Source organism: Ictalurus furcatus, chromosome 6 (genome assembly GCF_023375685.1).
Source record: "Ictalurus furcatus strain D&B chromosome 6, Billie_1.0, whole genome shotgun sequence".
NCBI lineage: Eukaryota > Metazoa > Chordata > Actinopteri > Siluriformes > Ictaluridae > Ictalurus > Ictalurus furcatus.
The window spans coordinates 3,564,971-3,626,092 of NC_071260.1; the positions used below are offsets into that span (position 1 = coordinate 3,564,971).

The following is a 61,122-nucleotide window of genomic DNA, read 5'->3' on the forward strand; positions in this document are numbered from 1 at the left end:
CTGTAGACAGGTAGCGGAGGGTGTAAACCCACTCTCAGTGCATGCTTGAGTTTGGAGCGTTTCGTTTCCTGAAGTTTTATGGGTTCTTCTTTCTAAAGTAATACATTATTTTGTTAAAAATGAATCATGAATAGACAGTGTTACTATACTGCTTCACTATTACATGATGCGATAGATCACGTTAAATGAATACTTTCAAATTAAAGAGTCTAATCTAGCACGGTAGTGTAGGAAATCTGGTTAGTCACGGTATGTAGCATCGCACCGCTGTGTCTGCCTGTATCACTATACGCTGTTCTGCTTAATATATACAAATACACTGATAACAACAGGGTCACATTACATATTTATTTGAACATAAGTAAGTAAAAGGTATTATACTGTATATACACAGAAACATTAGAAGGGGAATAAAGCAGCCTTGTGGACATTTTTATGTTCTCATGCGCTCCCTACTCAGGATACTGAACTACTGGATTCATTCACATCACGGAGATCCATTTAGATACATTTCAGATACATTTCATAGCCATGACTGTATATATGAGTGGATAAAGTGGTGCCATCGACTCCCATAGTATAGTCGTGAAGCCTAAATTTGGCTGAAAGTTTCCATAATGAAGTGAATTGAGTTTGTTCAAGTCAAAACTGCAGCTAGATTTTTTAGAGCTCGGTCATGATCGACAGAGCGAGCATTCGCTAGCTAGCAGATGTTAGCTAATCCCGTCGCGTTAATCACAGTAACGTAACTAGAAGTATATAAATGAAATGAAAATACACTAGTAAACAGCAGTCAAGATTTACACTCAAAACAACACATCTCGGCATATTCGCTCTGAGACCTGCGGGAAGTTACCCGTTTAAATGGAAAGGTGCACTTTTTTTTTTTTATGCACCGCTCATTCTGTCGCTGGAGTTTGTTTAAAAAAAAAATAAAAATAAAAAATAAAAATAAAAAACGAGTGACTGGCTAACCTTACCTGGCTACTTTAAGAGTCAATAATAAATTGTTATGAAATGTAGATAGAGTTAGCTGTCCTGGTTTATGCCATCACTACGTTCATGTCATCACTACGTTCATGTCAGAGACTTTATGGGCTTCGGGTACGTGTTAGAAAATGGGCGCATGTTCATGAGGCTAGATTGTGTTTCTAGCGGTTCAGCAGCCCACTCCAAAACTGTGGATCAGGTTATCAACCACGGCATGTTAATTATCATCAAATCACCTGATAAAAATGCATTTATTCTTAGGAAACATAGTGGGGTAGATATCGCATTCATCTACGTGTATAAGAACGACAGGACACTATTCTCAAAAATAATTTGCGAAGACTTTAAAAAAAAAACAAAAAAAAAAACACGGGAATGGGCGGGGCTAAAAACTGTACTGCAGCCAGCCACTAGAGGGCCTCAGAGACATTTCCACTTGACTCTTAAACCCCTGTTACGATGTTCGCCCATATATTTTTATATATATATATATATATATATATATATATATATATATATATATATATATATATATATATACACAGTCATTGTTCAGAGATGCTTTAATCCAAAGCAACACTTTGGAAAGGCCAACCAAGCACACAGCTTGGGTTAAAAGTCTCACTCAGGGGATCAGTGTCGGCTCTCTGGCAGTCCTGGGATTTGAACTCACAACCTTCTGAACAACAGAACACTCAAATATGTGCAAAAATAAAAATTGGTTTATAAAACAGGCACTTAAGGTTACATTTTAAACGGTTATTAAGTAACATTAGAAATATAGACATACAGAGAATAGTATAACAAAGTGTATAATTGTTATGGATCTACTGTATAAAATACCAATATTACACATTAAAAAGGAAACAGGAGCGATTCAGGGGACTCAGACGGACCGGAGTAAGATGTTGGCATTCTTGGTCTTTATTCGTATTCGGCTGTTCCTCCTGATATCTGTAGCACAAAATACAGATCTTTACTGATTAAGTAAATAAATAGACTTACACTTAAAGCAATGCCATGAAGTACATTATATCTGTGTAATGCTGTTACGAAGTGGTCAGAGTTCAGTGAATGAAGAAACATACCTTTCAGGCAGGTTTTCATGCACAGCCTCTTGAAGGCAAAGTTGTTCTTGTTTCCCCCGCAGCCGCTGTACTTGAAGGCATGACAGCGCTTAGTTATGGAGTTGTAGAAAAATCTCCTCTCCGTGCCGTCACATCCGCCCTGTTCGACAGGACTCAGGCAGTAATCGGGAACGTCCAGCTCTAAAAACAAAGAGAGAGAGAGAGAGAGAGAGAGAGAGAGATGGCAATAATGTCATTTAGGTTTGTTAGGCAGGTTTAAATGGAACTAGGTTTAGGGTCAGTTTAGAGTTCATGGAAAGTTTAGACCTGACAGACAGACAGACAGACAGACAGACAGAGAGAGAGGCAGACAGACAAAGTGATAAACACAGGCAGAGACAGATTAAACAGATAGATAACAGACAGAGGGACAATCAGAGCGAGCAACAGACAGACAGAGTCAAAGAGAGACAGACAAACAGACTCGGGACAGACAGACATAAAGACAGAGCGACATGCACATAGAGTGACAGCCAGACAGAGTCAAAGAGAGACAGGCAGACACAGTGACAGACAGACAGATCTATAAAGACAGAGTGATAGGCACACAGGAAGAGTGACAGACAGATAGAGTGACAGCCGGTCTTTGATAGACAAAGACAGACAGATCAGCAAACACAAACAGACAGTGACAAACACAGACAGAGAATCAAAATGACAACACGGACAGAAGTAGTGACAGAGTGATCGACAGAGTGGTAAATAGACAGAACAACAGGCAGACAGAGAGACAGAGCAACAAACTCAGACACAAGAAACATAAACGTGAGTGACGGATGCAGACAGACAGACAGAATGACATACAGGCAAAGAGGCAGAGTGTGTGACAAACACAGAGAGTGATAGACCGCGTGACAAACACGGGCGGAGAGACAGACAGAGCGACAGACCGCGTGACAAACACGGGCGGAGAGACAGACAGAGCGACAGACCGCGTGACAAACACGGGCGGAGAGACAGACAGAGCGACAGACCGCGTGACAAACACGGGCGGAGGGACAGACAGAGCGACAGACCGCGTGACAAACACGGGCGGAGAGACAGACAGAGCGTGTGACAAACACAGACAGAGCGACAGACCGCTTGACAAACACGGGCGGAGAGACAGGAGAAGAAAACTGTCTGTTTACCCGTGTTGGTGTTGAACTCCGGCCTCTGCATCCTCTGAGGCTGTGTGTGAGACGCGGACCCCGAGTGAACGTCTAAAAGCAACACACGCTTTCATTACAACATCGACGTGCAGTCATGTCAGCCATTTTGAAGCTGTCATAATGCACTGAAAAGTGTGATCCTGATGGGTCCTACTATTACACCAGGAACTTTTGATACCACAAACATTATAAAGATGGTATGATAATGCACAGGAGTCATGTACCAGGTATAATGACCGCCGGCACATTAGATTCTGCCTTCTCTTCAGCCTTCAGACCGTCTCGTGGGTCCTCGGTGTCATTACCTGCTGATAGGAAACAAAAATCGGTCATTCTCATTGTCTAAATCTTTCCTCCTATGAACGGACGTTTCGGTCGGCGATTTATACAATGACCGCCAAAAAGACAATTCGTTTCTCATTCGTTGCTGGGTTTTAATAACCGATGGAATAAAACAACTCTTGCTGTTGAACTTTACTTAATCTACACTTAAGTTTGTGAGACATCATTGTGTTCTTGGCAAAAGCTGCACGTGGATGATGCCTGTGTCCTGTTCTTTGACGGCGACGCCAATCAGTAACGTGGCTGATTAAAGGGTTGTAAAAGTACGATCGTGTCTCGAGGTTAATAGAACTATAGAGATGCCACACAACACTTAAATGAATTATGTTCAGGGTAGGAGAGAAGAGCGACTCGAGGGTTAATCAAGATAATAAGACTGAACCGCAGCCAAGACCGTTAATAATCACAGTTCTGTCTTTAGATTAGACTGAACAAAAAGTCTCTGCTACAAGTCAACACGATCTTATATTTAGTTCAAGGCTGTTGGTTTTTTTTCTTTTTGGAAACTGAATGCAATTTTGTTTCCAATAATAATTTCAGAAACATGTCTTAATTTCTCTCAATCGCGTTGAAATGTATTAAAAATGAGCGAAAAAAGTGTCGAAATAACGACTGGTGTTTGAAAATCTGACACCAAAAAGTACATTTAGTTGCTGTCGCCTTTCCTCCATCTCATATTTACCCCTGATCCCCAATCACACACCGTCTAAGACTTTATGGGCTTCGGGTACGTGTTAGAAAATGGGCGCATGTTCATGAGGCTAGATTGTGTTTCTAGCGGTTCAGCAGCCCCCTCCAAAACTGTGGATCAGGTTATCAACCACGGCATGTTAATTATCATCAAATCACCTGATAAAAATGCATTTATTCTTAGGAAACATATTGGGGTAGATATCGCATTCATCTACGTGTATAAGAACGACAGGACACTATTCTCAAAAATAATTTGCGAAGACTTTTAAAAAAAACAAAAAAAAAGTTTGGCTTGTTTTCCATTCACTTACACGGGAATGGACGGAGCTAAAAACTGTACTGCAGCCAGCCACTAGAGGGCCTCACAGACATTTTCACTCTACTCTTAAACCCCTGATACGATGTTCGCCCATATATATATATATATATATATATATACATGTGTGTGTATTATATATATATATATATATTATATATTAGAGCCATTGTTCAGAGATGCTTTAATCCACTGTCTAGTTCTAAAAATATCGTTCTTGCGGTTTATTATGGGATTTAAGAGAACCGTAGTGTGCGTTTTGAGTAAGGGGTAAAACAGTAGGGCTTATGCTTTTATCGGGAAATAATCGCCGACGAGGTGGAGTGATGTGGGACTGAGCAGACGCTAAGAAGAAGCGGATTAATTCCCAATAAACGCACGATCAAAATGCCCTCCTATACCGCAGCAATTTGCCAACGACATTAATGAAGAATACGATGTCTTTAATAACCATTTATAATTACATTTAATGACGTGGAACATTCATAAGACAAGTTAGTTCCTCTCGTGTTACTGAGAAACCGCAATGTCCACCGTCCTGAAGACTTTCCAGTGTTACAAAACGCAGACAATGGAGACTCCTTCCATAAACGTTAAATAAACGTCTACTTACAGAAGGATTCACCATATCAAGAATAAAGCATTTTTCTTTGTTAAATAACAACATTTAAAAAAAAAAGAAAGAAAGAAAAAAAAGAAATCTATTTATTATTAGCCTTAGTTTATATGGAGCCTTAGTGTGTATGAGCGGTTACTATAGAAACTATACCATAATAGGAGCAGAGCATTAATATAAACCTGTAATTTTTCTAACCCAACTGGAACTACTGTCAGAGCTGCTCTCACAGAAAATCTATCAATACCGTCTGCCCAATCAGATTCAAGAATTCAGGAGTGTTGTTGTGTAAAAGAAACGCAACCGTTCCATTACACTGCTGGGAATTAAAAAAAAAAAAAAAAAAAAGAAGGTACAACCCGAGTATAAATAAGACAGGAGAATTAATAAATACGTACGCGGGCATCGGTCCTGACATTCTTTAAGCGTCCTGAAGTTGTTTGCGTTTCCGAAGCAGCCACCGTAGAAGAAGCGTCTGCACTCGTTCACCTTGCTGTCGAAGAAGTAGCGCGGTACGAGGCCTCGGCAAGGACCCGGCTCATCCTCCAGGTGGCATGGACTCTTTTTGGCTACGGGAAACAAACAAATCACTTTAAAAAAAAAGGATGCGAGGCGGTGATTTGATCGCTATTTGTCCTGCCTTAAGAAATGGTTTGGCTAAAACTGACAGTGCCTTGCATAAGTTTTCACCCCCGTGACCTTGTTCATATTTCGCAATTTGCAACCTGGAATTGAAACAGACTTAACTGGGATTTTTATGGCATGGATCTACACAATATATTCCATAACATTAAAGTGTGTGTGTCGGGGGGGATCGAGGTAGTTTGCAAAAAAAAAAACAACTCAATAATAATAATAATAATAATAATAAATATCTGTGATTGACTAACCCTTGTTTTGCTGTTAAACCCCTAAATTAGTTGCAACCAGCTCACATCAGAAGTCCTAGAATTCTAGAATGAGTTGAATGGTGAGATCATGTGACGCTTATTACACACAGGCCGACTCCGTAAATACACCTGTTACTGTTCCCCTAAAAGTTTTTAAAAGTAATACCTAAACAAACAGCATCATGAAGACCAAGGAGATATCAAGACAATTCTAGGGAAAAATTATCACCATTAAATCCATTATTTGGGAAGAGAGAGAGAGAGAGAGAGAGAAGAATATGGCACAACAAATGACTCTGTCTAGAGGAGACCATCCCATAGGTAAGGAGCACTTTAATCAGACAAGTGATGAAGGGTAACTCTGATAAGGCTAACACAATACTACCATCACCATGCTTCACCGTGGTAATGGCGTTCTCAGCATGACTAGCAGAGTTTCTGCCAAACGTAGAAAAAAAAAAAAAAGGGTTTAAATTATGGTCCGATTACTCCAGAGAACCGTTTTCCACGTGTGCTGCATCTCCAATCTGCCTTTCAGACTGGATTTCAAATCGGATTTCGTTCGGCCCAGGTTTGTAAAGTGTACAGCGTGAACGTTTGCCGCAGAAACCTAGAAATCAGACAGATTCACATACGTTGAGTGAAAAACGAACCTGAAACAATATTCCCGATTCCCGGGTGTTCGTTTCCGAAGACACTCGGATGAGCGATCCTCGTGGCAGGCCGTCACTTTGACGTCGGGCCGACCGGTGCGGTTTACTTCCAGCTATAAGGACGCGGCCACTTCATAATATCCTGACAAGCCCTCCTTTTGTCATGCAAACTTCATTTATAGAAGCTGCTAATTAAGATATTTTGCTTGAGTGGATATCCATCAGGATGTCAGGCAGCCCCAACGTTCTCAGAGCCATACCATATTAAAGTGCCGTGTCCTTTCGCCTCCTTTTCTCTCAGCTACATCCTGTGCACTGAAACGCGACACAACCTGCCCTCGCCAAATCACCAATACCATTTGGATTTAAAGTGCGCAACCTGACATAGCGTGAGGCACAATTTACTCAACAGTAGTTTATTATTTACTGCAGGACCTACTCATACTAACCAGGACGAAACGAGACATATTCGTCAGACTTATTCGGCGCCTGCGTAACGATACACATTCAAAATAGATCACGTATAATGTCGCTTAGGCTTTACTTTGTCATCACTAAGCTGAAGCATATTTCCTTCGGTCCTTAAACGGGACGCAAAAACGAGATTTTCCTTACAGAATGTGCTACACTGCTATTTTATACACGCCCCACACCCGCTCTCCCTTGCCACATCCCCTTCTCTGAACCCTTTCCACAATACTAAATGCCACTCTGTCATTTTTATCCCAAGTAAAATTGGTTACATGACTACTTAGAATTCAGACAGCTGCAGACTCCAAGATAAAATGATGAACGAAGCTGTTTATAAAAGCAAAGCGTAGCGATACAATACTTAAACATAACGTGAGTGCTGCTATTTGTTCATCACATACTTCATTACTTTATTCTCCTAGCTAGCTAGATAGCAGTCGGCTAGTCAGCAAACTGGCTAATTAGCTAGTTGATTGATGATAACTCGTTGCTCAGGACAACTAGCATTTTCTCTGGTATCATTATTTGTCCTTAGAGGTTAGAATCTCTTCACAATCCCGATTCGATTTCGACTCAGAGTGCCACATGCTACTATAAAGGAAATAATTAGCATACCTTTTAGCTGGAAAACTGGACGCACCTCTGCGTATGGTTCAAAGAAAACCGCTAGTTAATACTCTTGCTATACAGCAGGCTAATACATGCCTCTGTCATCATTTTGAATATATATATATATATAGTTTTTTTGCACCAATACCAAGCAATTTGAAGACCACTGTCCCAAAATGTCTTCTTGTGTACATAAAAAAGGATTTTTATGAGAGCAGCTTTGACAAATTTGCTGTTTATAAGTTTATATAATAATATGTGTAGGATCTCAGGGCGAACCAGGCAGCAACGATGTAACAGGAAGAAATAAAACAATGAGCCACATTCCATTTAGGGGGCCCAAACCTACACCCTCGGACCATTCAAACCAGAAGTCAGAGACTCTGTCAGGATTGGTACCAGCTAGTCTGGGTTCAATTCAATTCAATTTGATCTGTATGGTGCTTTTAACAACGGACATTGTCTGAAAGCAGCTTTACAGAAACATATAAACACAGGATAGAGATTTTAAGTGTGTGAATTTATCCATATTGAGCGAGCCGGTGGTGACGGTGGTGAGGAAAAACTCCCTGAGATGATATGAGGAAGAAACCTTGAGAGGAACCAGACTCAGAAGGCAACCCGTCCTCATCTGGGTAACGACGGATAGTGTGAACGTAAAGGAAAGTTCATTATGGTTTTAAAATGAAGTCTAAAAATTAAAAAGTATAGTCGCAAACGTAGTCCCAGCCACCACAGAGAGAATGTCCACGTGGAATTGAGGTCCAAAACCATGTCCATGGTACTTCAAGCGGTACCGTCCTACGCACTCTCCAGGCTGCACTGGGTTGTGGATGAACAAATGACACGAGCGGATCAGATGATTTAATTCCGTCAGTATTTGTTCTGCTTAAACTCACAGGTCAGATTTAGTGAAGGGATTCCTAACCAGACTCTCACATCCATGAATAATGCACAGAGCATCATGGCGTCATGGGAAATGTGCAGGGAAACGAGGTTGTTTCCGCATCATCCCTGTTGGTGGAGCTTTTATTCCCGTGGCGTGTTTCTAACCATGTCGCTTTTACACTCACCCAAACACATTCAATATTGCATTGCAAGAAAATGGCCCCTAAGAGCAAAGCTGATGAAGCATGTAACTCCCTGTGGATCCACCTCACACTCGAGTTATTTAAGTTGCGCTGCCCACTTCGGCCACTAGATGGAGACATTTGTCCTCCAAACACACGTTCCTCATTAGATAAGTGTTGACTTGGGCATTAAAGGCTCCTAAGATTTGAATGAATCTCTCCCAGTGCACAGGGGAAATGATCATTCTAAATCACTGCTCTCTGAAGGAGGAAGAAGGATCTGGAAACGGGTCACTCATCAGGGTGAACATCTTCTCATACACACATCTTCTCATACACACACACACACACACACACACACACACACAGACTACACACACTGCATATTCTCATACACACACAGAAACTACACACACTGTATCTTCTCCTACACACACACACACACTGCATCTTCTCATATACACACACAGAAACTACACACACTGTATCTTCTCCTACACACACACACACACACACACACACTGCATCTTCTCATACACATACACACAAACACTGCATCTTCTCCTACACACACACACACACACACACACTGCATCTTCTCATACACATACACACACAGACTACACACACTGCATCTTCTCACACACACAGACACAGACTACACACACTGCATCTTCTCATACACACATACACATGCACACACACACACAGACTACACACACTGCATCTTCTCATATACACACACACACAGACTACACACACTGCATCTTCTCATACACACATACACATGCACACACACACACACAGACTACACACACTGCATCTTCTCATATACACACACAGAAACTACACACACTGCATCTTCTCCTACACACACACACACACACACTGCATCTTCTCATACACATACACACACAGACTACACACACTGCATCTTCTCACACACACAGACACAGACTACACACACTGCATCTTCTCATATACACACACACACAGACTACACACACTGCATCTTCTCACACACACAGACACAGACTACACACACTGCATCTTCTCATACACACATACACATGCACACACACACACAGACTACACACACTGCATCTTCTCATATACACACACAGAAACTACACACACTGTATCTTCTCCTACACACACACAAACACTGCATCTTCTCCCACACACACACACACACACACACACACACACACTGCATCTTCTCATACACACACACACACACACACACACACACACACACTGCATCTTCTCATACACACAGACACACAGACACACACACTGCATCTTCTCATACACACAGACACACACAGACACACACTGCATCTTCTCATACACACAGACACACACACACACACACACACACACACTGCATCTTCTCATACACATTGACACACACAGACACACACACACACACACACACAGAGTTGAGAGTCAGTACTTCAAAATTTCCAAATGTATCTGTTTTTCCTACAGCTAACACACGTTTCTGGTCAATCCTTTGAAGACTAGCGTAAACTCCAGAATTATTGGCACCCTCGGTAAAAATGTTTTTTTTTAAATGCTAAAAAATGTATCTGTGGTTAATTAGTTCAGATCACACTGAAAATAAAGAGAGAAACTGAACCTGTAATTGCTCTAAACACATGTTCAGTTTGTCCATATAAGCATTAAAAGGTTCCTCCTTATTGTGAGATTATTCATTCATCTTCAGTATTCGCTTTATCCTAGATTCTGGATCCGCGCCCTGTTCGGGACGCTGGTCCCGCAGGGCACCAAATGGGCTTCCACACACATTCACACACACTGCCACACCTATGGGCATTTTAGCGTAGCCAATCCAGCAATGTTTTTGGAGGTCTGAAGAAAACCGGATAACCAGGAAAACACCCACTGGGACATGGGGAAACACATGGAATTCCACACAGACATTAACTCGAGCTCAGGATTGAACCTGGGAACCTGCTCTACAGAAAATGGCACCAAAGTGTCTACACTTTATCCTCGTCAAGAAACCCAGATTTTAAAGCTTCCGTGTGGAATCCCATTCGAGTTTTAGACCAATTAAACTTGAAAAGAATGCTTGAGAAACTTTATTTCTAAAATTTCCATGTTGGATTCTGCTTCACTTCACGTCACACCGGATAAAAGCATCCACCAGATGAGTAAAAAAAAAAAAAAAAAAAAAAAAATGCAAACGTAGCGTCCATACCGAAGCTCCAACTCTTAGCAAACGATCCCGAAAAGAAATGAATCCGCTTAGGCGGGCTTGTTCTTTTCTGAGCCACGTTTTCAATTTAGGAAGTGATGCACTGCAAGCCACAAATCCGCTCCGTGTGTAACTTTCCATTTCTCTCAATGAACTGGCTGAAGTTTTAATCTGAGACGGGACTATGAGAGACTATGAGAGATTACTCGACACTCTCTGTGCGCAGTGACGTCTCAGGGTTTCCAGAGGCGGTGGAAGGAGATGCAACATGATTCATTAAACCACAGAGCTGGAACCAAGCTGATGTGGCACTTTTTCCTTCTTTTCTAGAACCACGGAAGAAATTAGAATATTTTTGAAGCAGGATTCCTTACTTTTAAATAGGCGACAATAAGAGTGAATTGTATTTCTTATCTGTTTGGAAAAAATACTGAAGGTACTGAACGAGTGATCGACTTAACAAGCACATTTTAATAAATATTCTAGCAAGTCCTTGCACTTTTTTTTTTCCTTGCAGTAACATACAGCCATAATGTTAAAACCATCTGCCTAATATTCGTGCCACCAAAACAGCTCTAACCCGTCGAGGCATGGACTCCACAAGACCTCTGAAGGTGTGCCGTGGTATCTGGCACCAAGACGTTAGCAGCAGATCCTTTACTTCCTCTAAGTTGCGAGGTGCGGCCTCCATGGATCGGACTTGTTTGTCTAGAAGATTCCACAGACGCTCGATCGGATTGATATCTGGGGAATTTGGAGGCCGGGTCAACACCTTGAACTCCTTGTTATGTTCCTCAAACTGCTCCTGAACAATTTCTGCAGTGTTCCAGGACGCATTATCCTGCTGAAAGACGCCACTGTCATTAGGGAATACCGTTGCCATGAAGGGGTGTACTCGGTCTGAAACAATGTATAGGAAGGAGGTACGTGTCAAAGTAACATCCAGATGAATGCCAGGACCCAAGATTTCCCAGCAGAACACTGCCCAGAGCATCACACTGCCTCCGCCGGCTCGCCTTCTTCCCATCGTGCATCCTGTCGCCGTCTCTTTCCCAGGTAAGCGACGCACACGCACCCGGCTGTCCACATGATGTAAAAGAAAACGTGATTCGTCAGACCAGGCCGCCTTCTTCCAGTGCTCCGTGGTCCAGTTCTGAAACCGGATTCTGTGCCTCTCCACTCTTCCTCCAGCCTCTGGGACCTTGATTTCCAAATGAAATGCAAACTTTACTTACATCTGAAAAGAGGACTTTGGATCATCGAGCAACGGCCCGGTTCTTTTTCTCCTTAGCTCAGGTAAGACGCTTCTGGCCTCGTCTCTGGTTCAGGAGTGGCTTGACACTAGGAATACGACACTGCGACATTTCTGTATTATAAATTCTTTATTCTAATATCTTGAGATTTGATTTCCATGAGCTGTAAGCCGTAATCATCACGACTAAAACAAAAATAAGGCTTGAAGTATTTCACTTTATATGTAATGAATCTAGAATATATGAAAGTTCCACCTTTTGCATTAAATTACGGAAAAAAAATGAACTTTTCCACGATATTGACATTTTTTGAGATGCACCTGTATAGCTAGTGCATTGAGCTAGCTCCTCAGACGGAGGATGTTGTCTACAGCAGTGTCTAGGAGATATTTCCATACTAACAGTGACCTAAGAGTTGAACTGCATATGATCTGACTCTAAACTAGCTGAGTGGGATTTGATCGTGATGTGCGACTCGCGGCTCTGAGCGCGTTCTTTCACGCGGCGCCGATCACAACGAACGCAGAGGGAATTCCCTTAGGAGTGGATGGTAATGGAATTTCTTTAACGTCTGAATAGTCGACATCCCGACAGTGGCGATTACGTGAATGTATTAGTTGAGACATTTTATAACCGATGCCACCCTGAGGAACTACCAGAGTGAATATGTAGAAGCTGATATTTCTAGAATGCGTTTTCCTTCATTTGTAAGATATGTAAGATTTTAACCTTGCATACGTGACCATTTTAAAAAAAGCATTGAGGTCAAATCAGGGCATGTCAGAAAGTGGTGTAGGACACGCCCCTCTGTGTACAAAAACATGAAAGTCACGACAGTCTGAAAGTACCAACTTTTAGCATGAAGAATATCCATCAAGCCGTGATTCAGCATCGGAATGATTTACAGCGCTGAATAAATGGGATGTGCTGAAGTAGTTTATGCCATTAGAGACAAATGCTCTGCCAAGAAGAACAGAAAAGCATGTTATTTAGTCTGTCTTTTTTATCTGAATGCCAAGTGAAATCATAAATCTTGCTTCAACTCATCATCTGGACTCAAACTGCACGGTTTCCACTCAAATGTTTCGGCCATTTTCTAAAAAGCAGACACATTTTAAAACAGAAGTGACAACTGGTGAGAAATTTTAAAAGCTTATATGCTATTTGAAAGTTTACACGCAAACGAAGTCACAAATCTCAGACAATGAAGTTGTTCTCATTACATGAGTTAGTACATGTACATGAGAGCAGCTCTGAGTGGGCGTGTCTTGGATTCAATTTCAGTACGTGTTTGAGTCCATATATGGAAGTCTTCAAACAGGAAGAAGGAGGTCATTGGCAATTTGAGAAAGTATGTACTTAGTTCTCTAATTCCAAGCCAATTTCACAAATGTTCATAATATTCTCTACTCATTCACTAGCTAGCTGGCTAAAATAAGCTAATCGAGTGTGATCGTATAACCGCTTCTGAAAGCTGGACACCTAGTCCGAAATATTTAAAAACAAGTTTACAGTATGTATTGCTTCAAAGCCACACCCACCTGCCCCACTCAAAGACACACCCATCCTTCTGTCTGAAAAAAAAACGCCCTCCTTGTTCGACAAAATGCTGAGAAAGTTGTACTTTTACATGAATGTAACCCGAAGAGCAGCTAGCTAAAAGCCTGCTAGATAAGAGGCTAAGTAACAGTTAGCTAGATGACAAAAATATATTCGAGATACGGGGTAGAGAACTTCGATAGCTTGACATTTTAGTACATTTTTGGTCTCATGAGAAAGTTCCTGCTTCATCTACTAATGTCCTAGTAATAATCTTAGTCTTCTTCATTCATCGCTGTATAGATATTTCGGTAAAAGATTTAAGATGTTTATTAAAATGACCTTTAGTAACACTAACTAGGGATCGTATTCAGTGTTGAGGCACTCGTTTACAATATTTACACAGGGGAAACTTACTGTACTCATACTCAGAGTTGGGTTAAGTCAATTCCCTGGGCTGTACATTCATTTGTATTGATTCAGTGATTATTTTGATTCATTTGTATTGATTCAGTGATTATTTTGATTCATTTGTATTGATTCAGTGATTATTTTGATTCATTTGTATTGATTCATTCATTCATTATATTCATTTATATTGATTCATTCATCTTCACTACGTGCTTTATCCTGGTCAGGGTAACGTTGGATCCAGAGCCTATCCCGGGAACACTGGGCGTACGGCAGGAATACACTCTGGATGGTTCCATCATAGGGCACATTTATCTAAAGATTGATCCAGATGCGTTTCTATCCGCTATAGTATGAATTCTGGATATCTTAAGAACTCGTGAGGTGAAAAACTCAGCCCTTATCGATATCAATTAGAGTATCATTATCCTCTACTGACTGATAGCTTAGAATATAATGAGCTCTCGGGTTGTGCAATCATACTGTTAATCTTTATGATCTGATTACGTGGAAATGGGAGCGCCCTGCTGTTGAACTCATAAACTCATAAACGCGGTGACACTGTTTACACGGTGACTCCTAGGATGGCGTGTTATTTTATTGAGCTTGAGATAATGTTATCTCAGTCAGCATTTCAGGGATGGGTGACAATCCGCTGAATCAGACTGGAAGGTCAAACCACTCAGCACAACTGACAAAGTGGATTACGTAAACCAGTCATTTCATCTGGAAGTGTATGACTCGGAGCTTGGACTGTAGGGAGTGCTTTTTTTTTTTTTTAATTCAAATAAATGAAGTGAATATTAAAATGACTGACTTAATTTTGATTAAGTTTGATTCCTACAGACCTCGCGTTCAACATGGCTAGTCACGAATTACGGGGGGAAAAAACGTTATTTACGTTATTTTGTTTGAGCAGTGTTTATCAACAAATGGCTTAAATAACGCTGTAGCTAAATAAAACTTTAGCTAGAAAATACACCTTATATTTATTGGGGAATTTTCCTTTTGAGCATATTGCTGGCTAGCTAATATCGGTGCTAACTAACTAACTAAGCATGGTGCTATACAAAAAGAGTTTCTAGCTTGTTCAGTCTGCATGGAAAACTCATAAATGATCTTTTTTTTTTTAATTAAATGAAAATGAAAGTGTTGTTGATCTAAATGCTTATGGATATTATCCATCAAAGTTAGCGCAGCCTGTCAGCCTATGTCTGTCCTTGATTTATATAGCACTGTAGTCTATCCATGACTTTGTAGTCTGTATGCATTTCCGATATATATAAATATATCTACAAAATATATGTTTGTTTCCATGGATGGATCTCTAAACTGAACCCAATAATATAAAACTGTCCTGATATTTTATTAACGATTACAAAGTAATATAATACGGCATATTCTTTTATATTTTGACATTTTCTTCGTCATCAAACAGATGCAAAAATAACAAACACCGTTAAAATTACGCACTGATCATTCGCGCGCTAAAACAGTGAAACTATTGTAGCATTTTCATTCAATCGTTTCAGTCGCCATAACAAAATTACAAGCATTACAATATTGAATATTTTCCGAAATTAAAGTCATTTTATCACGTATCGTTTTCATGGCTAAAAACAACATTATCAAGTAATATTATGATAGGCAAACGTCGCACTTTCTGCGCCCCCCCCGGTAAATTCAGCATCTGGCTCATATTTGGGACTCGGATCATTCGATACGTTACTCTCGATAGGCTACTATCGTGTTCATGATTGTGAAAATCAGTATTTTGTTAGCTGACAGCTTCACCATCAGATCCACCGTCAAACGACGCTAATATTCGATTAGAAACAACTTCTGCAGTAAATCGCCGAGCCATGTTTTGCAAGGTTTCTTTGATGCATGAGGTAATTATGATCGACACATTACGTCATCGTTGTTTACTAAACATGGAAAAAGATCTGACGTGATTCAACTCGTTTTCGTTTTTCAACCTGCAATTTTAACAAGGGTGTGCGGATTTTTTTATATATATATCCATTGTACATGTACATACTGTATAACTCATTTAAAAGTCAAGTAGTTCTGCTTTGTTTCTTTTGTCTCTGAATGTTCTGAGAAGCCATGTTGTTTTGCTGAAATTGGAGTTGAGGAGACCATCCTCAGAATGTTCCCGAGTAGGAATTCCGAGATGTACGTAAGCCCTAAGAGGCCATACATTATTATTATTATTATTATTATTATTATTTCTTTCTTGTTTTGTCATCATCCCGACTTGATTTGGTCTGTGTACCCGACATAACAAATGTTAACATGTTGTTTTTATTGTTCTGGAGGAAGCAAAAGCTTTGTGCAATCCTGCAGCATCATGGATGAACAAATTGGATTTTACTTTGACTAGGGACTCACTCAAGCTGAAATACTTGAGTATATAGCTACTTGAGTAAATAGCTCCATGTCTGTCAGTGACTGACATCTACCACATAAGTGTCCGACACTTGAGAACTAGGCTGTCAGGGCTACAATTTTATCGTCGAAGACAGTATAGCGACCCTGAATATGTAGTAGTTTCACCGCCAGCCAACTTGAGGGACCGGGACGTCTACATGGTGACAGAATGACGTCTGAAAGATGCTATTTAACTGCTTTTCAGCTTTTTGTGATGTCAAGATCACGAGAAAACAAGAAAGGAAAAAATAATAATGCATGTCTTCTTAGGGCTTCCGCAGATTTAGAGAGTGTTTTCTTTGTTTCTTTTCTTAGTCGGAAATTACTTTACTCGAATGCAGCATTAGTCACGTAGGAGTCTTCTGGAGTTTAGGTCCTAGGAGTATAGACCTATGCCTTTCCTCCATCACCCAGTCGTGACAATTCAGATACATTTCCAATCCCGTTTCCTGTCAACCTCTGCATTTCCCTGAACAAGTGCAGAACTCTCTTCACCCTTGCTGAGCACCGTCAATTTCATCTTAAGTGGAATAAAAAAAATAAATAAAAAAAAGCAGTAAAACCCACTTACTTACCTTTCACCAGACACATTTTTTCGCATTCCTCTGCCGTCTCGAAATTATTTTCGTTGCCTTGACAGCCGCCGTACTCGAACGGCTCACAGCGGAACGTCTCGACGTTGAAGTAGAATCTGTCCTTTAACGCCTTGCAGGGCCCTTCGTCCTTCTTTAAGGCACACCAGTGATGGAAAATCTTGAGAGGAGGTTGCTCTCCATCTGCAGAGATGAACAAGAGGGCCATGGTTACAACTGGGCCGTGAAAGGATTCAGAAAAAAATTCATTACCGTGGATCTGTGTTCACCTCTGAACGTGTGACTTTTCATAAAAGTAGTGAAAGCAGGATGTCGGAATGTCAAAGTAACTTCACCTTTAGAAGAATAAAGACTCCTAAAACTGTGATATTCTTTCATCTGCCTGTGCTGCCTGGTGCCCCTTTGCTTTTCACACTTCATGGGGTGACAGAAACAAAGAAGCCTGACTAATTCACTGACTTTAAAGTGCACCACGCGCTGCCACTATAAATGCGTTTAAGTGCTAAGTGCAAACTTAGACCGACCCAGACCGTCTCTTCTGACACGACAGTGTTAAAATGGTATTTCTCCTTCTGTTATTTTGATTATGATCAATATAAACAATATTTATAGAAATGGGACCCTGTACATTATAAACCTATATATCTTAAGATGGATCAATCTTTAAATCTAAATAAGACAGCTTCATCATTATCATTATCAAGTGTCATGTTATTTTGAAGAAATAAATAAATAAATAAATAAATAAATAAATAGCAAGTTCGCCCTGTTGAGCGAGCAATTCGGGGCGGTTTTTTTTTTACCACGAAGTGCAAAACGAAGGATGGAAACAATACAAAACGGTGAATTTTACACCGACAGCGTAATTTACTGCCGCCTTCAAGTCTGAACTGAAATGATGCTTAAGTAAAATCATCAGAAAGTTCCTTGAATTTTTACACATGGTTTCGTATTGCATATTCACCCACACGGTTACACCTCTGATGATGACAGCAATTAAACAGCATCATTATTTTATGCTTATACAGGTGCATCTCAAAAAATTTGAATAGCATGGAAAAGTTCTTTTCTTTCCCCCCCGTAATTTAATTCAAAAAGTGGAACTTTCATATATTTTAGATTCATTACACATGAAGTGAAATATTTCGAGCCTTTTTTTTTTTTTGTCTTAATCTCGATGATTACGGCTTACAGCTCATGGAAATTAAAAATCCGGCATCTCAAAATATTCGAATAAAGAATTTATAATACAGAAATGTCGACTTTCTGAAAAGTGTGTTAATTTATGTGCTGATACTCGGTCAGGGTTTTAATCCTTTTGCAGGAATTACTGCATCGACACGGCGTGGCATGGAGGCGATCAGCCTGTGGCACTGCTGAGGTGTTCTGGAAGCCCAGGTTGCTTTGATAGCGGCCTTCAGCTCGTCTGTATTGTCGGGTCTGGTGTCTCTCGTAGATTCTCTATGGGGTTCGGGTCAGACGAGTCGGCTGGACGATCAAGCACAGTAATACCATGGTCAGAAAACCAGTTACTAGAAGTTTTGGCACTGTGGGCAGGTGCAGAGTCCTGCTGGAAAAGGAAATCAGCATCTCCATAAAGCTCGTCAACAGATGGAAGCATGAAGTGCTCTAAAATCTCCTGGTAGACGCTGCATCGACTCTCCACTTGAGAAAACACACTGGACCAACACCAGCAGATGACGTGGCAACCCAAATCATCACTGACGGTGGAAACTTCACAGTTGGAAGCTACTTGGATTCTGTTCTTCTCCACTCTTCCTCCAGACTCTGGGACCTTGATTTCCAAATTTACTTTCGTCTGAAAAGGTGACGTTGGACCGTTCAGCAACGGTCGGGTTCTTTACTCCTTAGTCCAGGCAAGATGCTTCTGGCGTTGTCTCTGGTTCAGGAGTGGCTTGACACTAGGAATGCAACACTGCGACATTTCTATATTATAAATTCTTTATTCTAATATTTAGAATTTTTGATTTCCGTGAGCTGTAAGCCGTAATCATCGAGATTAAAACAAAAAAAGGCTTGAAATATTTCACTTTATGTGTAAGGAATCTATAATGTATGAAAGTTCCACTTTTTGAATTGAAAAAATGTGACTTTTTCACAATATTCTAAATTTTTTAGATGCACCTGTATTGTATTTATTTATTTTTTTTAATGTTATTTATAAATTAAAATTAAAAGGTTGTAAGATTAAGAGGTTGATCGGTAGTGAGTTTTAACTGATTCTTTTAAATGGAATTTCAGTTTCTTCCAGAAGTCTCTTTAGGTTCTCAAAAACATAAATCTAATTTACATATTGTTAGCACATTTGCCTCAGACCTCCAGGGTTGAGGGTTCGACTCCTGCCGCCGCACTGTATGCGCGAAGTCCGCATGTCGTCCCCCTGCTTCGGGGGTTTCCTCCCCCAGTCCAAAGATACGTATTGTAGGCTGACTGACATGTCCAAAAGTGTCCGTGGTGTATGAATGTGAGTGTATGTGTGATTGTGCCCTGAAATGAATTGGCAACCTGTCCAAGGTGTACCCCACCTTGTGCCTCATGCACCCTGGGATAGGCTCCAGGTTCCCCATGACCCAGTAAGGATAAGCGGTACAGAAAATGGATGGATGGATGGACATGGGTGATCTTGTGATTTAACATAATACAGCCGGTAATAATGTTCAACATTGACCAATGTTAAGCTAACATTAGCTAAGATTAAGAAGATGCCCAAAGTGTTAGGGTTAATTGTGAGCTGTGATAATAACACTGCATGTTCGTTTTCAAGTATTAAAGATGATCAGACAAAAGTGTAGATGTTGAATGAAAGGTAAAGATGGGAACGTATAGGGCGTTAGCCAGTTTCGTGCAGGTCTTTCTGACAGAATTGAACATTTACAGCATTTGGCAGACACCCTTATCCAGAGTGACTTACGTTTATCTTAATTTATACAACTGAGCAGTTCAGGGCCTTGCTCAAGGGCCCGGCAGTGACGGGATTTTAACTAACAACCTTATGATCAGTAGGCCAACGTCTTAAACACTTAACCTCTTCAATTATTTGATAACTTCCATAGTCTTGCCCTTGAAGACAAAATAAATGTTAATCTAGAACGTCCGCTAGACTGACTAAACCTATCCAGACCTTCTATGTTCATATTTTCTTTTCTAATTTCTGGAGGGTGCGGTGGGAGTCGGGGGTGAGGTGTTTTGGTTGCATAGGTGGGAGTACGAATAACAGATGGAGACAGAAATGTTTTTACATTCTTTTTCATATTCATTAGATTCACACACACAGTGCTTCAAGTTAGCAAGCATGTCACTCTTTCAGTTAAAAAAAAAACAAAACAAAACAAAACAAAAAAAAACCTAAACAGGTTATTGAATAAAATGCTTTAAAATGAGAAACAGAATAAGTGGAGTGGAATGGGTTAAGTCTGACAGCTGGTTGAAGAATGACTGGGATAAAAGAGCATGTGGAGAAAATGAAATCCACAGTTATGGCTTTTGCAATATGGTACCTGCTGTTCACACCATCTACAGAGAGAGAGAGAGAGAGAGAGAGAGCGCAGATGGTCTGGTGTTTAACTGACAGCTCCCAACTGGCAGGTCATCCACTTGACCTTCAGTACCCTGAACTCCGAATCACAAAATGGATTTCCCAGCTGAACTAAAAACAAAGCTGGCTTGTGACTTGGCCGCTAAGCATCTTCCAAATGCGCAAAATAACACACCTGTTTTGTGCCTTAATGAATATGTTCTATTTCTACATAAAGCTGCAAAAATAAGACATAGCAGAGGTGCAAATAGCGGCAGCGGTGTGATGTACTGCAGCTTGGAAGACAATTTGGGGATGGTGATTGCTTGGCAAATTAATACGACTAAAGGGCGGGTATTAAATTTGTGTAAACCCGCTTTCACCTCTAGAAGACAAAATAAAATGTATCTCAAAATGATGGCTCAGTAAATTCATAGTCATAGTAAAATTTTCAGATTAGATATTCACTGCACCTGCAAAGAGCCTGTGGGGAAAAAAAAATCCCAATCATTTATTTAGTGCTCATACTGTATTTTAACAGTTTTCCAATGCACCTCACCACCGTTATATTTAATGCACTTAATGCGTATGTCTATTCATTCCTGTGTTTCCTGTTCAGCTGGGAAATCCATTCCCATTCTGGGAATCCATCGGGGTTATGTGTTTAGGTACAGCTTTCAGTGTACTGAAGGTCAAGTGGATGACCTGCCAGTAGGAAGCTGTCAATTAAGCTCCGGACCATCTGCTCGCACTCTCTCTCTCTCTCTCTCTCTCTCTCTCGTATAATTTTAGTTATCTGGAAGTCTGTTTTGGATCACAAACATTTAGAATGTATGTTGTGTATGTAAATGTTCTTTGTGAGTATTCACCTACATCACACCCACTCACCCACTGCACACGCAATTTCTCCGTTTATACACGCCTCTTTTACGTGGCGTCTGAGTAAACTAGTGCCAGGTTATTCGTTTCGTTCATCTCACATTTATACTATTTTGGTTATTTTATTAGGCGATTTGTCATCCCCCTCCCCTCCATCCATAAACAGACACACCACAGGACTAGTAAACTGTGCAACACTACAGTCAGTAATTACACCCTACAAAGGAGGATACGAGCATAATAAACCAAAAAAAGTCAATAGCATTTATAAAGGCTGCTTACATGAAGAAGGCCTCAGATGTGCTGCCTGTTATAGCATTGCTTTTTTTTAAAGCTCGCTAGAAACTGGTCCAAATCGCCCACAATCCCACACAGCGATGACTAATTCACTCTGACCTTCACATGCACAATCAGATGTGCCGAGGCTAGCAAAACCCTCGTGTACCGTTCTCTACTTAGCCACGAGACACTTTTGAACGTCATGAGGTAATATTTTGTTAAACGCTAGAATTTTGAAGATGTAGGTGATAACTGGAAATGATTTAGATATTTGATGGAACAAGTGTTTACTTTTTTTCCTGACAGTATTTAATTGCTGACACTGGGTAAAATGTAATAAATTGTTTTTAAAAAATCTACACGTTCAAGAACTTTCGACTTGCAGTGTCTATACAGTATTGTTTTGGGCAGATACATAAGAAGAGCGTTTTCAAAATGAGCTGTGTTAGCATGGCCTCTTAGCGTATACAGTCCCCTCCAAAAGTATTGGAACAGCAAGGCCAATTCTATTGTTTTCGCTATACACGTTGAAGACATCTGGGTTTGAGATCAAAAGATGAATATGAGACGACAGATCAGAATATCAGCTTCCATTTCCTCATATTTACATCTAGATGTGTTAAACAACTTAGAACAGGGCACCTTTTAATTTGAATAATACTGCTTATTGTAGATGTGTCCTGTTAAATTGATTGTTTAAAGAATTTATAGCTCTGAATGTCTACTCTTGGTTGGAGCCTTAGGGTTCGCCGTTGAAGACTAGATTTGTTAAAAAGGATAAACCAAAATGAAGACCAGAGAGCTGTCTATGGGAGAAAAGCATGCCATTGCAAAAGCATTGGGCATAGCCGATACAACGATTTGGAATGTCCTGAAAAACAAAAGAAACCACTGTTGTGGTTAGAAATTCTGATCTATCATCTTAAATTCATCTTTTGATCTCAAACCCAAATATTTTCAGTGTACAGTGAAAACAATAGAATTGGCCTTGCTGTTCCAATACTTTTAAAGGGATCTGTAATAAATCTTATATGAATGATAGTTATGGAAACAGACACACATACTACTTTCCATGCTTCAGAATCCTCCCAAGTTTGTGTTCCAGCTGTTATCGAGATCTCTATAGCAATCTTTTTTATACAATTTATCCCATTCAGAATCCTCTCTATCCCCATACTCGCTCAAGTGAACCTGCCCTGGAATGCTAAAGATCCTCATGCATGCCACTTTCCTGCTTTTCTTTCCTGTAATGAGTGCCGTTATGTTCCACCAGGTTCTCCCAGGATACCGTAACCGATAGCACCGACACGGAGCTGCCAAAAAATTCAACACCAAGTTTGCTTTGTGCAGAATGAATGTTTCATTGTTTCATGTTTCAAATGCCTACCGATAGCTTTATTTACATTCCTCTACGCTAGCAGAGAGGGGTCAGTCGGCGTGAAGCCTTAACTCTTATTGTTCTGAGTCAACATGGCTGCTTTTGCACTTTTATTAAAAGTTGAACCATAGGGAGCATTTTATTTTTTCAGTGTGAAAGCTCTGGTTCTCAAGTTCTCTAAGGCATAGATAGGCATTTGATTATATAAAAATGTACGAATGCAAGATAGAAATGCAATTAGAATGGGAGAAAAGATCCCATGCAGGATTATACATGGACAAACAAGGAAACGTCCATCACAGCATGAAGCAGTGCAGTATTCCTGAGCTTTCTGCACAAATTGCTATTATTTATTTCTGCACAAGCCAAAATATGAGCAATGAATGCAGAAGATTTTTTTTTTTTTTTTTTTAAATAGAAGGGATAATGGATTCTGGCTTATTAAATTTACACTGCCAATGTTTTTTGGCCAAACTCAGCCATCTCACACACACACACACACACACACACACACACACACTCAGAGCTTGCACCTTAATTTAGATAATGGTGTAAAATAGACAAGCATGGACTCAGACCAGGCTGATTGTGACCTGAAGCACAGTGACACATTTTGATCTCCCTCGGGAATAGCAGACACTGATTTTATCGTGAAATGGAATTTAGCAGCTCAGTGACAGATGATATTACTACATACCGGGGTGAGGACGCCAATCAAACACACTTTGAAGTACATGCATCAAAATATAAATAAAAATAGAGCTGCAAGCAGCAATACCAGGCTCAAGCCAGTTATCAGCACCATGAGCAGCAAAAGAAGCTTTGTGACGTTTTTCGTCAGAGTCCGATGAATAGTGTATGAGGAGTTAGAAAAAGTAAACTTTTAATCATATAAAAACATGTATTTTAAAAATAACTAAAAATAGCTACTTAGCTACTTACTTACAAAATAGAAGTTTTGTCCAGTATGTGGTGCTGTTCTGAATCTGCTCAGGATGAATCTGGGCATGATGATTATCATGCAGGAAAGCATTCAAGGGTTATAAGCCGTAAAAATAAAGTTTTTGCAATCTACTGACCTGTAGGGGGCAGTGTGGCAAAACTCTGCCGAAACCCTCAGGGCTTAATGGTGATGACACGTACCAAGTTTCATCACAATCGTCACAAAAAGCGTTGCAGAGATACAGCCTCAAGTTCAATTTTGCGCATTCTTCAGAGTCCCTTCAGAGCATGGTGCCAAAGACACATACCGAGTTTCGTAACGACACGCCAAGTCGTTCGTAAAATACAGCATTTAATGTCTAAATTCAAAATGGCTGACATCCAAAATGGCCGACATAGTAATTTTTCATATCGTTGGACTTGGTATGCCCCATTGAATCTAGTGAGACCCACTTGATGATTTTATGACAAACTGTTCAGAAGTTATAAGCAAAAATGGGCTTTTTTTCATGTCTCATGATCACTAGGGGGCACTGTTCCAAAACTGAGCAGGCACTCAAGTCATGATGGCTATGACGAACAATAAGTCTGGTATGCATACATTTAAGCATTACGGAGATATACCCTCACGTCAATTTTGCTATGCTTGCCATCGAATTTGTTGAAGCGTTATTTGAAAATCGGTATGGATTATACTTTTGTCGTAAGTGGCTCTAAATGATGCCAACTTTCGTGCAAATCGGACAAACGGCCTAGGACAAGTTCGAAAAAGTAGGTTATCTTGTTTATTTATTTATTAAATATTTTGTTTCTAGGATGCACGGTTCAAAAGTTATTAACATAAACGTGAGTGCAAATTTGGACAGTTGGTGGCGCTAGAGGGATTGAGTTAGAGACTCCAAATTGGCTGTATTAACAGATCAGACTGTCCTCTATCTGTGTGCCAAATTTCATAACTTCCCCACAAGTGGTTCTATGGGCTGCCACAGACTCAAAGTGGAAGAAGAAGACGAAGAAGAAGAAGAAGAAGAAGAAAACTAACGGAAACAACAGGGGTCTTTGCCCCTTCAGGGCTTGACCCCTAATAAAAATATTAAATATATACATAAATAGAAATAAATTATAGAGATAAATATGCCTCTCTTTTTAAATTAAAGGAAAAACCAACACTGTGTGGCTGCCACAAACCACCAGAACAGCTTCAACGCACCTTGACACAGAATGGTACTCTATTGCGATTAACACCATTTTCCCAAAATATATTACCTATGCTGCGGTTTTGATGATGATTGTGATGGTGGAGCGTGCTGTCTAACACGTCGCTTCATTATCTAAGTGTTTAATTGGATGGAGATGTGGTGAGTGTGAAGGTCATAACATATGATTTACATCATTTTCGTCCTCTGTCCAGTGAGCCCTCATGCCCTGTAGATGGAGGCGGAGTCATTCTGGTAGAGCCCACGCCCATCAAGAGAGAAATGTTTCTGAACTTTGTATTGATTTGCACTGAGGCTTCACTCTGAGAGGACAAGTAGAGCCAAACCATGCCAGCAAAATAAATAAATACCCCCAAAGCATAACCGCCATATTTTTTTTCCTTCACTTTGTCTTTCGTGTGTATTTGTTGGTTAAATACGGCAGTGTTAGTCGTTATGATTCTGTGCTTGTGAATAGTCTGGGACAGATTACCAGAGAGACCCTTAAGCAAAACCTTTAATCCTCAGACGCTCAGCTCCGTGCTTGGATTGGATTCTGACTCGTAAGTCACTTCAGATAAAGCGTCCGCCAAATGGATACCTGATACTATGGATTTCTCATTTTCTGAAGATGTGCTTCATCCTATAAGAGGTTTTGCCTGAAATGCAATACTGCACTTTGGATTTAGAGCGTCACTGCCTCCCAGATGTTTGACAAAGAGATTCAGTTTCCTCTTGTTAAGCAAGATAATACTGGGCTAATCGGGTTGACTAGCAAATATTTTTCAACATTGTTCAACATTTCCGTTGAAACATATTTGTATATTTAAAACATTTTTGTCATTTTATATATATATATATATATATATATATATATATATATATATATATATATATATATATATAGGCTCCTACAGGATTTAGTTCATGCTTCATTTATTTACTAGTTTCGTTTACATGGTCTGGTTTAGTTAACATAGACTACGTTTACATGGACAGCAGTAATCTAATTATTGACCTTACTCTGAGTAAGATAATAATGTGATTAAGGTGTTTACATGAGTCGCTTTTAGAATACTCCTTTCGTGTACCCACTTTACATGTTATAGAACATAATTAGATTAACAGCCCGCTTCATTACGTCACCACACCACGCCGTCTGACGTTCCCTCCAGAATTTCACGAATCAACATACAGTTCGTCTTCATTATGGTACCGTATACATAGTTTGGGGTGTCCAGTGCGGTTAATTATTTGTCATGCTATACGTGCTAATAGACGACTGCTTGAAGCCATGGGCTGCGTCCCAAACCGCGTACTTACCTACTGTATAGTAGCCGAGATACATGCATTTCGCCTGCTATAGGACTATAGTAGGCAAGTACGCGGTTTGGGACGCAGCCGTGTTCTCTTGTTTGCCGTAAAACGGTTGAGCGCTGCCGTGTGTGTACGTGTCCTGTCGCAAAATGCGGTGAAAACTCCAATACGACGTTAATAATGTGATTAAGGTGTGTACATGTCTGTAATACCTCGATAATGCGACTAAAACAGGAATACTCCACATGTCTTAATTCCATTTGTGTTTACTTCGAGTATGACCTTAATCGGATTAAGGTAATTAAAAATTGCTGTTTACATGGTAGTTTCTTAATCAGAGTATCGTCTTATTCGGGTTAATAGTGGATTATTGTTGTCCGTGTAAACGCACTGACTGTCTTACATTTAAATGTATATTTGTAATAATGCACAATTTAATCGTAATAAATCCACTCGATTAGTATATAACGTTACAAAAGCTTAAGGTTATTATAAGAGTTACTGTAAATGTATTTTCATACGACTCTAGTGGTAAGAAATTAAACCAAATTGAACTGCATTCTTGTAAATTTCGCATGAGATCAGTCGTAAGAAGGAATTTTTTTTTTTTTTAAATAACTGATTACAATTATTAGTCACTTTTTCGTAATATAACTGTTAAACATTAATGTTTCACTGTTTAAACTCAATCTAAGAAGAAAGAAAAGTGATTTTGTTAAACATAACATTGTAAGGAAAAAAAGCCTCAACAACTAACTTCACCTTTTTAATGTTTTTAAAAAAAACATTAAAACCTTTTAATGTTTTTTTTTTTTTTATGACATTATGATCATGAGGCTATGTTGGTGGTGTATTTGTGATGCTTTATTTTATCTGTTTTTTTTTTTTTCCATCACGCTATATTTTTGGGGTCATAAACTGCGTGTCGTAAAATGAAGTGGACTCCAAACAGGAACAATAGTAGCTGCTGATGAGGATCCTAACAAATCAATAAAACAATAAAAACATCATTACTAATGAGTTAACATTTGGTGTGCGTGTAATGTTTGCTTAAGGCCTTGTTCTTAGTCATCAAAACAGAGCACCATTGATTCATAAAGCAAACACTTTCTGCTGTGGTGACTTAATGACATACGGCTCAGAATTTATAAATCTGTAATTAGGAAATCATTTTACACTCGCACACATGCGTATCATCACCGTTTGCTTTATACCCATAAGCACTGAGAGCTGTTCTTATGTTGCCAGATAAGAAAACACTGGTCATTTTTATATAGAAATTATATCTCAGAATCAAGATTCCATCATTACTCACTAATATAAGTTAAAAAAAAAAAAAAAACGTTTTTTTCCTCACTGAAAGCATTAGATATAATGCTTTTTTAGAATAAGATATAATGTATAGAGGACTCTACGAATGCCAGAGTTTATAGATAATTAAGACAAAAATTTGGCGTCGTGTAGTGTAACACTGGAAGAAAAAAAAAAATAATAATAATAAAGCTTCCAGTGTACATTCAGATAGTTTTCAGTTTCATATAAGATTAAACTAATGTATTCTTGCATGATGAGTTTCATGTTTCGTGTAGCATGTTCATACAGGATCAAATAAAGACCGTTCTTAGTAGTTCTTTCGACTTTTGGACTCTACAGGTATTACTATTACTGTGAGTCAATCAGTGAGGAGAGTTGGTCCAAAGTACACTACAGCTGCGTTTTTATCATGTTTTGTGCTTTGCAGCTGAATGTAGGCTAAGAAAAAAAAAAAAAAAGTCAACGTGAAGCTTTAAACCCCTTATCAGCAGTCACTTGTAAGCCACTTAACAGTGTGATTACAAAGGCTGTTGAAGAGCAACATTAACATTCAGTAATTTGGCCGACTTTTATCCAAAGAGACTTATAAGCCAGGGCAGACTTTAATTTGCACGTCGGCATTAAAGGTCCTGATCAAGGGCTCCACAGTGGCTCTCTGGCAGTCGCAGGATTTCGGTTTTATATGTATAGCACATTGAACAATAGGCAATGACACGAAGCAGATTCATAGAAATCCGGATATAGATTTAGCTGCCTAATGAACAAGGAAGAGGTGAGCGTCACAAGAAAAAAAAAAAAAAACTCCCTGACACGAAATGAGGAAGAAATCTTAAGAGGAACCAAACTCATCCTTCTTTAGGTGACCTCACACATCTTCTGGATTATGATCACAGACTAAACCTACGGTATACAAGTTTGATCACACTGCATGGATATGATTATATGGTTAGTATTATACACAAGGCAGGTGAGTGTTATTGCATCATAAAAAGTAAGAACCAATCAGGTTACGATATGCAAATGAGTGTGCATGGAACATTCACAATTTGTATATGGGTATATATAGTTGTAGCACAGTGGTTAAGCTGCTAGACTAATGATTGGAAGGTTGGGGGTTCAAATCGCAGCACTACCAAGCTTCTACTACTGGGCCCTTGAGTCAGGCCCTTAACCCTCAACTTCTCAGTTGTATAAATGAGATAAATGTAAGTCATTCTGAATAGGGTGTCTGCCAAATATTGTAAATGTATATTCATATTATCATGACGCGGCTGGAATTGATTTTTCTAATAAATTTCTTTGCTACCCAATAAAGGCCAAAAATTTTCAAACTGATCTGATCAAACATTTGTATGCATTTCAAGAAGCGATGGTTGGATTTAGTTCGATTTCATACAAATCGAGTCATAAGAAAGGGTATAACTGTTATTTCACTGATTCGTCTTCAATAAGTGCTTTATCCTGGTCAGGATCATGGTGGATCCAGAACCTATCTTGAGAATACGCTCGGGATGGGATGCCAGTCTGTCTGATAGCACCACACACACACATTCACACACTCATAATCCTGTATATATTAAGGTCGGGTTAACCAATTACTAAATGCTCAGGAACTGCTTTGCATAACGAACACAGATAAAGCTACTGGCGCCAGCATAGTCTTACAGTGGACCCACATCAACAACATGTGTAAACTGATATGTGTTATGCATTCCCATTCAACATTTGAAATCCATATCCACACCAAAAAGACATTCATGCAATAAATAACTTTCAGGATGTTTATCTGAGGGCGCACGGTGGCTTAGAGGTTAGCATGTTCGCCGCACATCTCCAGGGTCGGGGGTTCGATTCCCACCATGGCCCTGTGTGCACGGAGTTTGCATGTTCTCCCCGTGCTGCGGGGGTTTCCTCCGGGTACTCCGGTTTCCTCCCCCAGTCCAAAGACATGCATGGTAGGCTGATTGGCTGATTGGCCTGTCTAAAGTGTCCGTAGTGCATGAATGGGTGTGTGAGTGTGCCCTGCGATGGATTGGCACCCTGTCCAGGGTGTACCCCGCCTTGTGCCCGATGCTCCCTGGGATAGACTCCAGGTTCCCATGATCCTGAAAAGGATTAAGCGGTATAGAAGATGGATGGATGGATGGATGGATGGATGGATGGATGTTTATCTGATTTGGCTTAGATATTGATTTGAGATTCCCAATTTTGTCCCTGCTTCAATGTAACATATTTACTCCATACATACAGCATTAATAGTTAGCAATTTATAGATTCACGGTAGTTTGTTTACCTGTGGATGTGTTCAAGCCTTGATCATTTTGAGTCTTGGCTTATCTTAGCAGACCCTCGTATTGACTGCATCTGAAAAGAAAGCCCTTATTCCCGCCATGCACTGGTTACCGTTTCACCAGGAAATCCCTAATTGGCCTTGTTTTCGCCAATGGTTGGATAACGACGACAACAACAGTAGAACCCTGAGTAAATCCTTAATGGTGCCAAGGCTCATGAAGAGGAAAAAAACTTCTGCACCTGCACAATTATCTGAGCTTTGCAGTTCAGGGTTCAATGAAGCAAATAATCCCTTTACACTCCAATTAATCAAGCTCTCAGCTGCAGGACAATTCATAAGAGAGTAAAGGAAATGAAATGTAGCCATATGGTGCTTTTTTATCAGGCCATAAGTGAAACATAAGTTCTACAGGGCTGAGTGGGGAAAAGTGACCTTGCTAGAAGGCAGCCTGGGCTATTTGCAGCCTGAAGTGAGCTATAGGACTGCGGTCGATCTCCATCTGTTTTTGTCTGTTAAGGGTTATAGGTCGCCACACACAACATGTTGAAGTTGTAACTGTAATTATGCAGAAGATGTAGAGGCCTCTATGGTAGTGGTGTATCAATCCTTTAAAAATGATATGACATCTTGATTTGTGATCAGTAAACTGATGTATAAAGGAAACATTTAACAGTTTGATTTTAAATTGGAAAAACTTTTTTTTTTTCTTTTTTTTTTCCCCCCAGAGGCCATAACTCCTTCACTCGGACTGACAGACATACAGGTCACACCTCTTTCACTGAGACCGACAGACACACAGGCCACCCCTCTTTCAGTGCGACTGACAGGTATAGAAGCCATGCCTTCTTCACTGTGATGGACAGGTACAAAGGCTACACCTTTTTCACATGGACTGACAGGTACAGAAATCATACCTCCTTCACTCAGACTAACAGACACAGACACAAGTCTACTTTCACTGGGACTGACAGGTACAGAGGCCACACCTCCTTTACTGGGACTTGCAGGTACAAATGCCACACCTCCATCACATGGACTGACAGGTATAAATGCCACACTTCCGTCACATGGACTGACAGGTACAAAGGCCACACCTCCTTCACTGAGCTAGTAGGGCCGCTAGAAAGGCCACGTCTCTTTCACTGGGACTGACAAACAGATTGGCACTGGTGGATGCCTCCTTATGAAAAAAAAAAGTGGAATATAATCCTGCTGCTGAGTGAAAAAAATTAACTTTCAAAAACAAACCACAACTTCATTGGTCAAAAAAAAAAACAAAAAAAACCCCCGATAACTGAAAACAAACCAAGAAAGAAAATGCAGACAGGCAGTGAGAAAGAACATAAAATAACACTTTATTAAGTCCAGTGAGATTTCACAAGATATGCGAAGGCTGAGAGCCAATATTGACTACGCATGCCCGACTGCTGCTCATGTGGAAATGTCAGCACAGGCGATGTGCTTGCTCAAGCAGTGTTATGAACAGAGATGTTCTCTCAGGACTTCATGCTGAATTATGGATCTGACACTTTTCTTCATTAAATTACACGATCAATATGGATTTTTTTATTTTTTTTTCTGCACAATGTGAGCCTGAATAGCTTGGCTTTCCAGCTGAATGCCTCGTGAGAACAAAAGGAGCTGTGTGAAATGATCAGTTGGCATTTAATTACAATGGGGACAGATGTTGGGTGATTTTTTTTAGTGGAATAAAATATATTGCAAAACCAATATGGTTTGTCAGTCATATCACAGATTTATTAGGTTGAGTAAGGAAAGTGTAGAGTGGCCTCATGTTCAAGCTGTTGTGTGTTGTCTCTCAGTGTCTATTTAATTGCTTATGCTGAAGTCCCTGTTTAAAAAAAAAAAAAAAAAAAGTGGGTGGAGGGTAATGTAGGTGATAAATATAATTACAATAATGATCTAATACAGTTTCACACTGCTTTCCTTCAGTCAAGATTGCTGTGGGTCTGTCTTTGATTATTAAAGCAAATGTGCTCATTTTGTTGGTTTAAAGGCAACTAATAAGTAACATAATTGACCTTGTGAGCTCTTTTTTATTTATTTACTTATTTGTTTGTTCGTATATCCATCCAACCGCCCACCCGCCCACTCCATTTATTTATCTAGCGACACGCATCATACAAATAACACCTTTAAACTGGAACCTCTTTAGCCAGAAATGGCAAATCCCTAAAAACCACACTTAGCATAAACATTACTGTTTCAAAATTGTTGAAAGAAGAATTAGAGCTCCCCCACACCCCAAAAACCATCCATCCATCTTCTATACCGCTTATCCTTCTTCAGGGTCGCGGGGAACCTGGAGCCTGTCCCAGGGAGTATCGGGCACAAGGCGGGGCACACCCTGGACAGGGTGCCAGTCCATCGCAGGGCACAATCACATACACACTCACACACCCGTTCATACACTACGGACACTTTAGACACGCCAATCAACCTACCATGCAAGTCTTTGGACTGGGAGAGGAAACCGGAGTACCCGGAGGAAACCCCCGCAGCACGGGGAGAACACGCACACTCCGCACACACAGAGCCACGGTGGGAATCGAACCCCGGACCCTGGAGGTGTGAGGCGCCCACCCCCAAAAACCAATTTAACCAATAAAAATCAGAGAAACTAGACCTACGTCCTACAGCCCATACTGGTTAGAATGAAGACCGTACACGGGGCTGCATTCAGACTTGAGTGACACGCACATAGTAACAAGTTAACACTAAATTCACACCAATGGGCACATTGACTTCACAGCAACGTACATCAAATGGAGCTATTTGTATCTCGTGGCTTCGTTAAGTTGTGTGCACAATATAAACAATAAAATGCAAAGTAATAGGAGGCGCTGGATCAAGTGCTATTTTACAAGCTGACGGATATGAAGGTGGCCATATTGTTAAATTAAAGCAGATTTGCAGTGAGTAATGTTATCACTACAACTAGGACTATTTATTCAGCAATATATTGGCAATGCACAAGACTCCACTTAGATGTTTACATCTTAGATGCTTTTACTGGAGTAAATCTCTCAATCTCAGTGGCATGAACGATTGTGCATGCAGGTAATTTACACAATACGAACAGGGAGTGTTATGAGTAGCCTGAACATGAACTTGAGTGAATATTGACACAACTTGGACTTAAGTAGCTGACTCAAACTGAATACGACCTGAACTGTTGAAAATAACCTCACATAATGCATTTCACAACCGGAACAAGTGAGATAACATTACAAACCCGCAGTACCGAGAAAGAATTAGTCCTGAACTTAGCAGTGAAGTGGAGAGTCTCAGCAGCTCAATCAGGACACACATGAGGCAAGGCTTTATTGCAGATTAGTGCAGACATGCCTCTTGCCATCGCTGTCCTTTAAAGCCCAAAGCTCATGGTGTGTTGGATTGTTAGCCATGCCTAACACTGATTTAACGGCAGTACAACTCTGCAGAGTTTACGTTGCTTCTGCTTCGCTTCAGCACACAGCCATAGAGAATAAAGCTACGGGTAATTAGGATAATATCTTGTCTATTTAGGGACTTTTACTCCTAATTCTTCATCAAACTTGTTTTGACTGGAATAAAGAACACACCCTTGATCACGGTGATGCGATGACAAACTTTGTTGACAATTGTAAATAATATAACCTTTCCTCTCATCAGCTCCTAACGCAATTCAGCATTGAAACTGTTCAAACACAACAGTAGCTGAGTGAGTCACAGACATGGCTAAGCCTGGATTTATGATTAGTACAGCGCTGAAATCCGATCTTAACCATGTCCGTGCCAAGCCCAAGAGCAAACAATGCAATAGTGCCAGTGCCTGCCTCAACTTGACTCAGTTCCTTAAGTCCTAGATCGAAATGAAGTAACGGTCTTCAAAACACTGCATGATGCGTCTTGCTAAGCTCTGAAATTCAATCATATGCAACAGAGCAACACACAGCAACACACACACCAACCTTTCATGTATTCATCTGCACTTTATCAAGCCTGTTTGGACAAGTAGCCAAAATGATAACATAGCTACGAATGAATAAGTGCTAACAAGGTCATTAGCTTCCTGCTAGTAAGATCATGCTAAGCGCTAGAGCTTTATAATCAATCCTATTTTTTTTCACGATCACGATTTTAGCCTTTCACAATGATAGCCGATTAGCTAAACCATCTCAACATTTGATCATATATAGATTGTTTCCTGTTACTATAAAACAACAAAATATTAGCGCACGATACATTGCCTAAATCATTATGACAAATCATCATCTGGTAACTTTTTTCCTCACTCTTAGCCATGCTAGCGCATTAAGAGATGCGTCGAAATTCAATTAATTTGCTGTGAACCATGTGTTTGCGCTGCAGACTTGACTCTGCGAGAAGAACATGACATTTAGTTTAACGCCGCTGAACTTTGACTTGAATTTACATCATCCGTTCAACAGCATGACTGCCATGTCCTTGCTGACATCTTCCGAAGGGCTTTGTATAGTAACACAGCTGATCCAAAATGGAGGGAGCGCTAATTTAAGCTGCGCGTCGGCATGTGAGTCGTATATTTTACATTGGACAGGTTGGCAAGTAATGTTCAAGTCCAACAAACTCTGTGTTAACCTTAGGAGTGTTCATTTGTGTTTACCAAAGTTACTGGAATTCTCAATCTTGACGCTAAATCAAAACAAGCTAATATCGCTAGCACAATAAGGGCTGCATGTTAGCACCACACAGTGTAGTTGGAAATCTACCACTAGCACAACATGCTAGTATCTACAGTATATTAATAATACAGCATGGCACTTTCTGTAAAGTTATTATTGTGTCGAGGTTTTGTTAAAAAGAAAAAAAACATAGAAAGAAATCTCGCTGGGTTGGAATTGGTGGGAAATTTGTACACATTTGTCATAAACCGACTCAGATACGTTAAGTGGCATCACACCCCAACTTCAGGGACGAAAAAGTCTGACTACATGGTGAGTGAAAACGCTTATAATCAATACATTATTCGGTGGCTCACTTCACTTGGATACTATAGATTTTAAACTAAAAACACTAATGAGATCAAAAAATACTGAATATCGTTTCAACCCACTTAGCGTAGCACTGCTTGACTTTCTAGCATAGAGTTGTGGATGAGTAACGACACACTAATTGGTATAACCCAGAATAAAATGGGTTTCTTTTCAGTCTCATTCCTCTCGAAGTTTCTTCCTCATGTCATTTCTTTCAGGGAGTTTTTTTCTTCCTTGTTTCCGTTGCCTCTGGGATGCTCGGTAGGAATCTGAATCCATATCCGGATTTCTGCAAAACTGCCTTGAATTGAATTGAACTGGCAGGTGCGACAGCCAAACAGGGACGTGAGAGAGAAAGACACTGTGATTGACAGAATGAAAGAGCCCACTGTTGCACTATAAAGGCATTCAGCATGCTTCATAGAAAGGTGACTATGACTTAGCTTCCATGAACAATACAACGTAATTGCAGAGGAAACTGATGTTCTGCAGAACCTTCCAGTCATCACGTCATGCACATAGCGGCTGGGCGAAATCCCTGGACGGACATGCTACGCAACATAGCCTGTGATTAGAGCGTTCGTGCATAAGACGGTCAATACGAAACCAAATAGAGGACGCGAGCTTGTAATTTTACATTAGGTGATTTCATCTTTACAACCCTTGGAGACATTGTGTCTGTACACGTTACATAAGCATGCTGGGTCCTTAAGAAAAAAAATAGCTTTTTTTTCCCCCCCCTTGCTCGCATTTATTTGCTCTCTAATTTAGTAGGAAGCTAGAGAATAATAGTCAGCCTATTTCAGGCTTCCGGTTGCCTACATACAGTGTGTAACATACAGTAATTTTAAGTTCTTATTTGACTAGCATGCGAACACTATCCAGCTCATGTTTAACATGTTAGATACAAAATACACAGATTAGATAACAAAATAAGCAGAGAACACAAATCAGGTAATAAAAACACACACGTCGGAAGCGACCAGAGGTGATAATTTTGTTCTCTACCCTCTACAAGGCGTCCCAAAAGTCTCCGTACATACGGGACTACAGTGTGTACAGTATGCCAGCGCCACGTCAGTTGTGCTTTCGTCAGTGGATCTTCGTCCATTTTTCGGTCGGTCCGCGACACTTCCAGTCTTTTTGAATTTGTTCCTAAGTTTGGCAACAGTGTCGTGTGTGTGATGTGCTCGCCGTGTTTCCTGTTAAACTCCATCGCGACCTTGCGACGGCTTCCCGATCCAACCATGAGCACGACTTCAATACGTTCTTCTTTTGTCAATGGCGTTCTTAAAAAAAAAAAAAAAACTGCCTGAAAAACTATATATAACATAAACTAAGTATGAAATAATTTCCCCAATGTATAGACACTTTTTGGACACCCTGTAGTTTAGATCGTTAGCTAGAGTTAGTGGACTCGCTTGCGTCTATTGACATCTGTCTACACAGCAGTAGAGAGCAACCCGAATGGTTTTGTACTTTCACCTGGTACTCGGGTTTTAAAGTTTGTAATCTTCTGTAATACCGAGGAAATGTAAACACGATTATACCCTCAGAGTCATGAATGCTTGGTCCATGTCCCAAACTAAACAGCATTACTGTATATTAAATACTATGTACTATTTAGGCATACTGCTTAGTACACCGTGTGTGGTTTAGGACACAGCAGATTGGTAGGCAGTTTTCCCTGAATGAGTACTGACTTAGGATTCACAGCTGTCAGATTAATCAACACGATGTAGCGCAATCATTGTACAAAATGTTCTCCCACAAATAGTTCGCACCAGCATGTTTGTACCAGAAAGCTCAAAAGTGTTACATTCAGCACCTAAGAATATTCCAAATGTATTAACACGGCAGCAAATATGCAGTATTTCTAATACTCTTAAAGGCCAGTGTACTTCGTGCTAACTGGGTTGGTTTCTCACAGACCAGGTCTAGCACATTTCAGCTTAGTTAAGTCATTTATAAGACATGAATGCACACTGAGTAATTCTAGGACCAGCGAGCTATTGAAAAGCCCATTGTCTGGAAAAGTGTCAAAACGCAGGAAAGCCAGTATGCTATCAGCCCCTACATGCTTTCCTTGAATGATTCACTCGAGTGAGCCACAGCTAATGGCAACGTATTTAAGACAAGCCATAACTGTGAGACCAAATTTTCCCTGCAGGGTATGAATGGGAAAAAGGTAGTAGTGTTGAAAAGTCAAATAATGCTGTAATTAAGATTCTAATCCCTTTATTACTAGAGGGTTTATAAAATGTCTACCGAACCAGCAGGGCAAATGTAGTGCATTTTTTTTTTTTTTGGTTTTTAAATGCCTGAGTGACATAGCTATATCTGTGAAAATAGAGCAAAGTATCCCAAAGTCATGTCGAGTGTTACTACATTGCGTACTGAAATGTTCATGCGTTGGGATTATAATTAACGTTTACAAGTCGTGCGATGCAGTTCTAGTATTCATACTGTATGACAAACATTTTTTTCAATTCTTGGTTACTGAATGTTAATGGACTTTTGGGGGGATTTTTCAGTCCCTCCAGGATTTTGCGATCGAAGAAATGAACGCAACATCAATGAAACTCTGCAGTATTGACAGGAGCTTCCATCCATCCATCCATCCATCCATCTTCTACCGCTTACTCCTTCTTCAGGGTCGCGGGGAAACCTGGAGCCAATCCCAGGGAGCATCGGGCACAAGGCGGGGTACACCCTGGACAGGGTGCCAGTCCATCGCAGGGCACTGACAGGAGCTTGCAATTTTTCAAAATTACCGCAGATTGTCTGCAGATTTGGGCAAGACGTGTCACGCAACGTCATCACAACAAGCGTTCATCCAAAGCCCTCTTTCGATTCACGTGCGTAGAACATGTACAGCGAAAAGGTCTCATTTAACAACAAACATCACTGCGAAAGAACCATTTTGTGCAACTGCAACTACGCCAATTCAAGTAGTTTTCCGCAAAAAAAAAAAAAAAAAAAAAGCACAAAAAACTCGCTAATTGCGTGGCACATTTTGAAAAAAGCTGCAGCAAAATTAAGCATTTTTGGCCGCAACAATCACAAAAAACTCTTCCTGTATGGACTGAGTTTTCTCCAAAATTTGGTCACTCCACAAAACAGCTAAATCTCCCCTGCTATGTTATAGCTATGTTTCCATCGTACGTTTCCACATAGTTTGGTACATCACGTTAAAAACAACGCTGGATGGAACACCAGATGTGAATAAAATCTTCAAAATGTGCATTAAAAAAAAACGTATGCGTGGATTTTAAAAAAATCCGATAATACATGCGCATAAAGTACAATGGAAAAACATTTACAGAATAAATTCCTCGATGTGCACCAAGGTCATGTGACTTTGCCTCAACAAATCATGTGATTTGGCTCAGAAATGCGTTTCTCTGTAGGAACTGGGGCTCAGTGGGTCACGTGACTGGCCTAACGAGCGCACCGATCTCGTTGCACAGCATCTCAAATGTTGTTTTTGTTATTTCTGAAGTACCTGAGAAAGTCTGTCATCGAAACGATTTGGTATAATGACCTCCTAGAACTGTCTCACACGATTCCGTCCCTAAATATCAGGCAACCTACTCCGAATGCAAGATAACATCAGGTTTGTGATAGCGTTGCCTCTACGTGCTCTGAAGCTCAAGTAATTTATTATATTGGATAAAAAAAGAGCCACAGTGGCTTCCCTGGTTGCAGCCGGTTTCCTCGAAAGTCACGATTTCGTTCTCCTGACCACACAGGTTCGAAACGGTGCTTTATCCGCAAATGTTTTATGCGATATTCCAATTTTTGACATGAGTTAAATTCACAACTTGGATGCAAACATAGCAAGTGAGACACGTGAAGCCAGCCGACTGCATCTGTTCGTAACACACTCAGAGGAAAGCGCTATCCACTACCTTCCTCATACATGAGCTTACAGAGACCCACAATTGGCTAGTTTCGCTATGATTGACAGAAGTGAGACAAGGCCCCTCCCATCCAGAAAGCATGCCCGATTGTGTTCACTTAGCTCCCATCCATAGATAGCATGAATCAGCATGTAGTTCTAGTGTTCATACTATTATTATAATTAACTATAATTACTATACATACTATATACTTTTACTATATACTTTTATACATACTATGATACATACTATAATTATAATTAACTATTATTATAATTAGATAGCATGTTACAAATAAAGTTTTATTTGTAACATGCTCCAATGGTGCTTGACATGGAAATGGATCTTCTTCCGACTTTCAGAGGAAATGGGTCTCGACAGCACGGCATGCTGTGCCTAGTCAACAGATTTCACAACGCTGTAAAAGCATTAATATTTAAACGTGCATGGGTCAGACATTTGTTTAATACTTCTAATAAATCTGATCACCCAAAGAAACAGGTTATAGTCAAAGAAACAAACAAATCTCGCGTAAAATAAGTGGATTCTCTAATGTACCATGCTAAATATGTAATCGCTTATAATCATATTTTTCTTGATAATGACTCAAGCCAAAGGCAGTTTTTATTTATTCCTGTCTTTTTTTTTTTCTTTCACAAAAGCCAGTTAAAACCTGCCACATCCTGCTAATAAATTTTGTAGTCAAAGGTTTTATTGTAACAGATGGCAGCAAATACTAAGTGACTAATTAAATGAAATTACAAATGAGCAAGACTGCGACTTCATGGTGCGCTCCCTGATTAGTACCTATGATTCACTTTCTGGTTTAGTCTCTCAGATCAATAATGAAGCTGACATATTCTACCTATCAATATTTACATGCCTATATTACAATAGCCGCTATTTCTACTGATCTGACTTCAGTTTAAACCGAGTTTAACCAGGAAGTCAAGTCCCAAAAAAGAATCTCTCTAACACTCCAGGCCCAAACTAAGCCCTGTCTCAAGTGGTTACTGTGGTTAGATAATCATACTTACCTACAGACTTTATGGGCACTGCGTGTCATAGTCAAAACATGGAAAGTAAGACTAACATCAGACAAATTTAGAGCATGACAAAACACACATTTTGCTGAACACATTCTAAGGGTTGGTCCAGATAGTCAACCATTTTTATGGACTAATTATAACTGATATAACTGGAGTGCAACAGTATCTGAAAGCAGACAAAATACAATGGCAAAGAGAAAATGCAGTCTACTGAATGTTATATATATATATATTGTTTGCGTGGTTGTGTGTGTGGGCTAAAGTTCCTGCACTGAAGTTTCAGGGTTATTAAGTTAACTGACTAAAATTCCTCAGCTACATTTTCTCACATTCCTAGAGTTTCTTGGCTGCAACTGGCTGAAATTGGAAGGGTTATGGTACACTGAGAAAACGCAGAGCCCTTACAGGATCTTCAGTTGTCTACTACTCTTAAAGGGGTAGTACCTAGTGTGTCAGTGGTTAAGACTTTGGGTTATTGATCAGAAGGTTGTGAGGTCGAATCCCAGCATCGCCAAGCTGCCACCGTTTACTTGTATCCTGTCTCAATTTCAATAACTTCAGATCGTATCCTCAGCCAAAAAGTATGACGAAACTCCTCTCACCTCGAAATGTTGACTTAAACACCGAGGAACCATTTTCCAGAATAAAATATACTGATTCTGAAACCCAAGTTCACAATTACAGAACATGTCTTAAAAATAACAGCAACAATAATGCTATATAGCAAAACAGTCTTTATAATTACAGTAAACTGTAGGTGTTATAACTATAACGTACATTATCCTAACCACAAGACACCTTACAATAAACATTAAATGCTTATAATGAAGTACTTCATTCGTGATAGCATAAAGTACAGTATACGGTGGTTATGGTACAACAGTTTTACAATACTTACAACAGTTATAATTATCTTTATAACATTCATCCATGATATGATTTGACTATTGTAAAGATCTCTTGGGTATTATACGGCACTGTATAAAGATCTTTTCAATAGTCAAATCATATTATAGGTACTGTAAAGACCTCTTATAAATGTTATGATACTATTTCATCCTAGCATAAAGTACTCAGGAGATGTTTACAGTATCCACAACATGGCCTATAATAACCAGGCAAAAGTGTTTAGAATAACTTAGAGAGCTTTATAATAACCTCCAAAATAAATAAATAGTTATAGTAGAAAAAAAAATGCCATTAAAATACATACCTGAATAACTACAAAGAACCTTGTATTAACAACACACAATGAGTAGTGATTCAAATTATTGCAATACAATAAACAAAAAGTTCTTTCACTGTAAAACTAACCTACAGGTTCATTGGTATTCAATAGTATTTGAACTCAAAAAGAAATGCTGATTTAATTAGAGCATGATATCTCAGCAAAAGTAGACTTAACTACCAAGAAAGTAATGACAAAAAAAAAGAAAGAATAACTCAAATACTGTTCTGGGGAGTTATGAGTACTTATAAACTGATTAGGCATGTGTTTTCAAGAGAAAGTAGCACCTAAAGTATATTTCATTTCATTATAAAGTACAAATATTGTTTTATAGTCTAAGTAAACAGAGGCAGATATAGAGGAAGAATGCAACCATTACTTACCTGTGTTAAAAGCCGCGTGGCAAAATCCCAGACAAGCAAAAAGTACAATAAGACAGGAGAAGTGAAGTGAAGCCATATTCCTGCAGAGCAACTCTGATAATAATAACACGCGCACTGGGGAAAGGCTGCTTTAGAGTGCGCGCACTTCCTGCACTGGTCAACGCTCAGGCCCACGCGCGCGCACACACACGCACACACGCGCGCACACACACTTCCGGCTCTTAAGGGTGTTTCTACTTTCTTTCTTTCTTTCTTTCTTTTTTTTTTCCCTCCGTCCTTATCTTATCTTGCAGAGTTATTTGAGTTGGATTCCGCCCTTACAAAAAAAAAAAGTTGTAAAAGTTTATTCAGTAAATAAACAGTGAATTATCTCCAAACTAGTGCGGTCTCGTGGGATGAAATGCGCCTTAGTGACCGTTGCTATGTAATCCTTTGTGCTATGTTCTCAACAGATTAGCTGAGGTAACAGTAACTACAGTCAAATAAGTATATAAATATTCAGAGTAAATAATTAAATATATGAGCATGGGATATTTTTTTTGGGGGGGGGGGGGGGGTTACATTACATTAGTGTCCAATTTTCAGCAAAAGGCTGGTTTCACAATTATTGGCACCCATCCTCACAATAAAATATCTGGTAATGCCTCAGGAGAGTAACAGAGATGGAGACTGTAGCTGTAGATGATCGAGAACACAGACATTTCAAACTCCTTCGTGTGCTTATGTTTGCGTGGATGTCTTCTTCGTATGGTTAAATGAAATTTGTACATTTTCTACTACGTATAGTCCTGAAAACAACATTTTGAATCTATCCCAAATCACATGTATAAGTCTAACATTTTTAAAGTCCGGTTACTCACACAAGTGAAAAGGTCAAAATTCATATTTTACTTTTATCGGACTGCCTAAATGGCAAATGGTCATGTATCTGTTTTATAACCATTACTTGTATTGTGCAGGTCAATGACCATTCGGTGAATGCCCATGGGTTTTCCCCATGATGATGGATTACAAGTGGATTTTTTTCCCGTGTGAACATAACACATATACCCTAGAGTAACTGGTAATTGTGCAAGGTAACAGTTTCTTGATACTAAGAGAAACAATTAAGGATGGCAATTTGCATACATTTCAAATGTAATGTAATCTTCCTAATAGTTAAATAAAAAAAGTTTCTATTTCATACAATAATTTATGTCCATTCTCCTAAAGTGTGCATATAATTCTGGCTGTACACCATGCGATTCCTCTTGCTTAAATTATATATAAATGTATGATTTATGCCCAAAGGTATTTTTTTAATAAATGTAGTGGAGCCAAACGTAGTATAATAATAGACTAAAAGTCCTGAAATCTAAGTACTAAAGTAGAACACAAATAATCCAGATGGGTCCTTAAATACACTGGTTGGTAGAGTCTTATACCCAATTAATCTCCAGTCCTGCTTAATGCACCTGTCAACACTGCACCCTAATGCCATAATTCATGTTCCTGAAATGAAATATTTACATCGAAGCTTGCCAAAAAGTTCATCTTTCAACAGTAACCCCTCTGAGGTACTTAATTTGGACAAGTTGATGCCAATCTGTAGCGTTTGGAGACTTACAGCCTTTTCATTTCAGAGGTGAAGGAAAGTTTCGTTCTTAGATTTGTTTCTGTATGCTTTTATATCTTCGTGTCCAGGATTTGTATTCTAGCTAACATCATCATGTTTCATTCTTTCCCCAAATGTCCTCAAGGCAGCTTTAAATCCACATCAACTGACAATAATAACAGCTCAGGAGCCACATGGATTTAAAACGTGTGCAGAGTGCAAAGAGAGGTGAGTCTACAGATGACGTTATTTTTCATCCAACCTGCCAAGATTCTCGGAGGCGTGTCAGCGTTGAGATCATTCTAAAGTGATTGTTGCGAACGTGAGTTGTTTCACGGCAGAGGTGTGTGCACACTTGTGATACTATATGGATCATTTACAAACATGAATGTGACTCAAGTCATATTGGAACAAGATATTTTGCAATAACGAATGTAGCCTAAGAGACAAATTGTCCAAACCATGTCCTCTCGAGGGGGAAAAAAAAAAAATCTAACAGCTATCAGCAAAGCTTTCATCACAAACATGATTAAAAGTCTACTGACAGCTTGTTTTTTTTTCATGATCAAGGCAAGAAGTGAAAAAAAGACAGATGCAGAGGTTTCGGTGTTTTGACAGTTATTACATGCAGTTCTTCTCAGATGGATGTGTGGGAGTAGAACGCAGTGATGTGCACATACACAGGGAAATGTGATATAAAAACAGCCACATAAATCCCTATGTGACATTTCATTACATCTGCATGACTATATTTTGGCTATGTGTCTACGATTGCATATGAAAATGGCCCAAATCCAACGTGAGAAGATTGATGCAATGATGCAAGTTTAAAATTCCAGAATTCATAAAACTACCACTGTTGGGCAAAGGCCCATAACCCTCAATTGCTCCAGAGAAAATGGAGATGGCTTTCTCTGCACTCTGACATCAATTTCTTCAGTAATAGTAATACATCTCTAAATACAAGTGATTAATGTATATATGTATATAAATATTAACTATTAATCAATATTAAAGTATATAAAATAAATACACCAAACCAAAAAGTAACACTCCAAATATCAAATAAAAATAGAGACATCTAAAATGAGTTAAAAAAACACTTCAAGTAGCACACCAAAATTTGTCAGTGATAGTTATTATTTTGCCTCTAGAGGCCGCTCTTGTACTGTATAATGACAGCGGACGCTTCTCAGCCACTCCTGACTGCTGGAACTATCGGTTTTAAGCAAAAATCCACACCAATAGTGATCAATCCGTCGATCTCTAGCATATGTACATTTTTTTTTCAAATTTCTTTGTTTGGTACTTTTTGCCTCTCGTTTTGCCTATTCTAGTCTGGTTGCTGATCAGCTGACCCATTTGTGTTTTTTGATTATGTTTTGGGAATTGTGTTTTGGATTATCTGCCTGGTGTTAATTAAATTAACCTGCACTTGACTCCGTCTATGCCACCTGACATTTACAATATTAAATACAAAGCAAACAAAAGAAGGGCATTTATAAGTGCAATATACACTGAGACTACAAAGTGTTGAGTACAGCCACTTCATATATAAAAAATAAATAAATAAATAAATAAATAAATAAATAAATGGACAGGCTATGTCCATAAATGCAAACCTGGATACTGATCTCTATTGCTTTAATTGGTTTGTTCATGATTCAATTGCAATGAATTCAAATGTACAATCACCATTTCAGTATGCAACCTTGTAACACAGACATTTGGGTGTAAAAGAGTCAATCATGCCATCTGCTTTTCAGAGGTGTTGTATATTGCAGCTGTGCTCAGAAAGTGAAGAGTCTTTTGTCTAAGATCCCTTGACTCATAGCTTTAGTTGGCACGAATGCCATAGGGATGATCTGAATTCTTCCCTGAAACTGTGATGATTCACCCTTTTTCACGGTGAGCTACAACACTTGCCTTAGGTTTAGGCATGACTGAAACACAGTTGTGACTAGCTTGTTGGGGCAAAAATGGTTTGAAGTTCAAAAGTTTGGAAGCTGTTCCAAATTACAGGTACAATAGTGCTGTTATAAGGCCTCAAGGCAATCTGATCAGCTATTGTGATAATCTTCTCGAAAATATGGCAATATAGATACCCTTCAAGATCATGTTACATTTTACTGCAACTTTACCATCATCATCATCAGAGAATTACATATGCCCTGTTTTGATCAGCTTTGGGAAACATAATAAAAAGTTTCACACTAGATTTAGCTGGCAGGCATGAATTTTTACTCACCAAAACCAAGGCATCAACAAAGTTTGCTATTCTATACATGAACAAAAGATCAATGTTATGAAATAAATTATAGTTAATTAATTTGACATAATATGTAAAAAAAAAAAAAAAATATGCCATTAAAATGGAATAATTCTTCCATGTATAATAAATAACATACAGTGGGGGAAATAAGTATTGAACGCGTCATCATTCTTTCAGTAAATATATTTCCAATGAGGTTATTCCCATGAGATTTTCACCAGACATCAATATTAACTCAAGAAATCCACACATATAAAGAATTCACATCATTAAAGTCCATAAATAAAGTTATGTGTAATAGAGTGTTAGGAAAAAAGTATTGAACACGCTAACTGAGATTTATTTAATACTTAATGGAGAATACTTTGTTTGTAATGACAGCTAATTAAAACATATTAAAGTGTTCCTTTTCCCAAAAGATAAACCATTTCAACTTTACCTTATATAATGGTGTGCAAAGTTGTGTAATAGATCCTCCAACTCACTTGAGTCTTCTTTGGCCCATTTTAGTTTGGAGTTCATTTTTTACTAAAGTATTGGCTTACGAGTTCACTGTATGAGGGAGAAACACAAAGAATTTTGGAATAACACACAATATTTGGCTTAGCATGCTTATCAAGTTATAACCCGTTAACCTACTGATTATCTGGATTAATATGTGATAGGAAAGCCACACATGCACTTATTTGGGTTACTGATTGCCCTGGGAATGGATTTGTTGCTGAGCTGTGGCAAGCTGCTTAGTGCTAAAAGAGAACTGAGACTGATCCAGGGAAAGTATAGAGCCTAAGACATGGGGAGTGAAGATACATTAATGGAGGGCTCATGACATCAGGAAATTCTCAGGGGAGAGAATGATGATGAACATATACAATAGATACACCAAGAGACCCCACCCAAAGCATGTCAATTTAGATCAAGTGGTGGATCAGTGGTGATATGGTGAAGGTTGTGATTTCAAATCCCAGCACTGGTACGCTGCCACAGCTTGTTCCTTAACCCTCAATTGCCCAAATGTATCCTCTTTTAATTTTGAGTTGGTTTGGATAAAAGCTTCAGCCAAAATGAACAAATATAAATCATGAGCAAATAACATCATATAGACCTTTATGATAGGATAATAGGTTTGGTCTCTTGTTAAGCATACTTAGGGACCAATCTTTTCCAGGCTGGCAACTTGGGAGCATGTCTTTTGGGTCTGGTCTCTCGGAAGCATGTGTCTTGGGAGCATGTGTCTTGTGGGCTAGTATCTTGGTAGCATGTGTCTGGGGGCTAATATCTTAGAAGCATGTGTTTTGTGGGCTAGTATCTTGGGAGCATGTGTCTTGTGGGCTAGTATCTTGGTAGCATGTTTCTGGGGGCTAATATCTTAGAAGCATGTGTCTTGTGGTCTAGTATCTTGGGAGCATGTGTCTTGTGGGCTAGTAAATTGAAAGCATGTGTCTTGTGGGCTAGTATCTTGGGAGTATGTGTCTGGGGGCTAGTATCTTGGGAGCATGTGTTTGAGGGCTAGTATCTTAGAAGCATGTGTCTTGGTGGCTAGTATCTTGGGAGTATGTGTCTGGGGAGTGGGTGTCTTGAGGTCATGTGTCTTGGAGGCTAGTAACTTGGGAGAATGTGTCTTGGAGGCTGGTGCCTTGGGAGTATGTGTCTGGGGGCTAGTATCTTGGGAGCATGTGTCTGGGGGCTAGTATCTTGGGAGCATGTGTCTTGTGGGCTAAGAAATTGAAAGCATGTGTCTTGGGGGCTAGTATCTCTGGAGTATGTGTCTTTGGGGTCATGTGTTTTGGAGGATAGTAACTTGGGAGCATGTGTCTGGGGGCTAGTAACTTGGAAGCGTGTGTCTTGGGGGCTAGTATCTTGGGAGTATGTGTTTGGGTGGTGGGTGTAAACCAATCCAGCCTGAAACCAATGCAGCATGGGGAGAAGAGCCTAACCTAGACATTCCCCTGACCATAAACACTGTGATTTCCCCCTCTGCATTTAGAATCCTAACAATTTCTGAAACAGGCAGGGTCTTGCCAATCTCTTCTTGAGTAATGGAATATATCTACTCAAAAAATTTAGCCATGAGCCACAAAAAATAATTGCTACTTATGGTTGACTCATAAAGGGGCATTTCCCCTTGTGCCCAAAATAAAACAGCATGATATTCGTTGGCAGGCTATAAAGACTCCACATTCCTGGTTGTTGAAAAACCTTCTGTAGTTGTAATTATGTTCTTCCAAAATCCCCCCCCCCCCCCCCAAAAAAAAAAAAAAAACACATTCACTATACATGCTTGGGTCAGAGTACATACAGATAATGTTAACAGAGACAAATCCACTATTAGAGAGTCCTCACAGGAGTTTTACACCGCTGTAATTAATACAGACATTGCATTCTACTTGAATACTGATTGCATTATTAATGCACTGCTGATTTATTAACTTTTGCATTATTCCATTTTGTTAATTCTTCTTGTTGCGACAACTGTGTCTGTGTGAGCAACAGCTAAGTCAGCTTCCTTATGAGTGATGTCTTGATTAATAAAATCAGTTATGATTTTATATGATTTTCTACCAAATCCTCCAACAGCACATGCTTTTATAGTGGATGGGAAATGACTCAGTGCTCATAGCAGGAGCTGATTAGCGTCTGTTCTGAGCTTACACAGCGGTCAAACAGACCACTGATGATGAGAATATGGTGAAAGGGAGCATGACGACAACCTGTGCAGCTGACTCAGATAGTCACGGAGTGAATAATGATCCTCTTGGTGTGAATGTGCTGCACTGAAGCGAAGTGAGCTGGACTGAAAATTATGTCTTTGAATCAATTTCGATTATTAATGAGTGAATTCATTCGTTAATAAATGATGCATGAAAATGATGCATTTAATATGATGTATTAACCAAAAGCTAATTTTACTGTAATTATTTTTCTTCATAACTAATGTGAAAGTAGAAAACTCTTCTTTGTCCTCTATAGGAACGCCTTGTGGAGGAGAAAATCTGTCTGGTTTAAATGCTGTTTGTCTTCGGTTCCTTTCAGTTTCACACTTATTCATGCTCCAGAAAACAAACAGCGCCAGGTCAGTCACCTCACACCATCACACTAACCCAAGTGGAGCAGCTTGATTTGGTCCGTCACTCACATAAACAGAATTTATAATGGACTTTCCAGCAGCTTCTTTGGGGAAATGCTTGTCCTTAGGAGAAATGTGGTGAAGTGGTTAATTCTCATGAGACATGTATTTTCCCAGTGGTCTGGGGAAAGTTTTCCTGTGGTGCTTCTATTCTATTCATTACTCTGTGATGACTATATGTCTGGATCCCATGCCTGTGTTTGAGCAAAAAGCCTGAAGATCGCTTGGAATTAACCAAATTAAAACCAACAAGAAAGGCTTGGTGCTACAGTTATATAACTGTACTGTTATTTGTAATTAATGATGAATCACATACCTAAACCCTCCAGAGCTTTTTAAGCAGAGCCAAGTGAAATTGTTTTTTTTAGGTACAGGAGAAATATGATGAAGGCAGGCATGTTTTCATGCAGTGATCCAACTTGAAACCAGTGTTTCCTGGAAACAGATATTCACATTCGTTTCAGCTAAATGAACGTCTAAATAAAATTTACTTTGAAATATATTTGAGGTCACGTTCAGTTAAACCACAACATATCCGTCAGGAAACAGAGTTATCTTTGGGGGGGGGGTTAGGGGTTGGCAGTATGGATCCTGAACTTTAGTGGAAGCCTATAGAAATTGGCATTTCTTCACGTGTCTCAAAGGAAGCAAGTGATAGCCTTCACCCATCCTTATGTGATAAGAGAGAGCTGGTTAGTGGGCAGAAATTTGGAAATTAGTAACTTGGGAGAAAATGGTGTAAAATATATTTAAAAGAATGTTATGCAATGAAGTGGATGAAGACTTGCTTTGCTTTGCAATTATGTATTTCGCATGTCCTTGTCGACTTCCCCATGCCACATGGAAGTGAATCACTTGTCATGCAGCACAAAGGAGGAAATCATGTGAAATATATTCACCATTGGCAGAAGACACAATGTAATCATTGTGATTTCTTTGCTGTCTGTTTCCTTTCTGAGGTTTAGACTTAGATCCTCCCATCCAAGTTCTCTCCAGCGGATCCAGTCTCCAGCCAGGTTCTCAGCATTGTCCCACGTGATGTTCAATGCTTGCAGGTTTGGATGAATGTTCTTCTCCACATGTTTTGTGGATGTCCTTATTGACGTTTGGTGCCTGGTAGTATACCCATGTCATTGTGGTGTAGGGATCCGACGGGTCTCCATTCGGAGGACGTGGCCAGTCAGTCAGAGTCTCCTGTTGGAGCGACGCTGACGTGGAGCTTGTACATGCCACTCCTACATAGCACCTCTTTGTTGATGATACGATCATGATATCGGATGATAAGGATTCAGCGTGTTTTCTTTAAACTATGCCGATGAACTAACCAGCTACTAATGCCAACTAGCAAATGAAAGCAGCAACGTTACACCAGCTAACATTGTTGGATTAATTAATTGTCTATACAAACATCCAAAACCAAACCTATCAAATTAAACGCTACATTTTCAAAATGTAAAGTAGTATATTTCACCTGTTTACACTGACAAACAGCTTCATCTTCTTTTGGGAAGGAAATTACATTAGATTGCAATTCCTCCTGGCTAAGTTTTACTCCTGAAGTCTACAGTAATATTGAGTTGAGCTCCTGATGCTTCAAGCTTTGATTTTGGCCAATAAACTTTATTTCGCTAACAAAGTACCACATAGGCCTTTATGATGGTGAGCAGGATTCAAGCAAAATAAATAAATAAATAAATAAATAAATAAATACAAATAACAAGAGAAAATCATGAATGAATCATTAAAACAGTAATTTAGCATTAAAGGCCTGCACTTCCTGCAAAAAAAAAAAAAAAAAAAACAAACTGCAAATGCCTGTTGAGGTGCAGATTAGTTTCTAATTCAAAGTTATTATTTAACCGTGATAATATGACCAGGTGTAACTTCATACAGTGATCTCCCAGGAAGTGTGAAGGTCATTGTATATCCGGGGAGGTTAATCAGCTCCATTTCCACTCCCTTAATGTCATAAACGTGGGTTACACCTCATTATGAAAATCAGTGACATTTAAACAAGTGTGCATCGGAGCACAAAACAAGAACACCATTAGCTCAAGAGGGAGAAAGAAACACTTAAGTGGCCACTAGGAAGGGTATGTAACTTAATTATTTGCCGACTGACTGCCTTAGAGCAAAAATACATAGGGTTGGGGGAAAAGGCTCTTTGTGTGTTGTGAAATAACCCTTCTGACTATCCTAGAAACTAATGGTGGAACTAGGTACAGTATAAGGTTAATGTAACTGGTTCGAAACAATAAAATTTACTTCAAATGTTAGCAATGCAGTTGAGGACAAATCATGAATTTAATTCTACACTTACCCAGTCCCATGTTTTGGTCACCCAGAAATTAACCAGGTTCAAATGTATCTAAGGTAATGTTGTTTTTGTATGGTAAGCTAGTTTGGTAATTAAGTGCAATAATACAGACTAAGAGAAATGAACATAACATAAAAAGTATGCAAGTTGTTGGCCAATATTTTTGGCTATGAGCTGTCATTGTGATCGCACCTAAAAGATATTTTATTCCCTAAGCATGTGCTGTATGAGAAAGTTGCTCTGCTACCTCAGCAGTTTATTTTAAACCCGCAAAGCAGTAGCTTTCATAGTTACTTGTCAGAGGTTCATTTAAACATGCCTATCACTCATTCAGTCACTTTCAGTAACTTCTTTATCCTGGTCAAGGTCACAGTGGATCCAGATCTTCGGATCTTGGGAAAGGGCACGTCTACAGAAGATTTTACTCAATAACCTTTGAAAAAATCTTTTTTTTTTTTTTTTCCTTTTCCAATTGAGACCTAATCAGTGTCTGAACCTCTGATTAAAAGATGCAAATGTCTGAGCAAAAGCTCTGAGACATAGACGTATGATTGTCGTTGCAATTTTCATTCACAATTATGTTCGCTCATCATCATCATCATCATCATTATTATCATTTTCATTTCATTACTATGTAATCATCTCCATTAAGCATAGCCTCATAGTTGAAGAGTTCACTATGAAGAACTAAAAGTAATAGAAACATGTCCAAAACCACTGCTCCTCATCCTGATCCCATTCCAGCATGGACTATTCCTTTCACCTGAACACTAGTTTACCCATTACCTGCTTAGCTCCTTGCCAATTTCCTGAATACCATTGAAAATTATGAAATTGCTAGTCTGTCAGCCAGACCTTTGTAACCTTGAGGGATTGAGGATGATTTGATGAATGTGCCAAAATTGTACCATAAGGCTACAAAAAAAAAGGAAAAGCTAATTACTGATTACAGTAGATATCTCGAAGCTGTAATTACCAGCAATAGCTTTGCAACAAAGTACTAATGTTAATTTGTAGTGTCTGAATAAATGTTTTCTATGGCAGAAGACACTTTTGGAAACCTCTGGCCAGTGTCTTCTGTGACACTGCTCTAAGTCAAATCCCAACAAGAAAGACATTTAATGAATACGTATTTAGTTCTCCTGTTAACGTCTAAGCAAAACGCCTGAATGTCAATTTTTATTACATGCCGAAAGCTCTGTACGATCATATAGCAAAGGGATTCGATTTCTCAAAAGCAGGAAATCAGATCTAGGATAATGTTCTGACCATGATCACCATGATAAGTGCCTGAATATGTGTCTTAAATGAGGGCTGAGATCATTCGTATTGGATATGAGCTCTGAGCTGTTTTTAAAGACACCTCAAGGTCAGTTGTGGTTATTATTCATCATGAAATAGTGCTGACATGTTATAGGAAAAAAAAAATACATGGGGTGTGTGGTGGGGAGTTGAGGAGTGTTTTTGCACACAGTATGATTTATGAGCCCTAAGGATGGTGCCGTGAATCAAAGTTGTGCTTGCAATCTGACTCGCATTATATTCATGATACTGCTTTTTTGAGTCCTGATTACATTCATTGTGTTCCAAAACAACATAAACGACATACACCTTTGACTCTGTATCAATTGTGAGTCTTGCAGAAATATAATAAGTGCTAATTCATGGCTTCCGTACTTTCAGGCTGCTTTTGTTTTCCCAAATGCACAGTTAATTATCTGCACACTCATTCTACCATATGTAAATTGTTCTGAATTTACATAAACGTTACTTAAGTGCAGTATTTAGCACAGCCTGAAGACTGGAGTAATGGGACTGCTCCGGATGATGGATGATGATGATGATGACAGCTTTCTGCTATACTTTTAGATGATGGTTGGAGGGTTCGAGGAAAATGTTTGTCTGTACCTGTGCAGAAAGAAAGTGAGAAATAGAAGTTTCGGTACTTTGTCTAGTTTGCCATGTACAGAGTCTACTTTGTGAAGGGTGTAAATAATATTAGAAAATGTTGGTTTGATAATGAAAAGAATATTTCTTTATTTTTCGCTCGTTAGCCCAGGAACCTATGGGAAAAAAAACTAAGGAAAATGGGAATTTAAGACTGGGCAATTTAGCCCTGGAACGTAAACCAAGAACCTAAGCCGAGGAGATTAAAATTGGGAACGGAAGACAGAGAATTTCAGCTCAGGAACTTTAGCCCAGGAAACTTAAGCAAGGAACCTACCCTCTGGAATTTAGCCCTGGGAATTGTAGCCCAGTAACTTAAACCGTGGAACCTGAAATTAGGAAATTACGCCCAGGAACTTCAAACCTAGACCAGGAACTAAGACCAAGAATTTAAGCTCAAGAACATAAGTCAATGATCTTAAAACCAGGAACCAGAGACCAAAAATTTCAGCGCAGAAGCATAAACCGAAGAAACTAAGCCCAGGAATTTAAGCCCAAGAATTTAAGAGTAGGGATTTAAGTCTGGTAATATTCACCCAGATTAAAACCTGGAACCTAAGGCTGGGAATTTAAATTCAGAAACCTAAGCCCAGGAACCAAAGTTCAATAATTTAAGACTGGTAACTATCCCAGGAACTTAAACCCAGGAATTTAAGATCTGGTAATTCAAGCAACTGTTTACTGATTTATATTGTTAATTTTTTTTCTTGTTTTTTTCTCTCATCAATTATGCTTGTGACACTCCACAGAATATCTGCCATTAGTCCACTTTTTGATTTTTAATACTGGTAGGTAGCGAGCAAAGGGTTAAACATATTATTTAATCGATAGGAGTAAACAAACCATCATTAGCCATAGTAACCACTTATTGAGTTGTGTAGGCACCAGGACATGGAGCTTTGTCCCTAACTATTGACAACACTCATTCTGATGCTTGAGTTCCTAATTAAACTCTGTTTAAGACGAAACCCCATCCAAAGGAATGGGAGCCAGAATATTGGAACCAAGTTCAAGCACCAGGTTTAATCCACAGTGCAAACGGGGCTGTTGAATCCATCTAGCATGCTGCTGCTACTTGATGGTTTAGTTTGGTTCATACTAATGTCCAGCATGCACTAACAATTTTATCATAACTAATGTTATTTTGTCTGATTAGAGCATGTAGGTCACCTGTGCTCCAAGCTGGTTTGAGAAATGAAAACAAACAGTGTTTTGCTAGGAAAAATAACTGAAAATGTAATCATCCTTACCTACTTTGGAACAGCAAATCTTTGTTGCCAGGTATTAATTAATAAAGTTAGGTTTTGTTCCAGGTAGCTGACTTAATCTTATTATTTATTTCTTACCATCATGCCCCTTCATGGATATTAATGAAGACTGAAGATTTTGTTGGAGAAATATAATTCAACCTATTGGTAATAGTCTAAAAAAAACCCTTTTATGCACATCCTAGTCTGTAACATTGAACATGCTTAAAAAAACAAACAAAAAAAACAACACAGTAATGTTAACCCAAATGTTCACTGAATATGATGAGTGTATTTCCCGTTGTAGTTTCAGTTTTGCCCTAATAAGGATAATCCTCTTACATGGTTTTATGAATCTGATTAGTCACCGCTTAGCTCGAACTAATAGAATTTGATCATTTTCCATGTAATGTATTTCCTTGTTTGTATTCCTCTTTATCTTATTGTACTTTCCCCAGTGTAATCATTATGGAATACACATGGATGTGAGGAATGAATCTGCTGTGGCGTTATCACATGGATAAGGCTGTTCAAACATGACTGAAGTTTCACTTTTCAGTCATGTGGAAATTCCCAGTCTTGGACGTGCTGGATAATGGTTAAGTGTTTGGGAGGGCAGGTTAGCGGCCAGAACTCATCTTGGGTCAACAGCTAAAAAGCGTAATATCTGAGTCACTAGGCACTCCTATTTCTTACTAACTTTTTTTTTTATTATTTTAATCACACTAATGGCTGAATTTCCCTTTGGGCTAATAGTCTATTAAAACAAAATCACGTACAGTATATTACCAACTTTGGGGACATTCATTTTATAATTAATTTTCGAAATCCATTTTAAGTAATTCATATTGTGTGGGGCATGATTAAAAAAATGCACTAATATTTTGTGCAGCCCTAGCCAGAAAGGCAAGGCAAGGGATTTGCCTTGCAAACGCAAGTACACTTCACTGTCAAACACATTCATAGAAGCTTTTCATTCCAAAATGACTCACAATTGAGGAAGCATTAAACTGAATAGTTGAATGTTAAAGGTCTGGCTTAAGCACCCAACAGTGGCTCTCTGATAGTTCTGGGATTTGAACCCACAACCTTCTGGTCACAAGTACAGAACCTTAACCACCACTCATTGACAAAGAGACAGTGCAGCAAGTGATATTGTACTGATTGATTCCTGTATCCTGTATCATGTATGTAAATGATTCCTTGTATCAATAATATGATGCATGTGGTGCAATGTTTTTTGGTCCAGGTCGCCACTCACAACTTTACTCCTACCGGCATTTAAGCAGTCATTACACACCACAAGAGATAAACCAATAACGGCACAAGGGACTTATCACTCGCTATCGTGAATGAAGAAAAAGCCAAGTATTTGACCTCCTTCTCGCTTCTGTTTTTAACAAATTCTAATAGTCTCAGGAAAAAACATTATTATTAATAATAAAAGGGATAAGAAGAAATTGTATTCTGCATCATTCTAGTTTGTTAGTTGGGTGGGTGGCCCTCCCAGCCCTCCCTCCCATCGCACCCCCATCTAATCTTGCACGCACTGTCAACATTTTTTAATTAGCTGACGTACTTTTTGCTCAAAACACCATGTTTTTGTCACCAATAAAACAGATTATCCACCCTCTTTCTGTCAGGAATTCTCAATTTTAGTGCATGTTGCAGTCGCATTTGTTCTTTGTTCTCCATGTGCTTTGTTTGTTTTGACATATGCCATCGTTTTGGTCTCCATCTTTGTCCTTCTGTTGGTTGATTAATCTATTGTGTTTACCTTTTCTGTGTTTCACCTTAATGAATGTGTACTCTGACCCTCCTCTGTTCATTTCTCATAGCAAAAGTCTTGCCAATTGTACCATGCAGTTCTGAGGGTTATTTCTCTGGGTTTAGTTTTTTTGTTGCTGCTGTTGTTGTTGTTGTTGTTGTTATTTCTCCAAATTACTTTTGATTGTGGATTTTTCTTTCTTTGATGTTGCCTGTTGGTGTATTGATTCCAGCTATATGTAACAATATATTAGTCAAAACACACGCAGGCAGAAACAAACTAGGACAATCCACTGGAAACTAGAACAAGGCTTAGAACTTAATTAGAGAAATAGCATGATAAGACGACGCATCGAGATAATGAAACACCAGGGCTTCAATACACAAACTAATGAAGGAAGGAACTGAAAACAGTTGAGAACAACAAGGAAGAGTAACCAATGACAAGACAGGGGTGGAGACCAGACATAAGCACAAAATAAAAAAGACACACAATGATATGAACAATAAAACACATATACTGAATTAAATAAACATTAAACACGGGTGCAGCGCTGTACATGCTGGGAGCTGTGATGCTCACCGAGAACCAAGGGGGAATTTGTCGCACTATGGATAATGACTATGATTCTTGGATTGTTTTTTTTTTTTTTTTTTTTAAATAAAGAGCATATTGCACTTCTGTCCTGTCACATCAACATTATACTTTCGATTAAATAGAAAATTCTTTCAGGTTGGCCTCGATGGTTCGTCTGAGATAGGTGCATGCGCAAAACTTATTCTACCTGTCAGTAGCTTTGATAAGAAATTGGCTTGTGGATCTGTCTTCATACATGAACAACAGAGAGAAAGAGAAAGAGAAAGAGAAAGAGAGAGAGGATGAGTAAGCTGTCAAGTGTTGGCATGTGTGGGAAGCTATTAATTTTTTGACTAAAAGTGAAAAACCTGATAATTTCACCTTATCATAAAACCGACAGATAAATACATAGTGGATTTTACAGAAACAGACAGTACTTGTGCTTTCAGGTTGGGAACAGTAATTGACATGACTGTTGAATAACAAACCTAAGCATTGTGTTCTGCATGTTAGAAATGTTTTGATGGGTTTAAAGTGCACTTCACAAATCGCTCTCTCTAATTCGACTCAGTCATAAATACAGCCATTAGTCTGTCACAAACTGAACGAGGTAACCATTAAATTGGGTGATTGTTTGGATGTTTTTATTTAAAGTAGTTCATGTGACAAGCCAGAAAGAACGTGTGTTCATGCTAGAACTTCACACTAGAAGTGTGCATCGGGACTGGGATCATGTGGGACACGGCAACAACAACAAAAAAAGTCATAGGAGAAGGCGGGGTTTACTCTCATGGACGTGAGAGTGGGAACTTTTGAGTCTATTCCCTATCAAGGTTTGTTCTTCATGTTGTCTCAGGGAGTTTTTTTTTTTTTCTTCTTCTCACCAATACCAATGCCTCTGACTTGTTCATAAAGGATCTAAACCTACATCAGGATTTTTTTTTGCGACAGTGTCTAATATTAAAAGCGCTTTACAACAAATGAATTGAATTTAAACTGTAACTTTTGTTAGGTTAAAAAGACGCTAGATAAAAAATTATTGACTACTACAATAAATCAATCACGACGCTTTCTTCCTAACAATTTTACTGAGCTGAATATGCCCTATTAGTGTGTGACCACGAAACAAAAACAATATGGGACCTAAGACAGAACCTTGTGGGACAACAAATTACATGTTCTTTTAGACACTAACAAATTGGTAACTGTCTGAAGTAATCATTAAGCTGACAAAGTCCTTTTCTATCTAAATGGACTGTGTTTTCAAGTTTGTCTAAACACTTTCTCGACATTCTCAAACCATACTCTAAAGTGCAGTGCTTGTGCGCAGCATATGTTTTATTAAGACAAATCCAAGAACCACAGTTGTAGTCCAAAGCCTAGGTCAAAGACCAGGTGGGGAGCACTGAACAAGAAAAATCCATTTTAAAATACAAGGGCAGTGGGCGAGGTAAAACCAGCAAACGCACAACATGGAAACTTGGAAAATGGGCCTAATGACACTAATGAATGATGAGACAAAACACAAAAACAGAATGGTGTAAATGAACAAACTAATCATTGAGTGAACGCAGAATAGGTTACCACAGGTAACACAATTGGATAGGTCACTAGTGACAGGATGGAAATGGAGACAGGACAGAAACCAGTACGAAGGCAAATAGTCATAACATAAAAGACATAAACAGATGAGAGCAGCATTGGGAAATGTGCCACATGCTTGAGAGGGGTAAATCGTGATACACACTCCTCCATCATTCTTAATGTTTTCAATCAATATGGACACCTTTTTGACTTATAATAATAAAGAATTGTATTTTTATTTACGTAATTTTGTTTGTGAAATAGAATTTTTGCCAAATCTACATATCAGTTCTTGAAATCTGCGGAACTAAAAATAGCTCTTGATAATGGACTCAGACTTTTCAGATTACTTTATTAGTGTGTCTAGCGTATTTCTAGAGCTTTTTTCTCCCAGCTCTATTTATAAAAGTACAAACTTCAATATTGTCCATGTGCTGTACTCATTAGGATCGTTGACCAGTGGCGAATCTCTACGTATAACATTGAACAAGTGTCTGACATCATCCCTATCTGTGTTTAGGCATTACTACTCAAAAAAAAAAAGAAAAAAGAAAAGAAAAAGGCACAGATTCTGTAATTCTATATGAAATAAATAAGATGGTGTTAGATTAACTGCTGCAGTGTGGACTCAGGTGAACTCAGTTGGAGTATATTTCTCACTGGTAATTATTCTGAGTGCATAAATAAAACTTGGCTCTTAATTAGATTCACTGCCAGCAAACCAATGCCTTTGTTCTCAATATAGGACCTTCACAAACACACCAATCAGTTTAGAGAAAACCACAGCTGTCAAAACATCAGGCACAAAGAAATGAGATTACACTACACTTCATCTGCTGCAGTTAGCCAAGAAGTAATAATACGGCAATGCGGCATAGTAGTCAGATTTCAGGGTAAATGTCTAGAACCACCTTCCACTGGCTTCCTGTTCTGCCCTGACATTAACTGATGAGATAATATATGGTTTAATGTCATAGTATTTAACTGAACTAGTTGCATTCTATACTAATGCTCTTTATTTATAAATGACAGGATGCTGTGTTGTTAGTCTAGGGCAGGGGTCTTCAATCGTATCTGCGAAGGGTCGTTGTGGCTGCAGGCTTTCAGTTGATGGGAGACTAAGAAGAACTGATTAAACAAGTGAAAGACTCCTGCTTGGTTGGAATGAAAGACTGCAGCTACACCACCCCAATTTTAGGGGTTCTGAAACCATGTGCATCTACGGAACCTTTTAAAGTGTAAAGCAAACACAAACTAGGCTTCAGATTCCAGCTCTTCCTGTGGGATCCCCAGATGTTCCCAGGCTAATTGTGAAATATAATCTCCTCAGCGGGTCATGGGTTTGCCCCAGAGTCTCTGTCTAGTGGGATGTTCCTGATCCAGCTGTAGTAGGAGCCACACAGTGGTCATCTTTGTAAAGAGCCTGGCCCACCTCAGTTGGCTCCTCGGAGGAGCAGCAGCTTTATCCAGAAGCTCTCCCAGATGTCCAAGCTCCTCACCCTATTGCAGTCAGCAAGCCTAGCAGACCCTGTGGAGGAACCTGTGAACCAGTGAAATATTAAAAATGTATGTCAAAGTTCTTCTTTGGATGGTGCCAAGAGAACAGCATCATCTGCAATTAACGTGGATGTTACCTCTAGCCTTTCATAATGGACACCTCCAAACCTTGGCTGCATCTTGATGTTCTGTCCATGTAAATCACAAGGAGGAGTGGAGACAAGACACCCTTGATAGGTGTCTTATCTCCAACACCAACCTTATACAGTTTTGACTTAACACCAACAACACAGACACAACTCTCCCAACTCTGCACCCATACAGAGACCAGATGGAAGAAAGTAGTGACCCAGATACCCAATACTCCTGAAGTACTTCCCACAACAAATATCAAGCCACACAATCATAGCTTTCTCTAAATCCACAAAACACATGTTGACTGGATTAGCATATTCTCATGCCCCCACACAAAACTATGATTAGTAAAGAGCTGCTTTGTTCCTCCTGAATTCTCAGTTTAACTACAAGACATGGTCTCCTCTCCAGAACCCTGGCATGAACCAGTCCAGAGTATGATTCTTATATATTTGGACACACTCTCTGTTCACCCAACAACAGTCAAAGATTTCCTTTCTGAGACAAAAAAAATCTCACTGAGGCAACCACCTTGTCCACTGAGAAAAAATAAAAGCACATCCCCTGTCTCTAACACACACATACAGTTATGTGAAAAAATAAGTACACCCCATCGAATTTTTTATTTTTTTTTAAAATATGTGCACAAGCAAACATTTGATCCTCTTTGAAACAGTTCCTATTAATGAAGGTGATACACTTCATGATACATAAAACTGACATGTCGTAGTACTTTTCACAAGTTAAATGAACTAAAAACAGATCAGTCACATGGAAATAGTAAGTACACCCCTACTTTTATCACACCTTCAAATTCATAAAATTAGAATCAAGTGTTCAAGATTGGGTGGCAATGATTAGAACCTGCTTAGGGAGTGCAGGTGGAACCTGTCTTATTTATACCCCTCTCATATTTATTGCCTGGTGTTCCCTTTTTTATATTGAGGTGTGTTGTTTCATTATG

General features: G+C 39.2%; 1 protein-coding gene across 2 annotated transcripts; it reads right to left on the minus strand.

Moving 5' to 3' along the window:
• Positions 1 to 1,516: 1,516 nt before the first annotated feature.
• Positions 1,517 to 42,331, minus strand: tfpia (tissue factor pathway inhibitor a). 2 transcript variants are annotated; one of them, XM_053626260.1, is made up of 7 exons: positions 42,095 to 42,331; positions 17,364 to 17,564; positions 5,634 to 5,804; positions 3,493 to 3,573; positions 3,248 to 3,319; positions 2,079 to 2,258; positions 1,517 to 1,944 (listed from the first exon to the last, which is right to left on the minus strand). In XM_053626260.1, exons 1-7 carry the CDS (start codon positions 42,168 to 42,170, stop codon positions 1,877 to 1,879), a joined length of 849 nt encoding a protein of 282 aa, XP_053482235.1. In that variant the 5' UTR covers positions 42,171 to 42,331; the 3' UTR covers positions 1,517 to 1,876. The 2 variants fall into 2 exon arrangements, with proteins under 2 accessions (XP_053482235.1, XP_053482234.1); XM_053626259.1 differs by having other exon boundaries at positions 3,493 to 3,576; positions 42,095 to 42,328.
• Between the last annotated feature and the right edge of the window lie 18,791 nt (positions 42,332 to 61,122).

Excerpts from the sequence above, each read along its gene's own strand:
- tfpia (XM_053626259.1), bottom strand. The coding sequence starts at position 42,170 with ATGGCTTCACTTCACTTCTCCTGTCTTATTGTACTTTTTGCTTGTCTG. Across the intron at positions 17,565-42,094 it reads CCACGCGGCTTTTAACACAG|ATGGAGAGCAACCTCCTCTC; the intron begins GTAAGTAATGGT and ends TCATCTCTGCAG. Across the intron at positions 3,577-5,633 it reads ATGTCAGGACCGATGCCCGC|CAGGTAATGACACCGAGGAC; the intron begins GTACGTATTTAT and ends GTTTCCTATCAG.